General features: G+C 35.3%; 1 protein-coding gene across 2 annotated transcripts; it reads right to left on the bottom strand.

Annotated features, from left to right (window-relative positions):
• Positions 1–24,253: 24,253 nt before the first annotated feature.
• On the bottom strand, positions 24,254–39,244 carry LOC131062084 (inorganic pyrophosphatase TTM1). 2 transcript variants are annotated; one of them, XM_057995877.2, is made up of 12 exons: positions 38,383–39,244; positions 32,376–32,490; positions 32,013–32,208; positions 30,786–30,899; positions 30,488–30,661; positions 29,978–30,175; positions 29,739–29,861; positions 29,507–29,625; positions 25,552–25,587; positions 25,319–25,445; positions 24,934–25,197; positions 24,254–24,803 (listed from the first exon to the last, which is right to left on the bottom strand). In XM_057995877.2, the coding sequence occupies exons 1-12, from the start codon at positions 38,750–38,752 to the stop codon at positions 24,564–24,566; spliced, it is 2,076 nt and encodes a 691-aa protein (XP_057851860.1). In that variant the 5' UTR covers positions 38,753–39,244; the 3' UTR covers positions 24,254–24,563. The 2 variants fall into 2 exon arrangements, with proteins under 2 accessions (XP_057851860.1, XP_057851861.1); XM_057995878.2 differs by having other exon boundaries at positions 29,978–30,172.
• Between the last annotated feature and the right edge of the window lie 32,845 nt (positions 39,245–72,089).

The following is a 72,089-nucleotide window of genomic DNA, read 5'->3' as shown; positions in this document are numbered from 1 at the left end:
ATAAGATCCAACACACAAGTAATCAAATTTCAATCTAATTCATTCTCTATAACATAACCCTAATTGATTAGGGATTTTGCACTCAATGTAACTCTGAGCTATTTCTGAGCTATAAAGGCAAATCTTATAAATAATTTTGGAGATTCTCTCTCCCTTAGTCTTTTCGGATTTCTCATATAGAATTGTTTTGTATACATAAATCATCTTGCCTTTTATTAATGAAGTCACTTGTTCTACCTTTTTTCTCATTCGTACTTATTGTGTAAAGTTACTACCTTCTTGTTGAATGAATTATTTCCTTGCTTCTATGTCATATGATTGTGTGAGCCTCCTTAATTGATATTGTTTGTGCATGTTTCTATGCTCCTTTTATCATCTTGTCAAGAACCATACCTTTGTATGTTTCTTAGGAAATAGGTTTAGATAAGAATCTATGTAGTAGTGATGATTTTTGTATATTATTAATTTTTTAAGGTAGGGAGAAGAATTACAATTCTAATCTTCGCATATCAGCTCTTTTACATTTTCAGTACTCTTTCTTCCTCTTTTCCTTCCAGGTGGTTAGAGTAGGTCTTAGAAGTAGGATTTTAAGTGTTGAACTGGTTCAACACTGCACCCCGATTGGAAAGGAAGTCGACCTTCTTTGGAGATCCAACCTCACATGTCAAGATTACACATTTGGAGGTTGTTTCCATATTTCAAAAGGTTGCTGAGTACACATACTTGGAAAGGGTGCAAAATTTTATGACAATAATTATACTAGTCATCATCAACAAGATTTATGATGGGGGTGTTAGACAGTTCAAATAACTAGAAGACAACTGAGAGGGGGGGTGAATCAGTTGTCACAGATTACCTGAACATTTAGCAATTAAAACTTTCATACCGGAACCCAAAATTTTAATACCGGAATACTTAAACAAAAATATCGAAATAGCAGTTAAACCAATTAAGCATAAACAATAATTAGAGAATAAATACCATTCACATGACCAATATTTATACGTGGAAAACCCAGTAAAGGGAAAAACCATGGTGGGAAGCCTACCCACACTTAGATAATACATTTGCAGTAAGTATGTGAATTACAATTGAGGGGCATGCACTTGCAGGAAGGCCAACAGCCTAGAGCGCACTGCTCATCACAAAAGGAGTCTCACTGACTACATAGAAATCCAGACTACAATCCGGAAGAATCAATGAACTGCAAAGATAGCATCTCCTATGTTTGAGTACAGTTCTGATTAAGCTCAATATCAGAGGACTAAATCCTCTCACATAAACCCGATTCGATCTCCAATGATCAACCAAATCTTCTGCCTGAATGATATTACATTATCCACACATTACATATCTATATCTCATTCCATGACCATGATCTACAATGAGATCTTACATCCTATATATACAAACCCTCGACCATAATCAATCAGGTCGACCACCAGACAATAAACCAATTGCATAATTACAAAACATGTCATCCTTAGACCAAACAAATAATATCCAACTCATAAGACATCTCAGAAACACATCGAGAGGTCTGTTAGGTCCTGGGGACAACTGAGAGGGGGGGTGAATCAGTTGTCTTATAATATTAAACCAAAAAACCACTTAATCAATTTACTGTTTAATACCAGTGAGATAGTTTGTGATACCGGTGAAACAAATTAACTGATAAATGCAATACCGGTAAAGATTAATGCATGAAACCACAAGACAAAGTCATCCACAACACATAACACCAATATTTGTACGTGGAAACCCTGTAAGGGGAAAAACCATGATGGGAAACCTTACCCACAATCAGATGATACTACTGCAGATAGTAAGTGTACATAAATGGGGTCTGCACATGCAGAAAGGCCAAGCACCTAGAGCTCACTGCTCAAACACAAATGGGAGTCACACTGACTACAATTGGATGGTTAAATCCAATAAAAAAGTACTGCTTAAAATAGCATCTTCATATGTTGGATTCAATACCAGTGTAATGCTGATATGCTTTCACAAAATCCTGTCTTTTCCTTCAAATGATGTCTTTGTGTATAGCTCTGCTTAATCTTGCATATACCTTCACACACAACCTTCTTCGCATTCCACCTTCGATCTTACATTTAAGATCTTACATTTATACCATAACCTAGGACCAATTATAGTAGGTCGACTCTACAAGATATTACAATAAAATCATTTTACAAATAATACAATATCCGATGCAATAATTGATTGAACATGTCAACTCAATGCATTTACAACATTAATTAGTTATCTCCATAGCGTGCCATGCTGATCTGGAAAAGTTAGACCTGTCGGTGTAACCCTAGATAACCCTGGACCTATTTGTCGGTAAAAGCAAATATGCAAATATGAATATGCTGATAAACAAATTTCCAAGATACGATGTCCAAACAATGTCTTCGACATTACCAAGTATTTTCCATGCCATTCCAAGTGTCGGTGATCATTGTATCCTGCCGGTGAACCATATACCGGTGACTGTGCATTAGTCGCTTGCCGGTGAATGTTGCTAGATCTCCAAAGTGCCAAAGTTGATAAGTGTTTAGTAGGTGTTGACATCAATGACAAAACCATACCAGAATACCAACAATCTCCCCCTTTGGCATTGATGGCAACATAAGATGGAAAAACCGTCAAAGTGCCAAAACAGAAATGCCAAATACCAAAAACCAACAATCTCCCAAAAACATCATTACTGAGTTCAAAAACCAATCTCTCCCCCTAGGAGTAATATGTATCTTTTTGTGTTTTTCCATACCAATCTCTCCCCCTTTGACATCAATTGCCAAAGTTACAACAAAATACAAAATACCAACTAATTTCAATATACCAACTACTCCCCCTGAGAAGTAGCTTCCTCATCAAAGCCGGATTAAGAATATATCTCTGTTAATTCTATCGGTTGATGGCAAACATCAAATTTCTAAGTATTTACCGGTGAGGGTATGACCCCAAGCTATTCTCTTATATTTTCAAAAGTCTCCTTAGGTAGAGGTTTAGTGGAAATATCTGCAATCTGCTCTTTAGTGTTCACATAAACCAATTTGACTTGTTTTGCTTCAACATTTTCTTTCAGAAAGTTCAGCTTGATAGAAACATGTTTAGTTTTAGAATGTAGTACCGGATTCTTGGATATATCAATTGTTGTAGTGTTATCACAATAGATAGTTATAGGTTCCTTGCAATTCACCTTTATGTCCTTTAACATTTGTTTAAGCCATAGTACCTGTGTACAGTTTGTTGCTGCTGCAACATATTCTGATTCTGTTGTTGATAAAGATGTGCAACTCTGTTTCTTGCTTAACCAAGAAATTAATCTGTTTCCAAGGAAAAATGCTCCGCTGGTGGTGCTTTTCCTGTCATCTACATATCCTACCCAATTTGCATCTATATGTGCACATAATTCAAAGTTGTCATCTCTAGGATACCATAATCCAAGATTTGTAGTGCCTTGTAAGTACTGGAAAATCCTTTTCACTGATGATTCATGATTTTCCCTAGGATTACTTTGAAATCTTGAAACAATACATATTGCATTCATAATATCTGGTCTTGTTTGTGTTAAATATAGTAAACCTCCTGTCATAGATTTGTACCTGGTTGGATTAACAGGTGTTGACTCATCTCTTATTGATAATTTGTCATTTGTAGTCATAGGTGTACTTACCGGTTTAGAGTTCTCCATCCCAAATTTCTTTAGTAGCTCCTTTAAGTACTTTGATTGACTCAAGAATATACCACTGTCAGTCTAAGAAATCTGCAATCCTAAAAAGCATTTTACTTCTCCTATCATAGACATTTCAAATTCTTGTTGCATTTTGATAGAAAAATCTTTACATAATCCATCTTCTCCTCCAAAGATTATATCATCAACAAAAACTTCTATAACCAAGATGTCATCATTAGTTACTTTATAGTATAAATTACTGTCTGCATTACCTTTAGAAAAAACAATCTCCAAAAGATACTTATCTAATCTTGCATACCAAGCTCTTGGAGCTTGCTTCAACCCATACAAAGCTTTCTTTAACCTACAAACCATATCTTTGTCTTCTGTTAAAGAAAATCCATCAGGTTGTTCAATGTAAACTTCTTCTTCAAGAATTCCATTCAAAAATGCACATTTAATATCCATCTGATACACTTTGTAGTTCTTATGAGCTGCAAAAGCCAAAAATAATCTAACTGCCTCAATTCTAGCTACCGGTGCAAAGGTTTCATTATAATCAATTCCTTCTTTTTGAGAATATCCCTTACACACTAGTCTTGCTTTATTTTTGATTATTTTACCATCTTCATTAAGTTTGTTTCTAAAAACCCATTTGGTTCCAATAACATTTTTATCTTTAGGCCGAGGAACTAATGTCCAAGTGTTATTCTTCTCAATTTGCTCTAATTCTTCTTCCATAGCTTTAATCCAAAATTTATCTTCACATGCCTCATTAATTGATGATGGTTCAATTTGACAAATAAGGCATACCTTTTCATTTGCCAATCTCCCTCTTGTCATAACTCCTCTATATTTGTTTCCAATTATCTGATCTTCATAATGATTCAGTCTTACATATCGGGGTGTCTTTGTTTGTTGTTGTTCCTCAGTTACTGTGGAATTTTCAAATGATACCGGTGTAACTAGATCTTCATTCTGTGTCGGTGGGTTCAGTGTAGATTCATTTGATAGAATTTCTGTTGCCGGTTCAAAATCCATATACCTTGAAGTTCCTCTAAATTGTTCATCAATCTTTACATTTGTACTTTCAACAATTTTCTGCAATCTTTTGTTAAAACATCTATATGCTTTGCTCTTAGATGAATAACCAAGAAATATTCCTTCATCATTTCTAGGATCAAATTTTCCAATATACTCATCTCTTCTAATATAGCATTTACTTCCAAAAATTCTGAAATATTTAAGAGTAGGAATAATACCAAACCATAGTTCATGAGGGGTCTTACCAGTTTCACCTTTGATGTGAACTTTGTTGAATGTATAGACCGTTGTACTTACTGCCTCTCTCCAATATACATGTGGTAAATTTGCTTCTGATAACATACTTCTTGTTGCATCCAAGATAGCTCTGTTTTTCCTTTCAACAACTCCATTTTGTTGTGGTGTATGAGGTGCTGATAGTTGTCTTCTAATTCCATTCACTTCACAGAATGCATTAAATTCCTTAGATGTGAATTCACCTCCTTGATCTGATCTTAAACATTTGATTTTCTTACTGGTTTCATTTTCAACCATTGCTTTGAACAGTTTAAACTTTCCAAGTGCTTCTGATTTTTCTCTGAGAAAAGTAACCCAGCACATTCTAGAATAGTCATCTATGATTAGCATGAAATATCTATCACCTTGTAATCTTTTAGTTCTAGATGGACCACATAAATCAGTATGAATTAAATCAAGAGAATTATTTGATTTTTCTGGAATACTTTTGAAACTAGCTCTAACTTGTTTTCCAAATTGACATTCCTTACATACTGTGTTGTGAGGCTTGACAATTTTAGGTAAATCTCTAACTGCCTTAGTAGTACTGATTTTTACCATGCAATCAAAATTTACATGACAGAGTCTCTTATGCCATAACCAACTTTCATCAATGTGTGCAATCAAACATGTCTTTTCACTATTATTCAAATGAAAGATATTACCTCTAGTCTAATTACCGGTTGCAATTTCTAAACCAGTTCTATTCATAATTTTGCATTTACCATTTTTGAACTGTAACCGAAATCCTTTCTCAACTAATTGACCAACACTCAAAAGATTATGCTTTAAACCTTCAACATAGTAAACATTGTCAGTGTTATGCTTACCATCAAGAGATATTGAACCCTTACCTTTAATTGAACAAGCTTTGTCATCTCCAAATCTTACTAGACCTCCATTATATTCTTGAAAGTTCAAGAATTTGCTTTTGTCACCAGTCATGTGATGTGAGCATCCTGAATCAATGATCCATTCATCCTTTACTTCAATTTTTGTTGCCAAGGCCTGTTCTACCGATTGCACTGCAAGTGTCGGTTGATCTTCTGTTATAGCAACAAAAACCCATCCATTGTCTGTCGAATCCACATCATCATCATCAGTTACTCCATCAGCACCATAACAAGATTTGTCATTATTATTCTTGAATCTGTATCTCTGATATTCAGGATTAGGCTTGTATGTCCTTCTAGCTTCTTCTCTTAACCTAGCATGTCTATCAGGGCATCTTGAAACCATATGACCAATCTTATTGCAATTAAAACATTTAAAGGGTGTTTTACCTTCATACTTACTTCCAACTAGACCTTTAGGCATTTTTCTTGCAAATAGTGCTTCAAGTTCTTCAAGTTCTTCATTTTCTCTCCTGCTTTCTTCAAGTTCTCTTGCATAAAAGGCTTTCCAATTAGATTTGTCAAATGATGATGCAGATGATGTTGATGCTTTGAAGGCTAAATCTGTCTTTATAGTAGTAACAGGACCAAATTCCTCAATCTCAAAGGCTGAAAGTTTTCCAATCAATTTATCCCTAGTTACTGATGTGTTAGGCATTGTTCTAAGTTCATTTATTGCAGTAACCTTCATTTTGTATGCTGGTGGCAATCCTCTTAAAACTTTTGAAACAATTTCATCTTCACTTAAGGTTCCTCCACAACATTTAATACCCAAAACAATTTCATTTACTCTTTCCATAAAAGCAGAAATTCTTTCATCCTCTTCCATTTTCAGACTTTCATACCTGACCCGGAAGCTTTCAAGTTTTGCAATTTTGACTATGGAATCTCCTTCATTCAGTGTTTCCAAATGATCCCAAATAGCTTTAGTAGTAGACCTATCTGATAGTCCCATGATTTGCTGATCTGATAATGCACTCAGAAGTGCTTCTCTTGCCTTGCATTCATTTTCCTCATCTTTAGTCAGATTTGGAGGATTTGGTTGAGTTGTAGTAGGAGCAATATATCCATTCTTTGTAACCTCCCAGATATCTTTTCCAATACAATTCAGATGTGTCTCCATTCTGATCTTCCATATCCCATAGTTAGTTCCATCAAGTTTAGGACTGTCCTTCCTGAAATAGTTGCTAGACATTGGATCTCCTCAAGCTGTTAAGCTTCAAAAAAAGAGGACTAGGCTCTGATACCAATTGTTAGGTCCCAGGGACAATTGAGAGGGGGGTGAATCAGTTGTCTTATAATATTAAACCAAAAAACCACTTAATCAATTTACTATTTAATACCGGTGAGACAATCTGTGATACCGGTGAAACAAATTAACTGATAAATGCAATACCGGTAAAGATTAATGCATGAAACCAAAAGACAAAGTCATCCACAACACATAACACCAATATTTGTATGTGGAAACCCTATAAGGGGAAAAACTATGGTGGGAAACCTTACCCACAATCAAATGATACTACTGCAGATAGTAAGTGTACATAAATGGGGTCTGCACATGTAGAAAGGCCAAGCGCCTAGAGCTCACTGCTCAAACACAAATGGGAGTCACACTGACTACAATTGGATGGTTAAATCCAATAAGAATGTACTGCTTAAAATAGCATCTTCATATGCTGGATTCAATATCGGTGTAATGCTGATATGCTTTCACAAAATCCTGGCTTTTCCTTCAAATGATGTCTTCATGTATAGCTCTGCTTAATCTCGCATATACCTTCACACACAACCTTCTTCGCATTCCACCTTCGATCTTACATTTAAGATCTTACATTTATACCATAACCTAGGACCAATTATAGTAGGTTGGCTCTACAAGATATTACAATAAAATCATTTTACAAATAATACAATATCCGATGCAATAACCGATTGAACATGTCGGCTCAATGCATTTACAACATTAATTAGTTATCTCCATAGCGTGCCATGCTAATCTGGAAAAGTTAGACTTGCCGGTGTAACCCTAGATAACCCTGGACCTATTTGCCAATAAAAGCAAATATGAAAATATGAATATGCTGATAAACAACTTTCCAAGATACGATGTCCAAACAATGTCTTCGACATTACCAAGTATTTTCCATGCCATTCCAAGTGTCGGTGATCACTGTATCCTGTCGGTGAACCATATATCGGTGATTGTGCATTAGTCACTTGCTTGTCGGTGAATGTTGCTAGATCTCCAAAGTGCCAAAGTTGATAAGTGTTTAGTAGGTATTGACATCAATGACAAAACCATACCAAAATACCAACAAGGTCCAATCCACATGTTACATTAAGTCGGTCCATAACCTACATCAACTGAGACCTAATATAGGTCCACATGCTAAAGAAATGATCCCAATCTGCCAAGTCTCAAACATGATCACCATCAACATCCTGAATCAATACCAGAAGCTGCACCAACACCACTTATACAATTCATCAAAGATCTTCATCAAAGCTATGTCGATGAAACCCTCGCCAGAACCACAAACCAAGCTTTCAAGCAAACAGGATAGCATCTGATCACCAGACCAAAACCAACTGACTGAATATGAACATGAGTAAGCCAATTCCATAACCAAATCATACCGGAGCATACCGGATCATGCTAGATTCAAACCAACCAGAAACCACTCAACCTACCACGACCAAAAGGGTGTCGGTAAAGCATCCAAAACAGCTAGTGTTGACATCAATGACAAAACATCAGTGCAACACATATTCAATTCCTCCAAATGGCCAACAATCTCCCCCTTTGGCATTGATGGCAACACTAGATGTGAAAAACATCTAAGTATTTGCAAGAAATGCCAAACAAGTCTCCCCCAATGGAAGACAGCCATTAATCTCCTACATAAAGATATAGCAATGAAGTTCTGAAGCAAAGACCAAAATCCCCCTATAAATGATATCTTTGTAAAGGATTTAATTACACATATATCTCTCCCCCTAATGTATACAGCTCCTTAAGCTTTTCTTTTTCACATCAATATCTCTCCCCCTTTGACATCAATGCCAGAAATCTGACATAAATATTAAAGAAAAAGCATAACCCACTGAATCACAAATCTGACTACTCCCCTTGAGCAGTAGAATCCCCACATCAGTGCTGGAATGAATAATATCTTTGATAATGTATACCAAACTAATGCCAAAAAGCATCAATTAGTTCTCTTTCAAAGGGGCAAAAACCCCTAACCTGTCTCTTAGGTACTCAAACGATTCTTTAGGAAAAGGTTTAGTGAAAATATCTGCAATCTACTCTTTAGTGTTCACATAAACCACTCTAACTTCGTTTTCTTCCACCTTCTCCTTCAAAAAGTTATACTTGATAGATATGTGCTTTGTCTTAGAGTGAAATACTGAATTCTTTGATACGTCAATAGCAACAAAGTTATCACAGTGCATAACTACCGGTCCAGTGCAATGCAATTTGATATCCTTCAACATTTGCTCCATCCATTAAACCTGTGTACAGTTAGTAGCAGCAGCAACATACTCAGCTTCAGCAGTAGATAAAGAAGTACATGATTGTTTCTTGCTAATCCATGAAACTAACTTCTTTCAAAGAAAAAAAGCTCCACCGGAAGTACTTTTCCGGACATCAACATCTCCAGCCCAATCAGCATTTGTATATGCACATAAAGTAAAGTCATCATCCTTAGGGTACCACAAACCATATTCAGATGTACCTTGCAAGTATCTAAAAATTATTTTCACCACTCTCATGATTTTCTCTAGGATCACTCTGAAATCTAGATGCAATACAAACAACACTCATTATGTCAGGCCTAGTCTAAGTCAAATAAAGTAGACCTCCAATCATAGATTTGTATCTTGTAGGATTTACCGGTGCAAAAACATTTTTCCTTGTTAATTTCTCACTTCTAACCATAGGAGTACTTACCGGTTTAGAATATTCCATACCAAATTTCTTCAACAATTCCCTAGCATACTTAGTTTGACAGATGAAAACACCTTTATCAGTCTGAATAATCTGCAAACCTAAGAAAAATTTCATTTCCCAATCATAGACATTTCAAATTTTTTCTCCATATTTTTAGAAAATTCCATGCACAACTTATCTTCGCCTTCAAAAATTATATCATCAACAAATACTTGAATAATCAGTATATCATCATCAATGATCTTATAATGTGATTTTTTGTCAGCATTACCCTTAGTAAAACCAAGCTTCAATAGATATTTATCCAACCTTGCATACCAAGCTCTAGGTACTTGTTTCAATCCATATAAAGCTTTCCTTAACCTGCTAACCATGTTTGTATCATCTGAAAGTGAAAAACCATCAGGTTGCTCGATATAAACTTCCTCATCAAGATCCCCATTCAAAAATGCACACTTAACATCCATCTGATAAACCTTGTAGTTTTTTATGGGCAGCATAGGCAAGAAATAATCTTATAGCTTCAATCCTAGCTACAGGTGCAAAAGTCTCACCATAATCAATTCCTTCCTTCTGAGGATATCCTTTACAAACCAATCTAGCCTTATTCCTTACAACTTAACCATCCTCATTCAATTTATTCCTAAAACCCCATTTAGTTCCAATAAGATTCTTATTTTTAGGTCGGGGAACTAAAGTCCATGTGTTATTCTTCTCAATCTGATTTAATTCTTCTTTCATAGCTTTCAACTAACATTTATCTTTACATGCTTCTATTACATACCAATTCAACTTGAGAAATTAAACATACCTCATTAGTTGCCAGTCTTCTTCTTGTCATCACTCCATTATCCTTATCCCCAATGATCTGATATTTTGAATGATTCAATCTCACATACCTAGGAGTCTTCTGACTCTCTGTTCCTTTTCCTAGTTCTTCAGTTACTGTTGAATTTTTTGATACTGTCGAAGTAACTGGTTCAACACTTTGTTTCGGTAAAGATGTTATCGGTTCAGATACAATCATTTCCACCATCGGTTCTTGCTCATAAACTCTAATTTGACTTCTATTCAGCTCATCCACCTTGATATTAGCACTCTCCACAATTCTCTGAAATCTCTTGTTATAACATCTATATGCCTTTCTTTCATTAGAATAACCAAGAAATATGCCTTCATCATATCTAGGATCAAATTTTCCAATGATATGATCTCTCCTAATATAACATTTACTACCAAATATTATGAAATACTTAGTTGTAGGTGTATTGCCAAACCATAATTCATAAGGTGTCTTACCGGTTTCTCCTTTGATATGTACTTTGTTGAATGTATAAATCATTGTGTTCACTGCTTCTCTCCAGGAGATATGAGGTAGACTAGCTTCCATCATCATTGTTCTAGCAGCATCCAAGATAGTTTTGTTCTTCCTTTCCACAACTCCATTTTGCTGACGTGTCTAGGGAGCATAAAATTGTCTCCTTATACCATGCTTATCACAAAAGTTATTAAACTCACCAGATGTGAATTTTCCACCATGATTTGACCTCAAACATTTAATCTTCAATCTTGTCTCAGTTTCCACTTTAGCCATAAAGATTTTAAACTTTTCAAATGCTTCACATTTCTCCCTTAGAAAAGTAACCCATATCATTCTAGAATATTCATGAATGATTAGCATAAAATATCTATCACCTTGAAAACTTTTAACTCTAGCAAGGCCACACAAATTAGTATGAATAAGATCAAGAGCATCATTATATTTATCGTGTATACTCCTAAAAGAGGTTCTAACCAGTTTACCCATTTGACATTCTTTATATACCAGATTATAGGGCTTCACAATCTTAGGTATATCTCTAGCTGCCTTAGTTGAACTGATCTTCACAATGCAATCAAAATTCACATGACAGCTTTTTATGCCATAGACAAATCTCATCAACTTGTGCAATCAAACATGTCTTCTCACCAGAATTCAAATGAAATATATTACCTTTTGTTTGTGTACCGGTTGCAATATCCAAACCAGATCTATTAATGATTTTGCATTTTCCATCCTTGAACTGTAATTGAAATCCCTTATCCACCAATTGTCCTACACTCAAAAGATTATGCTTCAAACCTTCAACATAATAAACATTATCAGTATTGTTCTTACCATCCAGTGATATAGTTCATTTTCCTTTCATCATACATGATTTGTCATCTCCAAATCTAACTAGACCACCATCAAATTCTTACAAAGATAGAAACTTCCCTTTATCTCCAGTCATATGATGTGAACAACCACTGTCAATTACCCATTCATCCTTGTCTTCAAGTTTAGCAGCAAGTGCCTTCTCTTCAGGTACATTCTCTTCCAGTGCCAGAACATCTTCCTTGATAGCCAGGAACACCTATTAGACACAATGCACCACTGAGAGGAGGAGGGGGTGAATCAGTGGTTCTCAAATCTTTTCCCTTTAGTTATCCTTTGTAGGCATACCGATTTATGGATCAAACACACTGTAGACTTACCGGTTAGTGAGGAGACTAACTCAAATGCACACATACACAAGAGGACATCATATAACACCAGGAAGTACGAGGAAAACCCAAGATGGAAAAAACCTCGGTGAGCAATGTTGTTGGAGTCTACTCCTCCAATCCAGCCTCACAATGAAAACATAACTACAAAGTTTAGGGCACCAACCCAAGGACCACCAACCCCTGAATTTAGGGCACCAACCCAAGGAGCTACAACCCCTGCACCGAGCAACAACTCAGTGTTCACAATACAAACTTTAATTACAAAAGTAGTTCTCTTGTTACAAGTGAATCCTGCAACCATTACATATATCTTACTCTGTTGGTGAGATACCTTCTCTGCTTCACCAATTCACTTCTCTTGTTGCTCTTTGCCTACTACTTCTCTACTGATAAGCCCTACTGGTACACCTCTTCTTCTCTTATTCTCTGCAGGATCTCTTCCTCACTGCTCTGCACTTTACCAGTGCTTAACTCTGTCGATCCACTGTCTGCCTTGTCTTCAGCTCTCTTACCTCTTGCTCTGCCGGTGAGAACACTACCTGTTCTTCTCTCCTACCGGTTGAATGCTTCAACCAGGTTCTCCTTCACTCCCACTCACTTCTCAGGTGCTCGTTGAGCACTTGGCTAATTTTCCCTTACTTGTAGAAGTATCACACTTCGCAGTAGCACAATATTCCTCTATGCAGCAGCAACAAACAATCTCTTTTGGCCTTCATACTTATAGCCAGGTTTTCCCGCCAACGCTTAATTCAAAATCCAGGCGGTTAGGGTTTCCTCACCATCCTTGAGGAAAACCAAATCCAATCAGATCTTGCTCAATCTGATCACTTTGACATCCATCTGCACAGCTCCACCATTAACGCACCTTATAAAACACCCCTTCCTTCTTCAGCAACCTGTAAACGATCTGTCGGCATACTTCTTGGTCCATCGCCGTTAATGGAATGATGGGTTTCTTCAACTACTCTGATCTGCTCGATTAGTCTACCCTCGATCCTCTCTTGAACCGTGCACTTTTGCACCTTCACCTCGAGCTTCACAATCTCCTTTAAAGTCGACCAACTCTACAGCTACCCCGTTGGTGTACATTCCATCTTCATCCGATGCAGGTTTTGCCACGTTGACTTCATGTGGCCTCTATGTCGATCATCTGCTAGTTTGGCTCCTTTATGTTGGTCTAGATAGGATCACCGACCAACCACTCTACCAATTTCTCTTTCCTACCGGTTTACTAACCTTGTTGGGATCACACATTCTACAGGTTACCTCCTCATGTCTGCTCCTTGCTGAACTGTCGGTGGAACACCTAAACTGGTCTTTAGACATGACAAACCTAAGATATGCACATTCCACAAAGTGGGAATATTCTGCATTTGCACCTTGTCCATATTACAGGTGGACATTACATACCAGTAAACCCTCTTGATGAAACCAAGTCATCAACCTTCACCAGACTCCATCTTCAATCAGGCCATTCTTTCTCTATTAGTGTTGATGTGATTCAGATAACATTCTGCCTCTTCATCATAAACAACAGCTCAACCACCTCTCTTTCTCATCAGACAAGTCAGGCAGTAACTTGTGTACTGGTGACTCCTGAGGTCATCTTTCTTACCTTACTGGTGTTCTGCAACACAAGGTGATATCAAAGATATCACATCTTGTACTCCTCCTTAACAGTGTTGCACTTACATTACTCATACCGGTAGACATCCCATACTGATTGACATCAATGACAACACAATGCCAACAATCTCCCCCTTTGGCATTGATGTCAACACATGTAGTATCCGACATGCTACATAGTCTTTCTCCCTCTTACTGTGATCCATGGATTCACACACATGTAGTATGCGGTATACTACAGAGTCCTTCTCCCCCTTTGACAACAATGGCAAAGGGCATTGTAAGGATATCATTTCTCCTTGTATTTACCAATCTCTAATAGAGATCTTTCTCCCCCTTTGTCTTCATTGGATGTAACACATCCTTTGATATCACTTGTTATCTTTTCACCAGTTGTTACATCTTCTCAAGTCACAACACTTGAGATGGGGAACTTAGCCATCAACTAACACCAATTGGGCATTCAGGTTTGATGCTATTTGATAGAGCACTTGATTAGCAGAAAGACTAACATCAATTATTGATGTATCAGTGAATACTACACACTTACTGGTCAACCTACAACACTTATGCAATTTCCATCTCCTACAGTTTGGGCAATCAGTATCCTTACAAGTTCAAGAAAGCTAGCTCTACATCATGAGCACTTGAACTCCCCCTGAGTCATACATCTCAATTTCTTATCTCCGGTCAGGTACAATACCGGGACTCCAATCTTCTCCATATACCGGTTCAGCTGTGCATATGTGATCATCTTGATGATCCTTCAACTCCATTGTATCCACCATAACTTATGACATGATTTTGGATCCACTCAATGCCAGACAATGCTATCATCATGCCAAAAATTAAACTGGTTAGTCCAAAAGCATGCATGCATGTATGAACAACCACAGGGCCAACAAATGTCATTCAAGTCTTTTCCAGTACCACCTGAGACATGACTCCACATTCCATCCTACCAAGGCTATTTCAAACTCATTGTCTTACATAACCTAGATGTACCTGTTTAACATTTATGTCTGTAACATCCTGCACATACCGGTTAACATCTGATATCGGTTGTTAGCCTCCAATTATTGACACATGCAGTGGTGATCCAACACTGATCTGTAGATGTGTAGTCAAGGAAGTTTCTACACTCACTTATCCTCTCTTCTTCTCTCTTCTGGCAAATAATGCTTCAAGTTTCTCAAACTCATCATCTTCTCTCTTCATATCATCCAATTCCTTTGCATATAAATATTTCTAGTCTTTCTTTCTGTTTGTTGATGCAGATGCATGAAAAGAAAGTTCAGACTTCACAGCTCCAGAAGGTACAAATTCTTCAAGCTAAAAAGCAGATAATTTCCCAACCAAGGTATCTCTGTTGACAGAAGTATTAGCCATTGTTCTCAATTCATTAATTGCAGTAGCCTTTATTTTGTAAGCCGGTGGTAGGTCTCTCAGAACTTTAGAAATAATTTCATCTTCACTCAGAGTTCCACCACAACATTGAATTCCCATAACAATCTCATTTACCCTTTCCATGAATGCAATAATCATTTCATTTTCTTCCATCTTCAGGTTTTCATATCTCACCCGGTAAACCATCAAGTTTAGCAATCTTCATTGTGGGGTCACCTTCATTAAGAGTCTCCAACTTATCCCATATAGTCTTTCCAGATGATTTGTCAGTTAATCCCATTATTTCTTGATCAGAAAGTGCACACAAATCTCCTTACCGAGACATCTCAGATGAGTCTCCATCTGAATCTTCCATAATGTGTAATTTGTTCCATCAAGCCTAGGAATATCTCTCCGAAAGATAGCTCCAGATGAACTAGATGAACTTGAATTGTTAGATGTCATGGGATCTTCCTAAAGTGGTTAAGCTTTCTGCAGAGAGGACCAAAGCTCTGATACCAATTGTTAGACAGTTCAAATAATTGAAAGACAACTGAGAGGGGGGTGAATCAGTTGTCACAGATTACTAGAACATTTAGCTATTAAAACTTTAATACCGGAACCCAAAATATGAATACCAGAATGCTTAAACAAAATACTGGAATAGCAGTTAAACCAATTAAGCATAAACAATAATCAGAGAATAAATACCATCCACATGACACCAAGATTTAGACGTGGAAAACCCAGTAAAGAGAAAAACCACGATGGGAAGCCTACCAACAGTCAAATAATACTTCTGCAGTAAGTATGTGAATTACAATTGAGGGGCTTGCACTTGCAGGAAGGCCAACAGCCTAGAGTGTACTGTTCATCACAAAAGGAGTCTTACTGACTACATAGAAATCCAGACTACAATCCGGAAGAATGAATGAACTGCAAAGATAGCATCTTGTATGCCTGAGTACAGTTTCGATTAAGCATTCTGCCAGTAGCTATTGCTATTTCTTGATGGAATGTATGGAATAGGAATTTGTTGACTCTGATTCCGCAGCAGAACTGTCATAGATGATTCCTTTTCCCATTGTATGGAAGTAGAAATAGATGCGTTCCATCCACATGCCAAGCACCGGACCACACGTTTGACTTGAACATCCGCCCTCAGATAGGTAGATAGGGTTGAAGCCCCCAGCGAGATGCCCACATGTTTGACTTTCAAAGGCACTCACTCCCAACCCCATACCGGAGGACTAAATCCTCTCACATAAACCCAATTCGATCTCCAATGATCGACTGAATCCTCTGCCTGAATGGAATTACATTATCCGCACATTACATATCTATATCCCATTCCATGACCATGATCTATAATGAGATCTTACATCATATATACAAACCCTCAACCATAATCAATCAAATCGACCACCAGACAATAAATCAATTAAATAATTACAAAAGATGTTGGTCTTAGACCAAACAAATAATATCCAACTCATTAGACACCCCGGAAACACATCGAGAGGTCCAATCCACACGTTACATTAAGTCGGTCCATAACCTAGATCAACCGGGACCCAATATAGGTCCACACGCTAAAGCAATGATCCCAATCCGCCAAGTCTCAAACATGATCACCATCAACATCTTGAATCCATACCAAAAGTTGCACCAACACCACTTATGTAATTCATCAAAGAATTTTATCAAATCTTTGTCGGTGAAACCCTCGTCGGAACCACAAACCAAGCTTCCAAGCAAACAGGATAGCATATGATCACCAGACCAAAACTAACTGACTGAATATGAACATGAGTAAGCCAATTCCATTACCAAATCATACCGGAACATGTCGGATCCAAACCAACCAGAAACTACTAAACCTACCGGGACCAGAAGGGTGCTGGTCAAGCATCCGAAACAGCTAGTGTTGACATCAATGAAAAAACATCAATGCAACACATAATCAATTCCTCCAAATGGCCAACAGGGGGTTGGGGTACCACATTGTTGGTGGCCATGAGATAACTGTTGTATGCAAACCCAAAACGCTAAAATTTGTAATAAACAACTTGCAAATATGTTCCATACCTTGTAATGTCTCAAACCTTTCATGTATATCCATGGCTTCAACTTTGCATCTAATTGACTAAAGTTGGGGTTATAACTCAAAATCCAACCATGATAGCTTCGATACCACTTGTTAGGAAATAAAGCATTAATACCCAGTTCCTACATAACCCATGAGAGAAAAGCATGTGTGCAAGCTTATAGAATAAACTATACACGCACTTGCAGAGTTACAATGAATATTCCTAAAACATCAAGCCTCTCCCATGCATCCTCTTTGTCCAAGCATGAATCTAGACATCTCATTTCATGCTTCACATATGCACTCCTCAAAAAGACTCAATACAATGACAACCCACTCACCCAACCATCCTTAACCACTAAACATGTGCTTGCTTATATAGAATCAAACACATAAATACAACCAAGTGGTAAGATAAAACCATATGAACACAATACCATTGACCCCTCATTTAATATTGGGTACTAAGTTTTCAATCTATTAAATATTTTCCCCAATATTAAATAAATACAATTCTCCTAGACTAACCTTCAAATATTCCAATGTTACATACAAAACATATAGTGGCCCCTTGAATGTTAACTCCTAATGATGCAGTTCCATATAGGTCCACCTAGGTGCACCACACATAATAATAAAATAAATATTATGTAAGGTGTACAACACCTTATCCCAACAAAAATTAATACATGTAAAACACTTAAATCATAATAGAATATACTTGATTCTTGAATTTCAAATAACAAAATCATTGTTGGAAAGATGGCAAAGGAAAGTATCTCAAATAGAAAGAATATTTGAATCAATTTAATTATGAAGCCCAACATGTTATTGTAAAATCATTTATGTTCTTGCATATTAACTCAGCAAACAACCCCCTGGTGTCTTTATGCAACGTTCTATTGCAAACTTAAGTAACCTTGGTTTTGACATGACAAGAGAACTTAATGTTTTTGAATAATGGAAAACAAGTTTTGAAGGGACCCGAAACCCTGTACAAAGTAGGTTAATTTGGGAGAACCTAAAACCCGCATCTAAAGATATTCAAGAATAAGCACTAAACAAAACAGAGCTAAGACAAGACGGAACAAAGCCAAGAAAGGGGATCAAAAAAGACTGACCCCTCCAAAAAGAAAAGTTGCCTGACAAATAAAAGCATATGCATGGAAAATCTACCGGCAGTCCGATATCCAAAAGGAGAAACAAACGAGCAGAAAAAAAGCAGCTGCCCAAATGGCTCAAAAGGAATCAAAGTAGGAACACCATTTGAAACATCAGCAGAAGGGACAGCACCATCAACAACATCCACTGAAGGAGTATCAGATCTCGTCACATGGACCAAGGGGACAGATCCAACAGAATCCACCACAGGCACTTTAGAGCGATTGATGGGAAGATCCTGCCCAACCGTCTAAGAAGAGCTCTTGAATACCGTATAATGTTGAGAAGAGGCACCTTTCCACCATGAAGAGGGCTTCTTCACTTTAACTTTCTCTGAATCACAATTAGCCGCGACATGCCCAGTCTTGAAGCATCTTCTACATCTGAAGGGAATCCCTTCATAATCCAAAGGTTGAATCCAAAAACCCTTGGGTGTTGAAATTTTAATCTCTGCTGGTAGCCCCTTAGAACCATCAATATCTACCAAAATACGAGCATAGGTGGAATGAAGGATATCATAGGACTCCACATCCACCATAAGAAAATCTCCCAAAGCCTCACCCACTTCCTCAAGGAGTTGGTCCACCCAAAGATGAAGTGGGAGGTTGGGGAGTCTAACTCAAATCGGCATTTTACAAAAGGATTCAAATGAGGGATTAAAATCCTCATGCCAGGGTATAATCATCAAAGGGAAATGATTCTCCCAAAAAAAGTGATCACGTAGAATAATCTTTCTATCCATCACTTTATCAAACTTGGCAATAAAAAAACCCTTTGCCAAAGGGAAAATCTGAACCAAATCTGAAATAAGGGGTTCCCAATGCTTAGAGATCCATTCATGGAACCCCGAGAGACTGGGCCAAAAACCCTTAAACCGGCATATAACCGCAGTAGAAGAAAGATCAGAGGCAACCTAATCAATCTCTTCAACCGTCTCATTTTCCAGATTAATAGCAATAGATTGACAAACAAGAAAAGGCTTAGTCTCAACATGAGCAAATCCCTTACCCCTTCCAAAAGCCGGACGATCCGCATAAGATCCCCTAGAGACCCCAAAAGTTGAGCAATCCACACCCGAAACACAGGCGGTCGAGTCAACATAGCAAGCAGACGTCAATGGAGGCACAACGGGCACATCAACACTAGCATGGGTCGTTCCATTAGAGTTGTCAGAAACATCAGTTTCCCCCACCGAAGCGGAGGCACCCAGAGCAGGCACCTACAAAGAGGCCGAGGGTATTGAGTGGGAAGACATGCCGAGCGAGAAGACAAGAAAATTTAATGTTTATTTCAAAGGTATAAATCAGTTAGCCCAAAGAGACATTTTGATGAAAGGTTTTAGCCAACATATCTCCAAAGTGCATTAGAAGACGTTGAGATCTTATAACACATTGTATTCATCACTACTCCTCATTATCATAGTGATGATTGTGGCGATTTCATTATTTTGATTATTGAAACTAATAAGCAATATTTACAACTTATTAATGTTTTAAGAAGACCTTTTTTTAGTTGGTAAATCACATGTCTTTCCAAACCCTCTAAACAAATCAAAGAATTATTTTTGTATGCAAGACCCAAGCACATCAATCTAGATTACCCATTCATACAAGACATGGTCACAATTGTAGTCATCAACAAAAGGCTAAAATGGGAATTATAATTTGTCCCATGTGAGGTATACAATTAACATTAGGATGTGAATATACTCCATAATTTCCATATTCATGCCAAGTTGAAACCACTAGAGTGGGAAGATGTGTATAATGACTTGGACTTTGATCCAAGAGCCCCATTTCTTGGTAGTGGGTCTAGTGCAAGTAATTCAACTGAAATATAATTGTACAAAGGACTGTCAATGTTGGCCATTTTATTTGGAATCTATGAATAGTGAGTATCATTGTAAGCGCTTAAGATTGGGGGGGCTCTCTCACTCTCCTCACCAACTAGTCTCGACGAACCAAGAATTTTGCAGCTTGACTTTGAACAACGCTAGACACAATTTAAGGTACAGCTTTCCCTATCCCCCTTTATATACCTAGTGAACTTGAGGTGATCAATTCCCCAAGATGGCCTTTTAATAGGGAAAGATTATTCTAAATTTTTTTTATCACCTAAAGATCAGATTGAGCATAGGGGAGAGCATATGCAAACTAATAAGCCTTGGATAACGTAAAACTAATCTTAACAAAAGAACAATGTGAGATTTTTGGTCATCCAAAATCACCCAAAGCACAAAGAGAGAGCATACACTTACACAAACTTCCAAACATGACAAACAAGTTCATTAACCAACTAAACTAACTGTAATACCTAGATTAGTGAGAAAAAAAAGACTTGGACCAACGAAACCTACATCATTAGTAGTTTGCTTGAATATAATCTTTGACAAACATAGACAAATGCATCACTTCATTAGTCAACCAAACATCAAAGTTAGCCAAAAACTCTAAGGATACATGCACAACTTTGTAAAATAAAGGCATAGTTATGTAGAATAGAAGTGCAAAAGTACATAACATAATCCTAAACAATGCACAAAAACAAAAGTGCATCCTATTAAGGCAGAAGAGCAACTTATTGAAGCAAGGGTATCATTTATCTACACAAATATGCCATTGTCTAAATAGAGGTGCCACTTTATAATCAAGACCCCAAAAAATGCTATTTGTAGCTTCAAATTTGACAAAAAAATCAACCAAAAAGATTAGAACAAGGACATAGGTCCCACTGAGCGTACCAAAATGAAAATGGTGAAAATAGTTTAAAGCAAAACAACTTAAAAAATGCAATGAAATCAAATGTATGCCTCTACTATCGTCATTCTCCTTTATGAGCATGAAATAAATTGCTCAGAAGCTCTATTTGATATGCTCTTGATGTGATGTGGATTGCTCAATAAACCGGCATAACCTTGATATGATAGCAATAATAATAAGATCAAAATAGTAGCACGAGTTTGATTGCATAAGATGACATGATCATTGATTGGATTGATAAAAGGATTAGAGTTAAACTCAAAGTTATAGTCATGTGACAAGTATCACATGATAAACAAGATATAGGGCTTGGGATAAGTTTGAGATGAAATCCTTTTCTTAATGTCTAAGATTAAGACGTTTAAGTTAAGATGAATAGATAGGATATAATGTATGTTTAACTTTTGGAAAGGTGCCTAGGTTCAATGAATGGAAAACAAGGCTTACACAAGTGTAAGAGACAAAGTGGAACACTTGTCACATAACTACATATTTTAAAAGTGATCCCTGTGAACAAGTTGAAGGACTAAGATTAAGTTAACAAGGATAGAAAAAATTAAAAACTTATGATATAAAATAAATAAATATTTAATTAATAAAATAATATAAATAAATAAAAATATTTATTTAATTAAAGGTCTTAAGATAAGAATGGAATTACATGTGCCTAAGAAAGGGACATTTTTACATGTCCCTGCAATAACCTTTATTTATTATTTTCTTCCCTGACTAACTCAATTAGCATCATGCATTTTCTTCCCTTTAAAGAATAGTCCACAATTCTAACATATGTTTTTCTTCATAATAAATGAAATAGTGTGATCATCGATTTTGACTTTTTATTTACACTTTTTCTCCAAAATAATTATATCATTATTCTGAATTACAAAAGCCTTAAACCTTGTATACTTTGAAAGGTGGATTCTCTCTCAACTTAAGCTCTAATGAGAGGATTTCTAGTATTTTCATTATAGAGGGGTTCAGTAGCTCTTCTATCTCCCTGTTGACATCACAGTTGGAAGTATGAGCTTCGTCTTGCATTTAATTGACTTACATTGTGTTATTTCCGTATTCAACTAATTGGAATTACAATACGCACGGGCATTTACTTACTGCTCAAAATTATCCAATTTACCAAAAAAGATGAGTTCATTCAAGCAGCTAGGAATACTAAATGTATAACGTCAACCTTTCGTTTCATAACAGGAATTCAATTTGGAAATTACAACACTGAAGGGCCTATGTACTCTTAAATATCAAGTAACAACCTTATTGGTAGACCCCTAATGTACTTTTGGAACGTTAGAACTGTTTAAGCATTTGATCTTACACGTACCAATTTTGAAATGCAAGATTAAACCCTAAAAATTAATAGTTCCTAATCAGCTTACTTTCATCGTATCCAAATATGCTTCAAAAATCTTTATTTGGAAACCATCAACATGATGTTAGTAGCGCTTGGAAAATCAATGCTGATCTCAAAATCCATTAATCTTGATTCCAAAAGATGAAGAAGATAATAAGAAGAGAAATTTAATAGAACCGGCATTGCTTATTCTAACACGGTAGATTAAGGAGAAAGTTTAAGAGATTTTCAGATCTCAGAAATTGATTATTATCAGTTTGACGGAGATCAGTTATCCGAAAATTAAAGTATTTAAGTGTTGCTGAAAACATTTATTCCTTAATAATTCTTTCCTCCAATGCACGATCTCTTAGCATACGTTATTTCAATGTACATTTTTAGATGTACAAGTATCCTATCAAGGGGCTTCACAGAAGTACTCAAAGTGGACTGAATGTTCTCAAGGATATAGCTGGAATTGAACTCCATTTTGGACTACATAATGAGCTAGAGAGATAATATGCCTCCCAAAATGAAGATGTGGTGGCAGCAATGCGAGTAAAGATAATTTATTGGCTTAACAGATGAATGCAGCATGATTAAGACTACTTACTATATGTAATTCGTAGGATCTCTTGAACTTGAACTCAATACTCGATTTAGTACTTGTAGATGGATTCATGGTCTTGTGATGATGTTTTTCCTAAAAAGTTGGGTAGGTAGACAAAGGATTTTGACTCTTGGTATTGGTTTCGTGACCCTTTCTAGGGCTTACCTACAGCACACTTAGGGGAAGCATACCAGAAGCTGTTATAGACACTCAGGGATTCTAAATGGTACATCAGATTTTGAAGATTGTTTTTTTGTTGTCTCCACATGTGACTTAACTGGTTATAGCTATTGTTTTGGCTCCCGAGTATTAACAATGCACGCTGTGGGATCCATTAACTGCTTATTGCTATTGATCTGGCTTTTGGGTAGTAGCAATGTACATTATGAGATCCATTATACACGCAAGGGTCAAAAAATACACATTTCAAAGTGTCGCCCAATACCTGCTTAAAGATGCCCCAATAACCATGCACTTATGCACAAATGCCCCAATAGTCGTGCACTATGGGTACTAAAAATGGTGCACAAATGGGCCAATTATGGTCCAAACATACCAAAAACTGGGCAGCTATTGGTACATGTGAAATTTATTAATGGGCTTTTAATTTATTTATTTTTGTTTTTTTGAAGTTAGTAATTCGGGGGTTGGGTGTACAAGGAGTGAACGGTTATTGAAACATGGGTGATAACTGGTGTTCTTCCCCAAGTATGTGTTTATCGAAATAATTTTTTTTGTTTGAAGAAGCATTCACTACATTAAGAATGAACAGATGTTACGCCTCAACATACAATTAAGCGTTGGTGTCTTCCCTAGTGGCCTGACAATTCCTGTTCTTATGTCCAAGGTTCACTAGGGATCTTACCTTTTGTGCTCCACACAACCTTGCAAGTGCACGAGTAAAAAGATATATTCTTGTGGTCTTCTCATAAAAAACTCTATTTAAACAATTTAGACAATGGCTTTAGCTGCTTTCCAAAATGATAGCTTTGTATGATGACTCAAAGAGAAAATGCTTGCACTAGAAACAATCTCTTGGTATTGAAAACCTTTTTGAGAATCATGACTTCTTTATCGGCTTCTCAAGAAAAATTGCTAGAAGAATAGAGCCCCAAGTGAAAATGGGCAACAAAGCACACGTATCTCAATGAGAACTATATGCTTGAGAAGTAATTTATCCTTTATACTTCGAATTTCATTTTTCACGTCCTTGATGTCCTTAATACAATCATCCCTATAACTCCTCCAATGCCTATAGTTACAAGGGTAGCAACAATGGCAAGACCAGAATCATTTGTCCTCATTCTTCCAAAATGACTTTCCCACTTCCATTTGTCATTTTTCTTATTATCACTTGGACTATCAATGCTTTCACGTAAGAGTTTACTCAGTAAATCCAACTGCTTTGTTAAATGCCTCTGACCTCGAACAAGATTCCTCACCTGCAAACAATAAAACATACAAGATATAATTTAAAATGTGTTTGTATTATATTTTATAAGCCATTTGAAAGTAACAAGTTTAAGCTGACAATAACTATTCCAATGCTCCTTAGAATTTAGCAATCAATACCTCCTCAACTACGCTAGAATCTAACCCTGGCCCTGAACCATTTGAAGCTGTAATTGGAGGAGAAGATCCGGACCCACTTGGATTCCCATTGCAGTTCACCACACCAAGACTGTTCCCAAAAGAACCAACAGCTGAACCTTGCCGTGGGAGATGCCCTTGGCTGCCACACTGAGGAAGTTTAGTTTCTAGTTCTGAAACACGAGACAAGACTTCATCTAGTCTTTCACTGACACCAGCCATTTGTTCTGCAAGCCGTCCATAGTCCTGAAAAGTAAATGCTGGTTCAGGACACGATTCTATAACAAGAAGGAAATTGAGTTTTCAATGACAACACTTAGACAACTTAATAATCAGAAAGTTGCTTTTACATTCATGATGGCAATACCTGGTCTTGAATCTCCCGTGGTGAGTCTGGCACACCGTTATCATATTTTTTGCTGTTTACCTTTTCCCAAGACAATGGAGACTTCGACGAAGTTTTCTGTGGCCTATCTGGATGATCATAATCTTCTCTGTTCAATTGTTCATATCAGTTGTGAGGAGCTGGATCTCCAGTAACAGATAAACTACAAATGAGAAGTACATTTACATGTAACTGAAAACCCACTCAAAGTGTACCTTATACACATATCATTGCTGCTATTTCTGCTCCAGCTGCAAAATAACACATTAGGATTATAAGTTTGTGATGAGCGAAAAAAACTTTGCAGGATACTAGCTCTCAATCCAAGATATAGTGCAAGTTTCCCTGGACGAACGCCAAATCATTCCAGATAGTAACCACATTTTCATATTTATTAAGCTTGCAAATGATTTACAGGACTGACGTTTGCAACCTGTCCCATAATTAGTTGCTCCTTTATTGACTCTGAGGATTCAGAAATTTGGTTCATTGGTTTTGGGAGCTCCCCAACAAAGGATGATCCACAGATTGCAATCTGATAACTGCTATTAAACACACAAATCCTCTAAAAAATCTGTGCATTGTAAGGTGACTTCCACTTACATTTTTTCAATGTATCTTTAAGAAAGTGTCCTCCTAAGGTAGAGAAACTCACCCACTCGGTGCTTCGTTTCCAGAGTAGAGATTAAAGCTCACCTTTTCAAAAAAAAGGTTAAAGGCTTTTTTTCCTTTCTTGCAAGTCATTTCATGTTTCTTGCACAAATTGCAGAAGCCCTTTTGGTAAAACATATGTATATCATATGAACCTTACAACCAAGATTAACGAGAATGAATCATGATCTCCCTCAAACGTTTAGCAAAATGTAGGCAGTCTGGGAACAATCCTTTACTGATCACTCAGCAAGATTTAATGCTGCAAACTCATATTTGAGATTATACATATTCTTGGTGCATGACATAATATATTGGAAAGCCATTCTAGCATAAATATCTACAGTTACAAATTAATATTGATTTCAAATAATATTTCTTAATACAAAACTAATTACACCAAGGCCTATTACACTCACAAAATACTAGCTTAATATTAAAATACTCGTAAGAAAACTATTAAAATACTAGCTTTTAAATTATAAAATAAAAATAATTAAAATATTATAGTTTTCTTCATGTATATATTGGCAGAATGTTTGAGAGTGGTTTCAGATCTGCAGGAGTTGTAATGAAAATTCTAAGTTTTTGAAGATCTTTTAAATTTTCAGACACGGTCAAATTTCAGTAACCAGTACGCTCCTATCAGGATGGATGTGTCACATTTCAATGTCTTTTTCGTTTCTTATACTTTTAAGTTATATTTCATGTATATATTGGTAGGATGTTTGAAAGTGGTTTCAGATTTGTAGGAGTTATAATGCAAATTTTAGGTTTTAGAAGATCTTTTAATTTTCACAGTCAAATTTCAGTAATTAGTAGGCTCCTATCAGCATTCTCTTGCTCTCTCTACCTCACTCACTTTATCTGCCCCAAATTCTAGACCTATCTATCTTCCTATCACTCTTCCTCCATCTCCTCTCTCTACCACTCTCTATCTCACTCTCTCCTCTCTCCCCCAAGATCTAGACCTATCTCTCTACCTCTCTCTCTCACCCTCAAACCCCTGCAAGGGGTGCTGCGCTCAACCTCATTTTGGCGAGGTGGAGGAGGCACATCGAACTCCTAGGACTAGACCCTCTAGTTCTATCTCCCCCATTTTTACTAGAGCTAAGAAGAGGAAGATGTAAAATGTTTTGATGTAGTATTTACTTTTAGTTTTAGAAAAACAATTTGCTATTTCATTTTGTTTCAGTCTATCAGCCACCAGCATTCCATAAGAGGATGCCATTTTGTACCCAATTTGGGTTTAAATCAATCAAATATATCTAGACTCAGCTTATTTCTTTTGTGTTCTCATTTATTAACTCATTGGATGCATCTCCTCACTAAATTTTGCAAAAAAATGCATTTCTAATTAAATTTAAGCAATTTTTTAAGTTGTCAGTTTTTTGCCGAGTACTGGCAGAGTTTTACCCGGGTTTTTTTCAGGCCTTGGCGAGTTCTTGCTTTTGGCGAGTAGTTCAACTATGGTTTTCTTCACATCATCATAATATGCAATCATTTGAACAATTTAAGAGGTATTTATCATAATAATTTTGTAAGTGAATTTGATAGAGATGAAGAAGGAGGGCAAACATAAAAACATAAATCGCTAAAAGTAAATTTAGGTGATCACCAATCATAGCCATTTTTGCAAGAGCAGCTCATCATATGTTGTGAAGCTCGTCATGTGTTGAATGTTGACAACTATTTGATCAATCAAATGATTACTTAACGACAATTACAAATGGATTTTGTTAGAGGTTTGAGTTATTTGTTTTGAAGCTTTGAAATTTATGTTGTTTCTCTTTGATTACCCTTGTTTTGGACCTTTGAAGTTAAAAGCGTTGAGTTTGCCCATGCATTGAACACAAGTTTGCCTATGCATTGTGGTCTTTTTGTGATTGTGATTATGGATCTTAAGGAGGACTCCATTTAAGTTTTTCGGTCGAAATGTTATTAAATTCATTTAAAAGATTTTGACAATCAAATAGTTTCATAGATTTTATTTAAGCTCAAAGTTTTTACAAAGTTAATAGTTTAAAGATATCAAACTTGTTACAATTTTTTTGAATTTTAATTGTAAACTTTTGTTATTATCTGTTTCAGAATTTAGGGTTTATGCTCTAAACTGAAATATATTCATGCATCATTTGTACCATTGTTTATCTCACAATAATCTTCTCTAAACCAAAAATTGAATTATTTTATGAATTTGTTAAATATTTTGAAATTTGATATCTCTAGGTTTTTTTAAAACATAAGTATGCTAGTTATAACCCTACCCATCATGACCTGAAGCTTCAAGATTCAATTGAAGTGTCAAGACTCATTGAAGTGCCCAATATCAAGCGAATAGAACCGAAGTTCTAAAAATCACACAGTACTAGGGAATCTTGCAAGTACTGAATTAATTTTACAGCCAAGGAAATTGCCCATTAACTTGCCTAGCTGAGTTTTGCTGAATTTTTGTCAAAACTCAGAATCAAAATTGGGTCTCCCAAAGTCACAAATTCAAACTATGGATAGAACCAAAAAGTAATATAAGAATTAAGATTTTCACTGCACATCGTTCAGAGATCATTGAAGAAACTCTATAAAAATTAAAAATACTCTCCAGAAGATTGTTATAATATGAACCCTTCCACAGAGCCTATCTTCTACTAAAGTTCCGTTGTTTTCAGAAAGCTAAGACCTTAAAAACCATGCATTGATTAGGAACAATAATAATGACATGCATAGAAGAACATAAATGATGGCATAAAGATCCAAAATGCAATTCAATATACAATGAAAAATATGCGCATAACAAATATCAGAAAGTCAACAAATCTTGGTAATTAACTGAAGATTGGTACAAGTCTCAAACTTGATGAAATTGAGGATCAGTTATTTAAAGTGAAACATTATCCACAGATGATATTCTTCACACATCTGACTTGCAAACAAATAACAAGCTGGACTAAAATCGCATTTCTCCATTGCTACCATAGTACTATTTTATACTTATCTTCTTTGTATTAAAAAAGAATAAACCTCTAATATCTAGCATCGGAGAAAGAAAGCAGGAAAGACAAGTATCAGAAACTGAGGGAAACCCCACCTTAGATCCATAATTTCATGTTTGACACAAGGAACAAAGAAATTGAAATTACCAATTAGATCAGATCATGTGGGCCAGTAGCTACCAAACAAAACAAACTATGGATATCAAAGATGGCAAAAAAAACTCTTCCAACCAAAACATATAGCATGACAAAGATACCTCAAAGTTTCAATGTATGTCTTTCTATTTGCACTTTAAAGAATGCATTGGAGGATCAAGGTATCTTAGCTTAATCTAACTTTATATTCAGCTAAAATTTAAACAAAAAAAGAAAAAAAAATCTAAAAAGTATACCTAATTGAAATTAATTATGACAATTAAGCCTTTTAACAGATTAAAAAAATATACATCAGAATGTGATACAGTCGTTCATATTTACACATGCTGAGATTGACACGCAAAAAACACTTCTTAGGATTTCAGCAAAATACCTTTTACTATACTGATTCTTCAACCCAGGTTTCGCCTCAGATATCCACGAAAATGACCTGGGACTGGCAACCTCGGAATCGTTTTGTAATAGCTTGGACTTAAGGTCATCAGGAATTTCCTGTCAAAACACATGGTACATAGCATAAAGCCTAAAGGATAACTTGAATGAAAACTTGCTGACTTGTATTGAGTATAAAAATATGATATAAGCCTTTCTGACTCAATTCCTACCATTATTTCAGCTGTTAACTTCTCAAGTTGAATTTGCTCAATATAAGAGCGAGGAACATATGACCCATCAAGGCCCAATTTCTGAGCAACCTCTGCAACAAAGGACCTGTCCTTACCCTGGACCTGATGATGAATTCATTACAAGTCAAATCAACAATTTCCAAAACATCTAAAAGACAATTATATCTCCAGAATGAATGCCTTTTGTAACCCAAAAAGGCTTGAAATGTGTTGAATACCTGTATATACTTCCGGTGCAGTTGTTCAAGCTTATCAACTTTCACTATCACCCTATCATCTGTGAATATGCGACTTGTTCGCTTCAATGATGAAGTTATTGTGTATCCTAGGGCCATCAAGCCTCCAAGAAGACGGACACCTACTTCAAATGTAATCCTTGGAGATATAATAAATGGATGATCTGTAACCCATTCCTGCTATAACAATGAAATTCTCTCATTTCAGAAAAGAAAAGTGCAACAACAAGCTATCACAGGGGACGCAAGTTTTTTGAGGGGGGGATGCGTCCCCATGGAACACTTTTACATGAAGACTTTCACTATCTAACAGACAACTTATTTGATAAGTGAATTTCTCTTTCACTAAAGAAAGAAATGGGTCTTTATTAAATTGGAAGACATTAGCAACTACAAACATAAAAATTTACATATAATAATTTGCATCCTGAAAAAATATGCCAGATGCTAATATTCATATCATGAACTGAGGCAAGGCATAGCAATAATTACCTCAAACATAAGGTTGTATTTTCCCTCTCTACTTCGCATCCTCAGGTAAGATTGGCATGTCTCTGGATCTTCCCCAGGAGGCAAAAGATAGATGTCATAAGTTTCTTCAGTTTTTCCTGGATCTTCTATGGACAAAACTTCCCTAATTTGGTCCTCTGTTACAACACGACTAGACTGCAAAAAAAGGTAGCAGGACATGGATAAGATAACTAAAGAATTTAAATACAACTATCCATTGAGAAACTTAGCTAAATTAAAATTTGCATCAGATCATAAAAAGTTGTAATTATCATAATACCTTCAAAATGTAGGTTGGAGTTTGAAATCCAGAAAAAGGATTGAATTTATTGATAATTTTAATATGTGCAGTCTCCAGTTGAGGTTCAATATGTACCTTATACATTGGATAAACCTGCAAAATACATTCTCACATTTAATTAAATATCAGAAAAATATCATTTGGCAATGCCTCTTGATAGACTGCAAAGATAAAGAACTATACGTAACAATCCAAGAAGACATATAAGGTGAAAGAGTGGACTCTGAATTTTGGTTACAGACATGCATAAAGACTACGGGTTATAATCTGAAATCCAGAAAAGAAGCTCTGAATCGACAATTAACTGCAATATATGCTTGAAAGATATCACTTAATCCTAGATAAATGAGGAGTCCCATGGAAAAACCTTGAGTATAGTATGCCATTCATGATATTAGATATACTAGAACAATAGAGCAATGCCTGAACCATGAATTCATTGAGTAAGCCAACAAAAACTTTACACTGATGCCTCGCTTCCTCAATCAGGAGGATTGTGTTGAAATGACTTTCTGCTCAACTGTAATTATCATATTTTATAATTTTTGAAATAAGTCTTCTTTTTCAAGCTTAAAATAAAAATCTTGATAAGCATACAAATCATCTTAAGTATTTTGGGATTGACCTTCAAGAGAAAACTGTACACCAGACTATCTATGGGGGGGCACAAAAGAAAATGCAGGTATAGTCTGATCCCAAACAAAAAACTGTACACCAAAACATCCATGGGGAGCACAAATGAAAATGCAGGTATGGTCTGAGACCAAACAAAGCATTCTCACGGCAAATATCCAACAACCTCAAAGAATGAATTTATGACACCTGAATTTTAATATTTTATGATGTCCAACTCAAAGAGATACCTAGAATAATCCTTGGTAGTTAATTAATACCATGAAGTATTGAGCATGCTTGCACTGCATTTTGTACATGCACCTACCCATGGAACTACACAAAGGAGATTTAAACAAGACAGGACCTAGCAAAACTATCAATCTGCTATAGTCATTGACTATGGAAAAACTGCAGAAAGTGATCATGATTTTTATAAATTTGTAATATATTGTCCCTGTAATTCATCTTGTGTCATGGCCCTTAAATAAATAAATTTTCAAAAAAAGAGAAGAAAATTCAACTTTGTATTCACATATTTTGGTTGCCAAAAGGAACTCCATTGCCAAACTTTATTAGGACAAGTTAACCTACTGTTTCTGATATTTGAGCAATAATTTCTGCAGGTTCCTGACCACAACGGCCAATATCCCTCAGAACCCGTTTGACAAGATCAAAGTGAACACCTCCGGTGACAGATACACAAAGATCCAGCAATGGGCGTAATTGTTCATTTAAAGCATGGATACCCTCAATGATAACAATCCTTGATGATGGAACATCAACATCCCTGGAAAAGATAATTAAAATAAGATGTTAGCCAACTCTAAAATTCAGTGCATACAATGCATAGACAGCATTTAAAATTTCCTGCAAACCATTCAAAATAAAAAAACTATCATATTACAGCATGTGATAATTACACTTGATATGTTTCACACAACCCAAAAGACAAACCTGTAGCCAGTGCGACAGCTGAGCTTAAAATCATATACAGGAATTTTTACAGGTTTTCCATCTTTTAAATCCAGAATGTTCTGAAGAAGAGTACCATAATCTGTCAGTGCTGGATCTGCCAATAAAAATGCAGGGAGAAATCTTAACAATATGACTGAGACTGAATCTGGATTTCCCTGTGAAGAACACAAACGTCCATCTTTGCCCAAAAAGAAATTTATTGACTCATTCATACATAATGAATTGGCAGCATTTAGAGAATGGTTACAACATAAGCAATTATATAAAAATTAAAGAAAAACCAAAGGTTGGTTGAATCCAAAGGTACATAAGAGAAGCACAAACAATAACAACATAACCAATCAGCTTCTTCCCATTCAATTTGGATGTGCAAAGATACGAATGCTCTGTATCTGAATTTATCTGAATATTGAACAGAACATTTGTATTGAGGTCTGAATTTATCTTAATTCCTGACAGCAGACTGCAAAGAAAGAATTCAAAAAATTTCAGATAAAGATTTTTTAATACAGACTGCTGAGCTATAGTGTCTTTGAGGTAGAATTCAAAAAATTTCAGATAAAGAATTTTGAATACAGACTGCTGAGCTATAGTGTCTTTGAGGTAGAATTCAAAAAATTTCAGATAAAGAATTTTGAATACAGACTGCTGAGCTTTAGTGTCCTTGAAGTCTGTCGGATTGGGAATGGGAACAGACTGCAGAGAAGATTAGCTTCAACTAGATGACAACGTTAAAGCAAAGCAAATGCACACTGCAAGGAAATAACTGGGCAGTTAAATTCAGATAATATCACCCATGATTATGGGTATATTTTTTTACCACCATTGTTAGATGTTTTCAAACTGCATGGCACATTACTCAAAGAGGTGTCTAGAAAAGAATTAACAACAAATTTAGAGAATGATTCTGACCATCCAATCAGTATTGATATTCCTCTTCTTGTCATCGGTCTCATCTTCAAAAATTGGAGCAGCCATTTATGGCATAACTGATAAGAGAAAAAAAAATCTCACAGAATACGAAATAATCAATTCAATAATTATTAACTTATTTCATTAAATAGTCTGAATTTATTTATTGCACTAAAACCAAAATAGAAAGCAACACTGAGCATATAATCCACAAAAACTATTGAAGTAATTTTCTGATTTCCATATGGCACATTCTAAATATTCTTTAACGTTATGATCTATCTTAGTTCCTAGCGCCTTAAGCAAACCAACAGTATTCCCTAACAAATGTAACTGACCTTTCTTTAGGACCTTACAATAACCTAAGGACTCAACATAAAGCCAAGATAACATATTTCAATTGCCCTAAGGGCCTAAAGAAACAACAAAAATTGGGATTAAAATCATAATATAAGATTCTCTTTAAATGGTCCAAAAGGTTGTGGTAAAATTGTAAGAAGGTGTACTCATAAAGAAAGGGGCATATACCAAGGTAACCCGGGGACGCGTCCCCAGCCTGAAAACCCCCATCCCAGTCCCGGGGATGTTTCGGGGACTTGGGGACGGCCAGGGGACATTTCCCCCCATCCCCAAATTGCCAAGAATTTAGAGGAGACGTCCCCGAAACGGAGGGATGTCTACCCTAGCTGTGGGGGAAGTCCGTACGTCCCGGGGATGGCTGGTCCCCCACATCTAAGACTATTAAAAAAATAAAAAGTCGTATTTTCAAATTTTTTTAAAAATTTTCTAACATGGGCCCCTATTAATTCAAATTGTTATTAAAAAAATTAAAAGGCAAAATTAATTAAATTTTAAATTTATTAAAATTTAATTCATATCAAACGTTTAAAATTAATTCATATTATAAATAGAAAATATTAAATTGTTAAATTAATTGTTAAACATTTAAAAATTTAAAATTAATAAATAATAAATTATAAATAGGAAATCAAAATAATAAAATATTAATTCATTAGTACTATTTTGATTTTCATATCGTAATTGACAATGAAACTATATGACAGCAGTGTAGCCTTTGGGCATTTTGACATTTTGTATGTTATTTCTTTAATATCTATTATGATATTCATATTGACAATGTGAATGAATTGAAATTCTGAATCATGAATGCATAATTGCATATCGAGTATTGACAATGTTGTATGTTCAGAATTTACATTCTAAAATGTTTTCATAGTATCATACACATGCTATATCCATGTTTTCATATGAATATAACGTATATATGCATGCTTTATCCATGTTTTCATATGAACATTTAGAATTTTTCCTATATATTTAAAATTTTCCCTACATTTTATATAGCCGTCGCCTTTGCTGTCCCCCTGCCATCCCCAAATTTGGCAAAAAAATTTGCCATCCTGGAAACGCGTCCCGCCGTCCCCGTCCCGGAAATTCGGGGTAACATAGGCATATACTAATAAATTTATAGCAGAGATCCAGGACTATAGGATCTCCAGAAAAAGGCTTTACTACCGTCTGTGTCCAATAAACCAGTATCAAAAAACAGAGTAACTAATAACAGAAGACAAAAACTCAGAGACTTCTTCAACCTAGAATATGACACTATCGAGTACTCTAGGAGACAAGCTGACAATTTATGTTATAAGCCCAGGAGAATGATGGTGTGTAGGTCAACAATCAGGATGACGATGATAAAACTACTTTCTGTTCCCATGATGATGTATTTTTGGTTAACTTCAGTTCATTACAAACATTAGCTATTACTTTATTTTCCATTTAGTTCGGGATGGAGATGCCACTGTAGTAAGAATATCAGTTTCCCAATTGCTCTTTAGTTCTAAGACATGTTTTCAGCCACTTCAGCACAATGTAGCATCCTCTAAGTTGCATGAAATTTTTTGTTATTACCCAATTGCTACCCTTTGGAAAGTACTTCTGCATATATTAAACTTAGATATGAGGATTATCTGTTTGTCTGGCAGCAATCTAATTTCAGGTTTTGAATTAAATAATCATTCTCTCTCCAGTTTTAGAATGTCAATATTTTAACCCCAATAGAGGAATTGCTAAAATGGACCTTAAGAATGCTTTCTACTCCCCTAGAGATCACTCTTAGCAGAAGTGAAACACCGTTGGGGCATCCAGTGGCAATCTTGAAGTAGTGGTAGCAAAGGTGTATGTAAGAAGGCTAAGGGTAAGAGAACTTAAGAATGCTTTCTGCTCCCCTAGAGATCATTCTTAGCAGAAGTGAAACACCGTTGGGGCATCCAGTGGCAATCTTGAAGTAGCGGGAGCAAAGGTGTAAGTAAGAACGCTAAGGGTAAGAGGCCTGCTTATTTCAGTAAGGCCTCAATTTAGAAACAAACAACACTACTAAAGCTTTAGTCATGTGGCAGGGTCTTGTAATGGCTTACACCCACCATGTTCTCAAGGTTATTATTGAACCAACTCTAGATTCTTGCAACTCTATTTACGAAGCTTTTTGAAAGATAGGAAACTCAAATGCTGGCCAACAGTCATCGTATTCTCAGACAATTTCACAAATATATAGGTGCTGTTTTCACAGTGTACTAAATTATGTAATGATTTATTGGTATTCAACTACATAGTTTTAAGTAATCTTTGTTGACCCATATTTCATGACTAGTGGTTCACTACATGGTTAAGCATGCTATCCCAGGAAGTTCTGGTGCTTCACCCTTATGAGCATCACCTAGATGCAGTGAGTACTGAAAGACAATTCAAAAACCGGCTTGACAACCTCTACTCTCTTGTCTTTACCACCAGAAGAAAAATTCTAAAGATCATGGAGAGTTTGGGCCTGTGTAAAAATCCTAAAACAACCCTTGTTCCCATTCCCAATCCTAGAGACATCAAAGACATTAAAGCTCAGCAGACTGTATTCAAAAATGCTATTGCCACTACCCATTTTAATCAAGTATGACAACTGGTTGCATGACCACCAGCTTGCCCACTATTCATGATTTTATTCATGAGAAATACAAATATTCTTCTGAAGATATTTCTGTCATGAAAGATCCATCACTTCTGCAATGTTCAAGCCCCCTGGGATTTCCCCTTACCCTCCTCCTGCTGCTGCCCATCCTGCTACTGTTTCCTGAGGGCATGGATTTACTGTTCTGCAACTTGTAGGAAGGCTGCAAAACTGCTACTAAATATTGTTTGATGTTTCCAAAACTTTTGAGAATGTGATTCTTTTTGTCATTTTCAAAATATTATTATCACCTTGCTGAGGTTAGTTTTATTAATTTCATTAACTTTGAGAACTTATTGTTAGATCTCCCACAAATACATGTTAAAATGTTAAATTTACCCCAATTGTAAACAAAGACATCCCAAACTGATAGAAGAGAATCAAAACTGATATCTCACCATCAATTTATCAGAGAAAAAAATTGGAGGTTCGCAACCTCACTCAAAATTTATAAGTATTGTTCTAATCGAGAAGAAAAAGAAAAATAAACACATTATTCTCAAATTTGTTATTAAAAATCTTTAGAAGGCAGTCTAACCTTTACCCTGAGCTTTACCAGGGAAAATTAAGTTAAATTCTTTATAAGACATAAACAATCAATAGTACAGAAAAAAGTAGTAAATCAAACAGATTGTCTTGGAAAAGAAGAGTTTTTTCTCTCTGGACAGAACAATTCACATCAATATGCTATTGAATTGAATATAATAAATATTTCATTGATTATGGATATTGAATCATATAGAGAGGATGGGGTTTCTCAATCCATATATCTCTCTATCTCGGGTGATTGGATCATCGGCCAGGGAAATGAAGAATAGAAGGATGTTTAATGTCAGAAGGAAGGTTGAGTTCTTCATCGGGCCCCCTATGGCCAATATTTAAGGAAATGAAATGAACTCGCCTGCCTCTTCTCCCCCACCCCACCCCTGGGCCTGCTCACTCACCCGATGAATTGCTTTGAGTCGCATGATGAAGGGCAGGTCGATTGCTGATCTGAGGAGATGCTACCTCTGCTGCTGGAACCAGCTATGCAGCCACACCGATTATGGCTCTATGCCCTATTAAGGTAGTCCATTATCTCATTACAAAAATATCAAAAAAATTGAGTTTCAATTTAAAAACAATAGATTTAAACTCGACCTGAGTTAATGAAGGAAAAGAATAATAAAACCAACATAAAAACTGTTATTTAAAAACAATGACTTGGACCTGGCAGAGTACCAAACAGACTTTGTTGAGGGAAAATGCCCATCGAAGCTGTTCTTACACAATCTCTATACTAAAAATTTCTCAGATAAAATAAATTTGTTACAATGGCCCTCAATTAGTTTTTATTCATTTCCAAATTGAATGATTAATGAGATTTTAGATGTATGGCTGACCTAAAAATAAATTTGGCTAAAACAAATGAATGTGCAATATCTAGTATATCATGCTAATAATTCATTGATCTTATATCTTATATCTTATATCATCAATGATAAATGGTTTCAATTAGATCCAAAAAGTTGGTACAAAAAGTGAATGTACAACAGTAATCCGCCGAACAAGTTTTCCAGTACTAATCAGAAAAATAATCTCAATTTTTACGGTTAAATTTTCTACTAAATAGTTTGTTATATTCCCAAATAAACCTATTACTAGATTTAGGGCCAAAAATTAAGTACAGAACATAAGAATTTGAAATAAGTTTTTCCAAAGCAATCACAAAACCTAAGGAAAATAGCTTGTAATGTCCAAAAAACCTATGTTTGGACTTATTCCTGAAGAAATTTTTGTTTTCAAATCATAAAGTCTAAAGCAATTTGTTATTTTGACCAAAAAAAAATGAAAGCTTTATGAGTAATATTTCTTTTAAAATGCTATTTTAAATTCACTTCTTCATGAAAAAGTCTCCGGAACTTAGGCCTGGCACAACACAATAGTTTGCAGATAAACTTTTTTAGAAGAAATCACAGAAAGCCAAGAGGATTTAATCAATGCAATCTAACAGAAAAACTTCTGATATTGTTAAAAACTACAAAAAAACACAAATAGAGAAAGAAATGCACTCACCGTCAAAGTTGCCATCCACGAGGCGGCTTGCATCATTGTAATTATCCATAGAAATAGAGGCAATGCCTGGCATGCAATTCAAAACCTTGTCACAAAAAACAGTTTTCCCCGCTCCGGAAGGCCCGGCCAAACCGACCACACTAATCCCTTCATTGTTCTGCGCCAATAACTGGCACGCCCTAATAAACATATAAAAGCCCTTTTCGAACGAAAGATTCTCAGGAATTTTAGCAATTGTATATCTGTCACAATCTTTCCTCTTCACGAGCTCCAACTGGTTCTTCAATAGCCCACCGCCGCCCTTCTTCCCCTTGGAAGAAACACGCACCAATCGGCTGTCCGAGCGCGCCATGACAGAATTCATAGCCATCGTAAAGAAGAGACAGAAAAAAGGGAAAAAAAAATAATTATCTGTAAACAAAGCAAACTCTGAAATTGGGCTTAAGCATATCCCAAAACCAAAACTCGGACACACTGAAAACTCTAGATGGACAATGTGTATACAGATATTTCTTCAAACGCTATAAAAACCAGCGTCAATATTATATCTACTCAGAGATCAGGTGATACTTTTCCATTGCTCTTTGCCATCCTGTAACTGTCGATCCAGATCGCAAATCTTGGCAGAGAATTCTTTGGCTTTCTGTTGTGTGATTGCTTTCCAATGGTTGCCCAATTCTTGCGGGGATTCGACCACTGGATGCGTCGAGGGGATTCCAACAATTTCGGAAGGGCGGTGTGAGTGGTTTTTTTTGGCTTCGTTCGTGTTTGCAGGGAGGGCGTGAATAAGTAGAGAGAGCGGGAACAAAGATTCTACTTAATTAATTAAGCGTAATTACAAGACCTGTTAAAAAGGTAAACTAACATAAGTTTCGGCGTTTTTTCTCTCTTTTTTTATCCCCATGGTTTTCATGTAAAGGTGATGCGTGGCAATTTTCTCAAAAGAAGAAAATATCTTGGTGCCCACGTTCACTTAGATCATTTTTTTTTTTTTTTTTTTTAAATTGACGTTATAGTTCAGGAATGAATGACTCATTGTCTGACTTTTAAGGTCATTGACGAGACCATCGGTTTAAGGGATCAAGAGTTGCATCTTTAGCAATTTTCAAGTTCTTTTCAAGAGTTGCATCTTTAGATAATTTTCAAGTTCTTTTCATTGTCAATTTTTCTGTTGTCGATCTTGATCAAGAAATATTGTGGATCTTGATCAAGAAACCTGCAGTTTTGTGAAGTCTTGTCTCCTCATATAGCTCATTTAGACTACTCACCTTTCAATTGTTTTCATATTGTATACGAATATGCTTATACGTTGCACACTCAATGATAAAGTGTCATTCAGTTTCAACCACCCTTCATTGCACAAAAGACAAGTTAGTTCTTCCCAATCTTCCTTGGGGCTTATCCATCTACCCATCTCATATCTAAGATGATGAAAACAAGTTCTAGGTGTGCAACTAGAAGTCTAGCCTTTCCCTTAATTGTAACCCTTGGGTAGTCTTTTCATTATTTTATAATCAGATTTTTAATTGGTTATTTTAGCATAAATAGATGTGTTTCATTAAAATATATATCTTATTTTGTATCAATAATTTAGAGCAACCAATAATAATATTGATTATGGAATGTGAACTCAAATATAATATTTCAAATGCTTATTTACTAGATCTTTGGAAAATTTTATGCAAAACATGTCAAAAGATATTGAACAATTTTTTAGATCTTGATTAGTTTGTAAGTAGCATATCTATCTTTAAAAAGAATATATGTGAAAAATGTTTTAAAATATCATTTTACTATATTACCACTTATAGGAACATGAGATGTCATGACAAAATTGCTTTTGGATCCTAGCTAAACTTTAGTGACAAGGATCCTAGCTAGTTACTAAGTTGTGCCTCTATGCTATATGTTGCATCCAATACTTGTTACATGATAGCATCAATGATATGGTAATCAACTTGAGACTTGTTTTAGTTGTTACCGAAAGCACTTTCATATTCTAAAGACAAGGCAAGATCACATGCACGAAGCCATGGAAGAACGAGTTGATGCAAACTCCTTCACACTGACGATTCAATTTGTTGAGAAGACGAGGATGTGGATTTAGATGAAATAATTCACCTTCTAATTTTTTTTAAAATAGGAAATGCAAAGAAGCTCCTAGGGCTTAAGCAAGGAATGTGTAATTTGGCCCATCATCCCTATTGTTGTGTATATATTTGACTCTAAAATGGTTGATATACTCTTAACAATTTTGGAGGAAGGGCTATGGCAAATGTGAATACACTCTTGATAGTTATGATTATAGTTAACCTATGTCTTATTTAGCAATTTTTAATTACAACTTGAAGGTCTACATGCAAAGTGGTGGTTAAAATTAGTAATCTTTTATAGTTTGATATTATGGCACTCAATAAAGAGATGCATTTAGCTAGTATTATATTCTCTTTTGGACTCCCCAAAGTTTTTGATTTCACTGTCAATGGCAATTCATTTTTCTCATATGGTATTTGACTGTGAAGATAGCATGTTCTCCTATGTTGTGGTGATGACATGGGTTGTGGTTTTACACTCAAAAGCACATTGAATTTTTCAATTATATGGGAGAATTGAACAAATGGATGATGATAAACTCCTTTTTATTGCATTAAGCATTAGTGATAGTTAGTTTTTATTACAATAATGATGTGATTTGGGACTTGAAGTCTCGACTTTTAACACAATTTGAGATGAAAGACTTAAGATGCCAAACATATCTTAGGTTTGTAGATTTGAAGAGATAGAGAAAACATATAATGTTGGTTAGGCCAAAGAAAGTATGTGAACTCAAAATTGGAGAGAGTCAACTTGATAGTTTGTAGACCATTGTGTGTTCCTATCTTAATATGAACCAAATTATATATAAAGTAGTGTTCAACTTCACCTAATGAGATGGAGGACATGGTTTAAGCACCTTTTGCTAGTGTCGAGGGCTTGATGTGTGTTATGGTCTATACTAAATAAAATGCATTGCCCAAGCAATGGGAATCTTGAGTTGTTTTTGGCTAGTCATAGATAAGATCATTGGGATGCAATTAAGAGGGTCTTCAAATATGTATGGGGTACATCCAAGGACTATATTTTCTATCATGGTGATTCTATAGTAAATCAACACTAAGTGGATATTCATGGATTTGTGGATTCAAATTGAGTAGGAGAGATTAATAGTAGAAGTTCCACTATTTGATATGTGTCTAGTTTATTTGGTAGTGTTAAAATATCATATGTTAGGAAAAAATACCCAACTTTTAATATGATGATGAAATATGTTGATGTTTAATACCTTTTTCTTCATAACATGATACAAAATGGGAGCATGATGTGAAAAAAAGTTTGTATTGAATAAAATCTTGTAGATATATTGACAAAACTATTAGGCACGTCAAATTTTAGATTGTGTTGTGAACCTATGGACCAGTTAGCCCCTGGCAATTAATTGATAGTGTTGCTATACTATTTTCTCTTGCAAGATGTTTAACAAAGTGGGAGAATGTTAGGAAATGTGTCTCAACCTTGCATCTAAATGTTAAGAATACCAAAATTATTAATTTCAAGCTACAAAAAAAATTTAAAAAGTGGGCTATAGAGGTTTTTTTTGCTCTAATTTTTTTAGATGGATAGTAACAAGTTTGCTAGATACGTTGTCATAGATCTCTTCAAGTTGTATAATTTTCAAAAAAACAAGAACAATTAATTTGCCAAATAAAAGTCATAGCCTCCAAAATCTGGGTCTCCCAAATTGGAAATGTAAGAACATCCATGATACATAAGAGAGTTGTAAGAGGGAGTTACATTTGCTAGCAAACTTATGACATATATGTTATGACACTTTGTAAGGAATCTATGAATGGAGATAATGGAGCCAAAATAGAGCACCCAATTTGGTGAGTGAATTATGATGATTTTATAGTAGGTGGAAAGAATATTATATTTATTCTATGAACTCATCTTTGGAATTGGGTGTTGGTTTTTTTTCAATTAGGGATTTGGTAGCCATATTTCAATTAGGGATTTGGTAGCCATATTTTAGGTGGTTTAAGTTCATAGTATCCTAATTATCATTTGATGGTTTTTTGTATTACTTTTAATATTTACTCGATGCTTGATATGGAGGCTAGATAGTGAGTTTAGGGGAGAGGGACCAATAGGTGATAGAGGTACCAATACATGTTATAGTACATGGACACTTTTATACCAATAGTGGTGCCCTAAAAATGTCATGTCAATGCTTGTCCCCAAAAAAGTACCTCTAAAATTCAAAAACAAACCAATGATGTGATACCACATCAACGCACAAGAAAACATGACTTAGTGCACACCTTCACAAAAATGCATGTTGATGTGGCATCATATTTGACCATATGGACTTGAAATTTTGTTTTTAAGTAAAGGACTTGACAAGTAAGTTGTTGTGTAAAATTGATTTTTTGTTTAAATGTCCACATGTGATTTTGAGAAGTGTGAAGTTAGGGTGAACATGTAGTGGCTCCTCTCCCCTAGTAGGTATTGTAATTTTGTCAAAATTGCTCCTAATTTCTTGTTGGTTATATTCTTGTAAGGGCATATGCCTTTGTGATTGTATTGTAACCTTTTGTTTATAATACAATTAGTTCGCACTTTAGAGTGCGAGATTTTTTTTGTATGAAATGTTTTTTTCTACATAAATCACTATGTTATGACATATTATTTTTGTTTTGTATTTTTTCTTGTAAATGCAAAGATTTAATTTATTTGCTCATAATCCTCATAGATAAATGTAAGAAGCATGTTCCTAACCTATAAATTTTTCTAAGGTGAACAAGATTTTTCTTGAATTATTTTGGTTCAAGTTTGGTGAACATATATTGTAAATATTGTAGATCTACACTTTTATTTATTTATTTTTTACATTTATTGGATTCTCAATCCTTGTGTGTGAAATTCCTAGAATGGGACTTTTAGGCTCTATATAGATGTTGTGAATATTATATTTGTGTGGATTGCAACTGAGAATTTATATTGTTGATTTCTTGAAAGAGATAGTTGGGTGAAATTTTAGGGTCTAAATCTTACACTAGAAACATTGTTTGTTTGTTCTTCAAGTCTTGCAAAATTTGTGTGACCATTTTTGTTTTTTCTATTTCTCATAAAGAATGTCATAAATATAAATGTTCACAATAATGGTTAAAGGAAGTCATATTTGTTTCACCTTTAAAGATAGTTGTTTTCAATTGATAAATGTTAGATATGAAATGTTATCATTGAGCTTGAAATGTTAGATATGAAATGAAGTGATAAATTTGTAACATCCTTTATGTCTCTTTTGTGTTAACGAGTTTTAAAATAACATCCTTTCAAATATTCTCACCCTTGTTGAGATGTTTCAAAATAGTTGAACCCAATAAATGTTTACAAGTGAACTTTGGTTTAGGTCATTAAATATGTAGTCATTATGTTTGCATATGAAGTAATGTTAAATCTATTATGTCTATATTGTGCACATAGTTTTTAGGATTGCCAGTGTTGGTAAATTTGTTATTAATTTCATGAACAAAGAGATATTTCTTTTTATCTTAATGTTGCTATGGTATAATTGGGGTTTTTTTGGTAGCTTTGTTCTATGTTATATTATCATTTGTGAGTCCTAAAAGAAATTCATGAGGATTTACTTGTTTCTAAATACTACTATTTAGATTTTTTTAAGAATGCCCTAGTGAAATCATTTCTACTTTTGATACTCTTTCTTTTATTTTTGTCCTCAAAGCAAAAGAAGTAATTTTTAGTCATATTGAATGTGCAAAATCATGTTAAGATCTTGGTGTATTATGAATATAGATGATTCATTTCAAATCTAATTTGATCCTTTGATGATTGACATGGATCTTTCTATTGTAAAAGAAAGGCAAAGAATGCAAGAATATATTAGTTTGTACAACTCTTCGTAACAATTCAAAAATTGTCTCATTCATGATGTATAAGAAATGTGACAAAATATTGAGGAAGCTGGTATGGATCTTTCTATTGTAAGAGAAAGGTGAAGAATGGAAGATTGTATTAGCTTGTACAACTATTTATAACAATTCAAATACTATCTCATTTACGATATATAAGAAGGTTGACAAAATATTAAGGTCTTACAATGATGAGCACACAGTTATGTTGAGAGGGGGGTGAATCGATATAATAGTAGTCTTTACTTTTTACAAACTTAATACTATATAAAAAATTGATCAATAATAATAGCATCATTTACTCAACATCAATAATCATGCACATGAGAAGAACACAACAACACATGATATTTACATGGAAACCCTTATGATAGAAAACCATGACAAATTACTTTCTTATATAATAATCTCTTAAAAATTTCATAGGCTCCCACCTACTAGAGACACCAACCCCTTATTCAATTCGTGAGCACTTGGCCACTAGAGGCACCAACCCATTATTCACTTAGAGGCACCAACCCCTCATTCAAATTGTCTTCGCAAGAGTTATAACTCTCTTCTTCAATCTGTTTTATTTAAATTTTCTATAAGCTAGTTATAAAACTCCCACAATATGATCACAATATTCTCATGATAATCAATTATAAATCCCTTATGGTCTTCCTTTGTTCACTCTATCATTATTGCACTTACAAATTGACTATTTGATCTTTTCTAAGTCTCCTATAACTCTTCACAAATATGTTCCAACCTTTTCCATCAAATATGCTCGTGAATCCTTCATATATTTTGATTTTAGTGTCTCCACAAAATCTATCATTTTTATATGATATTACATTGAGGAACATCCACACTTTTCTCTCATAAATTTGCAAATGATCTTCTCATAAATTACTCTTCAATCTGATGTATGTGTTTTATCTATTGTCTTTTCTCTCACAACACACCACACACTTCTCATCTAAACAAACTTCTTTTTATATCTTCCTTCTCTAAATCAAAAGGTGTGACTTTCTTTGAGAGAGGTGTTATTTCACAAAGGACATACCATTTTAAGAATTGTACCTTTTCTCTATATGATAATTGTTGTTTAATAGTATTAATTTATTATCATACAACCACTACATTATGTGAATCAATGTGTAATGTTGCCTTTGATAAATGTAATCACCTCTTAAAGAAGTGCTAATATTATTGTAATTGTTGTATTTGATAATGATATGCCTTATTCAATATTTATCAATACCTTCATAAAAATCGTTGCTTCTCTTTTAACGATTTATCATTGCCCTTTCTTTTCACATTTAAGACAAATTTTGTCTTATTCATCTTTTGCCCTATATCTATATTGTCTTATGTGTTGCACTTTTTGTTTTATATGGTTGCCTTTTTTTCAATTATAATTGCTTCTTCCTAACATAAACATTGTCATTAGTTGCATCTCACTAAATATTTAATTGATGTATGTTTTGTCTTCAATTTTGTTCATATTTGTTGTTCATTAAGGTAAATTACAATTGTTGCGTAATCGCCACCTTCATGATCTTTTTATCTTGGGCTCCAATAAAATTGACTTGCATAAACAGTATATCTTCAAGTCAATTTTTTTATGTCTTCAAATCATCTTTAAATCTTGCATTAGTTTCTCTTTTAGATTTAATCAAATGACATCAATGACAATTATTTAATATATTATTTAACAATTGCATTACTTGCAACACTCCATTAGTGTGCCCATTGTATATTGAGTGTGATTGCTAATATAAATATTATCGAATATATAAATACTTTATAATGGGTATTAGTGTGATATTTATAGTATATAATTAATGAAGGATGTTGACTTACATAAAAAATTATATCAATTTAGAAAATTAAAAAATGATTTAATAAAAAATATTTTAGTCCCTTGTCAGTCATAACAAATAAGAGAGGTAATAAGTAATAAAATATTTTAATAGTGATGTGATTTTTAATAAGCAAATCACCGTGACATTAATAATACATATTTGTGATGCATATCATTTTGTATTGTATTGTAAAATAAGCAATATTAATATTTTTAATTTATATGTAGGTTGTATTAAGAATTCAACTTTTTGGTCCAATAATCCCAGAGATAAATAATATTTTGGTAATCATTCGTTTAAATATGTGCATGCGTTTTACTTTTTCACTACTAAGAAAATAAAGTAAATACATACATACATACATACATACATACATACATACATACATACATACATACATATATATATATATATATATATATATATATATATATATATATATATATAGGTTAGAAAATACCAATAATAATAATTGGTTAAAGAATATTCATTGTTATAGTGATTGTGTTATCTAATATTATGAAATAATAGCAAGTAGTATAATAAGAAACATATTTCTAAATTTCATTGTAGTAAATACAAGTGCTTTTGGATTGTAATTGTGTAAAAACTTTTTCAATGTTTCAATTCACACTCTTTAATTCATCATCAAAAAGAAGAGAAGAAACACACTTATTGAGGTTTTTTTTGTGCATCAGAGTTTTGGATCACACCCGCCATCAAAAAATAGAGAAGAAACATGTTTAGTGTTTTTTTAATGTATCAAAATTTTGGATCACACCCATCATCAAAAAAAAAGAGAAACATGTTTATGAATTTTTCATGCATCAAAGTTTTGGATCACAGCCATCATGAAAAAAGAAAAGAAAAAAAGAGGAGAAACATGTTTAGTGAATTTTTTGTGCATCAAAATTCTGGATCAAACTTTATGATCCATCAAAGGATTGTAATTCGAAACTTTGATGCACAAAAAAGCTAAATAGTTAAAATTCATAAGCATTCTTATTTAATTAGTATACTATGTAAATGGTGATGTAACTTGGGATTTCTTATGGATTACAGAATTATGAAAAATATTAAATATCAAGATGATTGTCATTTATGTATTGTATTGTAAAAATTATTAATATTTTTCTTAATCTACAAATAAGTTGTAACAAGAACCCAACTTAACAATAATAATCTTCAAGATAGATAATAGCTTGGTCATTCCCCATTATAAACTCTACATGTTTTACTTTATCAATAACTAGACAAGTTTTTTTGATTGATTGGAAGGTACTCATACTAATTGGTTAAAGATTGACCATCACCATATTCATCTTGTTTTTGATTAAGTGAAAATGGGTTTTGAAGGGGCCCCGAAACCCTTTACATCAAATTAAAAGAAAGATAAAGCATTGAAAGCCTGACTAGATAGAACAACCGAAAACAAAGACAGGGACTCCCCCAAAAGACAACAAGGCCAGTAAAACCAGCCCAAACAACCAACTACAAAGGCCCTCATTTGGCCCTGTGGGATCGAAGAGTCATATCAAAAGAGGGCTTGGATGTCTTTGAATGCTTTCCCTTAAACAGTAATCCAGCCATCTTCACCTTTAGATGTCGCAACAGACCAATCTGAAGGGCCCAACACCAATCTTTCTGGAGTGGAAAAAAGGGTGCAAGAAGAGGGAGCAACAACTGTCGTGGGCACAGAGTCACAACCAGCAAAAGTTGTGCCAGCACCCTGTGAAGCATTCAGCGATGTAAGAGATACCATCGTTGCGGACACAGGATCGCCACTAATAAGAGGGAAAAAAGTTGTATCAACACACGAAGAAACCGGTGGGGTAAGAGGCAACAATCCGTTTTCAGTAGAGGGGACAACATCATTCGGTATCACAACATCATGAATCATAGAAGCATCTGTATTGGCAACCAAAGAATCCTTAGTTGCAACCATATTCATCTTGTTATGTAGATAATAGTAATTGTATTTTGTTTCATAATTGGAGAATAAATTAAATTTGAGATGGGTCTACTCTAATATGCCTTGGGATTTGGAATAGTAGGTAATAGTATGGCAATTGCCTTAAATAATTATTTTATTATGTTGACATTATGTAAAATCCAAGTCTAGGGCTCAAAGACAAATCTACAATTATGAATCTATATTGTACATGTAAACTTATATTACTTATATTCTCCATATTCACCTGATTATACCTTTGCCTTCTTTTGTCTCTTATGATGTCTAATGAGACTAGTGGTATTTATAAATAATTTGGTCGCATAATCAATACATCACGAGGAGACATGTTCTTCTCTTTCAACCAACATAAATGTGCATGAATAATAAAAAAGAACCCTCTTTAATCATGTGTGTGTTCTTAGTTTTTTTGTGCAAAACTAGATTCATTTTAGTGCACCAATTAAAGAGTTATAATATGAATAATTTTTTGATTCTTCAACAATTAAGAGATTATCAAGATTGTTGTATTGAATGCATTTTATACAAGAACATAGAAATATCACACAAAATTGTATTTATTTGGTCTTAGATGAGAGGGTAAAGGTAGGAGTTGGTCCAATTTGAATTTCTTTTTAAAAAAACGAGTAAGACAAGTCTAAAACTACAAGGACATCCTCACGATTATGAATTTGTTCCGAAACATATAAGAAACTAGATCATAATAGAAATGGATACATGGAGTGTACGCATACATAGATGTGATTGTAAATAAATTGAACAAAGATAGTAGAAGAAGAAGAAGAAGAAGAAGAAGAAAATTTTAATGTCCATGAGGCCAAGAATAGCCTATTGGACAACTCGTTTGATCAAACCGACCTTTGCAATTCCATCCTTTTCTTATGCAAGATGACGATGAGCACCCAACTTCTCAACAGTCCCCTCGCCAAATAAATTCTACCAAGAACTAACTACCAAGATATGCACGTATTTGTTCTGTTGTCAAGATATAAGATTGTGTAGCATAAAGCAAAAGACTGCACTTTATACAAAGAACTAATAATAATACACAAATATAGCCATCACAAACAATAAATAGAACCATTAAAACAAAAATAATTCATGAGGTGAGCAAGTGGACATGTGGTCGAATGGGAGGATACACCTTGCTCTATGATTAGAAATTTTGAATATTACTAGAAGTGTGTTTTTTAAGGAATCTTAAATGTTCTCTATTCCCCAAAAGAGGGTCTTCGTAGCGATTCTCACATAGAGATGCGTTTTTACTTAGATATTTTACATGCTTCTACTTAATTATGTTTGAATACACCACGACTTTCACTTTGCCGTAGGGTTTACATCAATGTTTTTTAAATGGATTATTAGATGGGTTATTTTGTGTTTTATACTAAATTCTCAAAGTTCAAGTTAATTTTGTTGTTTGAGTTAAAAAATAAAATTTTATTTTATTAAATTATTTTGGATATAGTTTTTGACTTATTTTTTATATTATATATTTTTTAAGAGATTTTAGTCTTGATAGTTAGTAAAATTTAAAAATATATATTCAATTAATTAAATTAGAATCTTTTAATATAATAATTTAGTATAGTAAGAATAATTCAAAGAGAATCTAATATAATTATATGTTTTTTTTAATTTTTTTAATATTTAGAGATAATATATATTTTAATAACAATTAATTAGGATGTATTTTAATAACAATTAAAAACAATATATAAGTTTGAGGTATGATTCATCATGTTTTTAAGTTTTTTATATATATAATTTTGATGTGAGATTCACTTAAGGATATAATTCACGTCGAGATGTATTACACTCATATGGATGTCAAAATGATTGTAAATGAAATCTAAATGCATTTAATTTGGTGTGCTTGTGAGTGTTAATGAAATTAAATTAAATAATTTAAATTCTGCGGGTCATTTAAACTTAATTTTTATAATATATTAAATAAAATTAAAGCTAATTAAAATTTAAGAATTGTTTAAGAATTAAAAATTAAATAAAATAACTTAAATTAAATTAAATTAAATTAAATTAATTAAATAACTAAAATTAAATTAAACAAAATAAACTAAATGACTTAAATATGCTCTTGCCTATAGCACCCTCTGTAACTCCCGTGCTTTTTAATCTCTGCTCTAATGAGCGTGCATGGGGGGGCCCAATTTGTCCCCCCTTTCAAGCTCTGTTGTCGCTGCACCCTCCCTAGAGCCTCTCGTGATGGGTGTGGGGCTAGTCTTGGTTGACTAGCTTTGTTTGAGTCTTCGACCTTAGGGTTGGACTCTTTCTTGGCTAACGAGTCACCTATTTCACAAGTGGACAAACTGGTGGGGAATAACACCCCTAAAAAGATCCATTTGATTGCTTTTGAATTTTTTTTGCAAAGTGTTCTAGAGAAGGACTAGAAGTGATTGTGTCGAACTAAATAATAGACAATATTGTGCAAGATATGAAGCTCTGCTTAATATGTAAGTTTCTTGCCTTTAGACCAAATGTGGATCAGGTTCGTAGATGGGCAAATGAGATTTGGAAACTAAAAGGAAGTGTTACTATTACTGCAATGGCTAATAACCTTTTTCTTTTTAGTTTTTTAATAATGAAGATTTGATTAAAGTCTTGACTGGGGGCCCTTGGGCCTTTGATAAAAGTTTCAAAATGATGCAGAGCCAGGCAACAAACTAGGTGATAACCTTCTCTCACCCACAACTACTATGTCCAAATCAAGTTGTTTTGTTTGTTCAAGGTGTCAATCAACACACCTACCAAGTACTCACCTCACACAACAATTTGTGTGACCGGATCCATACCAGATTAGTATCTTTCGGTACCGCTGGGATTAAAAACACTCTACCCTTGTTGCAAACAATCTTCTGGTACTGACGGGATGGAAACCTATTGGATTTTGTCTATTGGTGGTCCAACCAACACAAAACATCCATAATATTTGACTACCAAATGTGTTAGGGGGTACTTGTCTTGCAACTGTCCTATTTGCCTAGTAGCCCTACTAGTTGACTAGTAACCCTATCGGTTGAGTTCTCCACACACAACTTAATAAAATTCCAAAGGAGAAGACAAACTAAGGGTAGATTCAGATACCCTTTATCAAGTTACACAATTACCCAAAGGATTAGACTCTAACCACAACTTTGAAAGGTCTATATCCTTACTGTCCTCCCAGACCTAATTAAACCAATTAGGCCTTATTTACAAAGAAAGTACCCCTTGTATTAGTCCCCCAACTAAACCAACACTTCTGCAAGGTGGGGTAAGGTTTCAAACCACCAAATCCAAGGTTTTAGGACTTGATCCCATCTTCTTTGTCTACTGCAAGTGATTTTCACTTCTTCAGTTCAGGCAGTCACATAGAGATGCCCGCCTAGGGTTGATTCAATCTCTTCGGGCTTGGAGCCTCCCTGCAAACCAACACCAAAATATTATGGTACAATGGCCCTCTAACATTTTCCCACATTTTGTTTTGTCCTCTAGTGAAAATGTCAGATTAAGGGCATCTTTACAGTGAAACCCTAGGTGTCGGCAGGGTTTGTGACCAGTCCGGATAGATTTTGATGGATCTCTACAAACCGATTGTTACAAGACCTCAAACTTGATTCAAATGAAAGGTAAGAGACTTCCCTAACTCATCCAATTAGTTTCAAGCATCCACTGATCCGTACCGATAAAAAATGAACATCAAAACATGCAGAATTTCAAGAAACTCAAATATATTGTATTGCTCCAAACTCCAAAACATTACCAATTTCAACAAATTCAAAAACAACACCAACAAAAACCCTGGAATCGATCCAAGTGGGCATAATATAGCCTCCCTAATGGTTTCCAACCACTTTTCAAACTTTGGAACCATTGGAGGATTAGTTACCCCTTTTTACAACATTTTGCAATGACAACAAAAGTTGTCAACTTGCACTTTTTAAATTTGGCAACTCCAAGGTGTATTCGGCCTATTCCAAGGATTGGTCTGATGTTTCTAAGACCAATATTTATTTTCCCGACTCATGCGTAGACTCCTATGGACCCACATGGTCATTTGTCCATGGTGGCTTATAAAATGCAACCATGACAATGCCTTACATCAATTGGGTCTTATTGACTCACAAACCTATCAACCTACTACATATGATCATTTTCACCTCATGGGTGATATTAGACTCTTTTAGGCTTCATTTGTGTTTTTGGGTGCTCCTACACCATAAAAACTTCCTCTCCCTCTATAAGTGAAAACCTAGGTTTGACCCCTCTACGGATCTCGGGGCTATTGCTCCTACCTGGATCCATCTCCCTAGTATCCCTTTGGAGTTTTGGGATTATAATATATTCAGAGGTATTGCAGATTCCTTTGGTTCCCTACTTGATGTTGATAAAGTAACTTTGAAAAGATCAAGGCTGATCTTTGCCAGGATTTGTGTCAATGTGGAGGTTAACTCTGTTCTCCCCTCAATGATTACCTTTATTTCTAAGTTTGGTAGATGGGATCAAGTTTTGGAATATGAAAATGCCTAATTATTCAGTTTAAACTGTAACAAGTTTGGTCACTTGAATGTTACATGTAATAAGCCAAAACAGGGTATGAACTCGATGAATATTGGAAAAAAAAGCATTCAGTCTTCTCAAAATGTTGCTCCTAAACCTAATATTTCTTCTTTGGGTTTAAAACAATCCATTGATGCTCAGAAACACAAGGGTGGGGATCAATAGATCAATGAGTCTTCTATGAATTAGGATATTGGGTTATCTGATGTTGGGTTGGTCCAATCTACTTTAGTGACAAATCTGATCCAGCCTTTATTATCCAAGGATTTCGAGTTAATACTCAATAATGTCATCCCTAATGAGGGAAATAAGGTGGAGATTCAAATGGTTTTGGAACCCATAGTGTCAGAGGCACAGACTCCCTCACATGGCATAAATCTTGTTTCTCAGACACAAAACAAAGAGAACGAACCTATTCTCAACAAGCTAATCTCTTTGAAGACCTCAGAGGATCCTCATCACGCGGAGGAGGTATGAAACAAGGAGGATAATGGGGTTATTATTGTTCACTCCTCTAATAATAATCAAGCATCTAATTCTCCTATTCAAAGGTCCTTTTTGTGGCTTAGGAAAAACGTGGCTTAGGAAAAACGTGTAGAGACTTGTTCTCTGCAAGATATGGAGGAGGGTGAGATTCTCCTTTCACCCAAGGTGGAGAAAAAAATATTAAAGATAGTAGACAAGTCAAATGATAGCAATATTTTAAGAGATTATTTGGCCTTATTAGGGTTTGGCTCTCCTAATAAGATTGGAGTGAAGGAGATTGAATGGATTCAAGTCTCAAGCAAGCATAAGAAAACAAAAAAAATAGATGTGGGCTCAAATGGTAAAGGTGGGAGACCATCTCAGAAAGACTCAAGAACAAAAGAAGCGGATAGAGATATGGTGAGTGGAAAACAAAAAACCCTTGACAATGTGTATGGGGTTAAGAACAAAAAGAAACAATGATGCTACCCCTGAGTCTGCTACCTCAGGATCCTTAGTTGTAATAATGAAAATTATTTCTTGGAACCTAAGAGGGCTAAATAGCCCCACTAAACAACACTTGCTAAAATGTTGCCTTATAGAGAATAGAATTGACATTCTTATTATTCGGGAAACTAAGATGACAATTGTTACTTTTGAGAAAATTATCAAATATTGCCCATTTTGTGGCCCCTGATGCTGATGGGGCCTCTGGAGGATTGGCTATCCTATGCAACCCTATGAAATTTAAGGGGTCTCTCATGATGAGAAACATAAACAACATTGTTGTCCACATGGAAGAACTTTCTTCAGCTGTTAATAGGAATTTGATTAATGTTTATGCTCCAAACACTAGAGGAGGTAGGGCAGCTTTGTGGAAAGACTTAGCGGACATAATAAAAAATAATAGTATGGATTACTGGTTGATTGGTGGGGATTTTAATTCTCCTCTTTTCCCTTCAGAAAAGCAAGGTGGCCAAGAGGAATATTCAAACCATATGTTGGATCTTGTTGAGTTCTTTTCTTCTACTGGGTTGATAGATATTGATCTAAAAGGTGCTAAGTGTACTTGGAGAAAGGTGCTAAGTGTACTTGGAGCAATAGAAGACAAGGGGATTATTTGATAAAGGTTAAACTTGACAGATTTCTTATTTCTAGCAACTAGAATATTCTCCCTCATCTATCTCTTAATGCCCTTCCCATAACTGGTTCAGTTCACAATGCCATTCTTCTTAATTGGGAAATAAATATAAAGACATGTCATTTTCCTTTTAGATATGAAATTATGTGGTCACTCCATCCCGACTTTAAAAATTTGAGATGATTGGTAGAATGTTCCCATTAATGGTACACCTATGTTTATTGTCTCCCAAAAGCTTTAAAAAGTTAAAGACATGGTCAAAGGATGGAATAAAATTTCTTTTGGAAATATTTTCCAAAAGAAAAAGACCCTATCTCTTGAGCTAAAGAACATCCAGTCTCAAATGGAAATGGGTTAGATGGATGACATTATCTATGCCAAGGAAAAAGAGCTGAGAGCTCAATGGTTCAAAATCTCTAAAGAAGAAGTGGTTTTTTTCTGGAAACTAAAGTCGAGGATTCAATGGCTGAAGGAAGGAGATAAAAACACTAAATTTTTCCACCAAACCACTTTGAAGCATAGATCAATAAATAGAATAAGAAAACTCATAAGAGAGGATGGAATTGTTATTAATTAGGAGGGGGTTCAATTGCAGCTGAGGTTGCTTCCTTCTTTGCTCAACCCAACAACAAATAAATGAGGATAGAGTAAAAATGGACAAGGTCTTGGAAGTGATTCCTAGCTTAATTTTTGAAGACTATTTGAAAGAGATGCTCAAACCTATTACTATGGAAGAAGTCAAAAAGGCAGTATTATCCTTTGGGGCTTTTAAGGGCCAGGACCTGATGGTTTTCCCCCAGCCTTTTTTCAAGAGCACTAGGAAATTGTGGCAAAAGACATTTTAAATATGGCTAAAGGTTTCTTTAGATCTGGCATAATTCTTAATCAGATACATGCCACTTTTATTGATTTGATACCTAAAAAAGATGATGTCTCGTCAATGCAAGATTTCTGCCCTATCAACCTTTGCAACACCATTTATAAAATTTTATCTAAGCTGGTGGTTTTTAAGCTCAAACTTGTTCTGGATAAGCTTGTTTCTAAAAACCAAAATGGGTTTGTTCAGGGAAGGCACATAATGGATGCAACGTTTATCACTCATGAATTGATATACTCTATGCAATTCAGCAAAAAACTAGGTATGATCTTTAAGGTGGATATTTCCAAGGCCTATAATAGAGTTTCATGGTCTTTTATGATTGAGATCTTTAAAAGTTCGGATTCAAAGGTAGATTTTTGAGAATTTTGGAGGCTTGCTTCACTATTCCTTTTTGCTCTGTTTTGGTGAATGGCTCCCCTAAATTTTTTTTCCCTTGTGGTAGAGGCTTAAGACAAGGGGATCCCTTGTCTCCTTACCTATTCATTCTTATGGCTGAAGCATTGGGAAGAAATTGCATAAGGCTATGTGATTGTGGGTTCATAAAAGGTGATAGGGCTGCTTCCTCCTTACCTACTGAAACTCTTCAACAATTTGTGGACGATACTATTTTCTTTGGGGTTGCTTCTATCATTGAAGCTAAACACCAGAAGAATGTTCTAATGATTATGTTTTTGCTTCGGGATAATTTATTTATTACACAAAGTAAATTATATTTTTTCAACATTGAAGCCAACCTCATTCAAAAAAAGATGGATATCATAGGTTGTCAAATGGATACTCTTCCTACTGCTTATCTTGGTCTCCCGTTAATTCTGAAATCTCCCAGCAATATCTTTTGGAATGGTATAATTGAAAGGTTTCATAAAAAACTTGCTGGATGGAAGGGAAAAACGTTGAGTCAAGTAGGTAAAATTATGCTTTTGAACTTAGCTTCTCTTCAAAATATTCCTATTTATTATCTTTCCTTGTTCAAAATTCCTACGCTAGTGGCTGATCAAATTGAGAAAATCCAAAGAATTTTTTTGTGGACTGGAGCTAAGGATAAGGCTAAGCTCTCTCTTGTTAGTTGGGAGAAGGTTTGCCTTCCAAAAAATAAAGGTGGGCTTGGTGTTAGAAGACTAAAAATATTTAAGAAATCCCCCCTCTCCAAGTTGGGTTGGCAATTTCTTAAAGGATCAAAGGATTGGGTGGACATCTTGAAGGCCAAGTATCTTAAGAGGGATAACCCTCTGGAATTCATCTTTAGTGATGGCCTTCCCAATGGTTCAATCATCTGGAACAACTTATTGAAATTTAGGGATTTGTTAAGAAGAGGTATGGGAAAGCTTGTTGGTAATGGCAATGATAACCTCTTTTGGAATGAGGTTTGGAGAGGAGATATGCCTCTTTCATCGATGAATAATGTGGTTCAAGACCTCAAGAATTGTTGTATTGGAATGATTGGAGAGAATGTCTAAGATTATATTATCTGGGACAAGGGTTTATCCTTCTTAGATCAATATCAAAGGCAAGATTGTTACAAATGGACATATTTATAGTAGATGGCAACTCGAGTGGGCTAACAGGATCATGGATATCTTGTCTATTTTGGGGGATTGTTCCCTATTTGATCAGAACATGCAAGATTATCTGGTTTGGAGGCCTACCCCATCTGGTGATTTCTCTATTAGATTGACCTATCTCCTATTAGATTCAACCCCCATTTGTCCATCCCAGTTTGATTGGAAGGAGGTTTGGACTCTTAAACTCATCCCTAAGATCAATAGTCTTTTGGTGGATTGTTGTTCATAAAAAAATTCTCATGGTGGATAACTTGATTAGAAAAGGATTTCAATTTATAAACAAGTGATCTCTAGAAAGTGAGTCTACCGATCATCCACTCCTACTTTGCCCCTTTGCCCTTTAGATTTGGTCTCAACTTATGACTCTCATCTTGGTTGATTGTGTCTTCCCCGCTTCCCTCCCACACCTCATTAATTCTTGGAATCTCTGCCCATTTAAAAATGTTGTAATAAGAGAACTTTGGAAGCAGATTCCTTCTATGGTCACTTGGGGTCTTTGGAAGGAGTGCAATAACAAAATTTTCAGAGAGACATCTATAAGTCCAACAAGGAATTCTTTATGAACATTAAGCATCAAATAACTAAAAAACTTAATGTTTCTTCCTTTGGGCCCTTTAAAGACATGCCCACTCTATAGGAAATAAGGATTAAACAAATTTGGGGTCTTACTCATAATATGATCAATATTAACTGGAAAAAGAAGATTAACAGAATGAGAACTCTCTGGAGAGCCCCTGGAGAGCCCTTGGTCAAGATTGGATAAAATGTAATTTTGATGGGTGTTCCAAGGGTAACCCTGGACAAGCTGGTGCAGGTGTTGTTCTCAAAGACCATAAAGGGAGACTTATCAAATGCACTGCTAAGAACTTAGGAATAAAAACTAACAACTTTGTTGAAGCCATTGCGGTTTGGAAGGGTATAAATCTTGCTAAGGATTTGGGTTTCACCAGGGTTGTTGTGGAAGGAGACTCAAAGCTGATAGTTGACATTTTAAAATAAGAAATTATAGGCCTATGGGAGATCAAATCCCTAGTGAGAGAGAGTTTGAAAATTCTAAAAGAATTTTCTCAATTTAAAGTTTAGCATATATTATGGGAAGGAAACTAGGTTGTTGATTATATTGATAATGAGGGCCTTAAGATTCAAACCCAGAGCCATTAGAGAAAAGATTTTGTCCCTCCTAATATAGAGAAAATAATTCTTAATAAAGTGGGGTCAGAGTGAATGAAAAACATGATGTGCAAGTGCTGGAGGATGACGTGATTGCTTCTGGTCAATTTGACTTGTTAGTTGGATGTTGTTTTGGTAGCTTCTTGTGTTTTTTGTTGTTAGTTCTCTGCTTGTTGGTTTTTTTTGTTGCTGGTGGGTTTGGCTACTTTTCTGTAGTGTTGCTTCTTTTGATGTAAGGGATCATGGCCCTCTCCTTGCTTATCTAATAAAAAACTAAATGAAAAATTAAATTAATTAAATAGCTTAAATTAAATTAACGAACTTTATATTATGTTATTGTGAGCGTCAATTAAATTAAATTAAATAACTCAAATTAAGTGCAGGCTATTTAAACTCGATTTCTATAATAAATTAAATAAAATTAAAGGTAATTTAAATTTAAAAATTGTTTGAGAATAAAAAATTAAATTAAATAACTTAAATCAAATAGGCCTGCTAATGGGCTTTTGAGGGTTAATCTTCAGAGAAAGGGTGAATCAATTCAAGAGTGGGCTCCGCCAGATAAAGGGTGGACTACGATTAATTTTGATGGCGCTTTGAGGGGCAATCCAGGGGTCTCTGGAATTGGGGTAATAGCTCGAGATGATTGTGGCAACACTCTGGCCATAGGTGTTAAAAGATTGGTGGATGGATCGAACAATGTTGTTGAGTGTCAAGCGGCGTTAGAAGCCATTCTCATGGCTAAGAAATTGGGAGTGAAGAAACTCCATTTGGAGGGAGACTCTCAGATTGTGGTGAACGGGATAACTAGAGGCCGAATGGAGGCGTGGCACTTAGACAAGCATGTTCGAAGAATGCAACTTCTATTGGGTGGTTATGAAGAATTTTAAGGTGACTCACGTCCTTAGGGAAGTAAACTTGGAAGCTGACAAGCTTTCAAATGTGGGAGCGAATGGCTCCTTGGAAAATAATTTTAGATTGTTTGAGGACTTCAGAAATTTTAGTCCTCATGATTTTGATTTTGGTTGTATGGCTTAACTTAGAAAAGTGAACTCGAGCTTGTTTTTTAAATGATCGTTTGTATCCATGGGCCCATGGGAAGTTATGATCCTCGTGGATTGTGATCTATGATGTTATTGCAAGTGGCCTAGTGGTGATGGGTGATGATGGAGGAAATCAGTGTGAATGACTGGCAATGATGCTTAGTTTTTTACGATTCGTATGGAGCAATCATGACATGTGATGGTGGTGGCTTTTAAAGGCCTTGGTGTTATGTTCCCTGGCATTTTGTAGTGTCTAGATTTTGGTAGTAGGCGGTGTGTTCAGGATTTGGAGCAGAGGCGAGTTAGGATGGAGGCAAACTTTTCCTTGATGACGGACGGGCAAATGCCTGCTTTTCGCGACCTGATCTCGAGCAATAGGTTGATGAATGTCTTCAGGGTGGATGGTGAGGATTTTTGGAGGGCAGTGAGGTTGATGTTTGGGGAGGAATTCTTGATGTTGGACTGTCGACCGAGAACTAAACTTGACATTTCGTCGATGTTCGTTGCTTTGGCCTTGCTGATGGGAAAGTCAGCAGAGGAAGTGCAATGGGTCACATCTTTGGTGTTGAGACCCAAATGGGCGGGTGGTATGCAGGAAGTGGTGGCTCGAGCCGTTATTGGTGAGGGGTTGAAGTCAATGGTAGGACCGTGGTAGAGGATCGGTGTGGATGTGGGGGTGCTGCAGCCATGTGTCATTTGGTCAGCTTCCTGACCTGTTGAAGTGTAGATGGAGGACGCAAGGAAAGGATGGGGAGAGATTGTGCAGTTTGTGCGTAATTTGGGGCCGACTGAGCGAGTGAAAATTCGTGGGAAGGTGACCCCAATTCGACCTGAGGCCCCTTTGGATGAGGATGGGAGGCCTTTCGTTCGACATCAGCTTCCAAGGAAGCAGACAAAGGTGGTGGAGTGTGGTTCTCTGTGTGGTGGCAAGCCAGGAACAGTGCCAGGTGGAGGGAGTGAGATGCAGGAGGTAGGGCCCAGCCGGGGTATCCCTAACTTTTCAAGGGAAGAGGCATTGGGGTGGTTCGGTAGATAGGTTCTTTGGGTTAATCAGGTCCTTCTTTTTGTGGGGTATGTGTTTGTAAGTGGCTTTTTTGTGGTTGTTGGCCTTGTTGGGATGATGTCTATTCAGGTTCCTTTGTTGTAGTAGGGGCGAGACCCCATGGTGTGGCAGACCATCTATCTCTTTTTGGACGTAAATCTTTTCTATTTTAAGTAATATATTATCCTAGTTATCGATCAAAAATAAATAAATAACTTAAATGAATTAAATTAAATTAAACTAAATCTAATTAAAATTTAAGAATTGTTAATTTTTTTAAAAAAAATGAATAAAATGACTTAAGTTAAATTAAATTAAATTAAATAACTTAAATTAAATTAAATTAAATAACTTATATAATTCAAGGAGATTCGGCAATAATAATCAATGCTTTTAGGAAAGAGACAACTCCAAATTGGAAACTTAATGCCTTATTTTTGATAATAAAGCAGCCAAAACAAAGGGGCTGACCCGAAATACGCAACAAGCCTCAGAGAGAGCTTAACGAGCACACACATAGCTACCAAATGACAATCAACCAATCCCTATCTTAATCATCAAAAACATAAACCACCTGTAGCTATAGAATAACCCAAGATTGATAACAATCTCATCCATATAGAAACTTAAACAGAAGATAACCAAAAAGAAACTAACCTTAAACCATATATCCTTAGAGGTAAGCATATTGTTCAGACTATAATAACTAAAGAAAGTAAAAAGAGTCTTAACAAGCCTCATATGGCTGATAAAGAAATTAAACTTAACAAGGATCCAACCGATCCTGAAATGAAAACTAGAACAAAAAAGGAAAGCAACACCCATTAATCATTTTTCCCTACTCCCATGTGCTGGGAGAGCAGGAGCTCAGACCAATCTTCAGCAAGGAATTCAAACAGTTTCTTCGTGGTGTCACCTTCTAGCCCACCCCTTTGGAAAGGGCTTTGAGCATTATTAAGTCATTTGAAGCAGTCATGTTTATTCACATTTTTAGAGAAGGAAATCAAATGGTAGACGAGATGGCTAACAAGGCGACAGATGGAATCCAAATAGATGTTATCAAAGCTTTATAATCTGATCTACATTAGTGAGAATTTTATAGATGCCTAGAATGTTTTAACTTGGTATGATATTTTTATGTTTTACTCTGGTCTAACATTTTGTCTAGGAAATTTGCTCTACCCTGGCATTGGCAGGAGAATGAAATTCAATTTCTTTCATGAAGCAGGGAGGGGGGGGGGACTAGTTGTGGTTGAGGTGGCTTTCCTACTCAACGATTAGGTGAGCTTTGTGGCATTCAAAATTGTTTCTTCTCATTGAGATGATGGGACATCTTTCAAGGACTCGACAGTTATGAGCTGGTCGAAGTGATGGGACCAGAATTTCAATGGTTAGCTCATTTCTTCGGTTTATGAGTTGGCCGAAGGGAGCATCGATAGACATATTCTGTTTCCACCTCCTCTACATTGGTTGAAAATGCATGGTCACACATGAGGAACTGCTGGATGAGATTATGGAGGATATGCCTTGTTAGGTTCCGTAGTTGAATTTATTTCAAGAAACTTGCCTGAGAAGCTTATGATTTTCCTTGTTAAATTGAAAATGGGAGATCTTTTGAACTCATTCCTCATTCTTTCTTTAGCTTTGCAAGATAACAGAGTTGTGGTTTTTAATGGACTCATTTATCAGGTTGGTCAGTGCAAAGAGGCAGATGACATTCCTAGGCCTAATAACATACAAGAGGTTGAAAGAGGTGACCAAATTTTCACATCCCATGTTTATGCATACCATTAAAGACATATTGGGGATTCAATTACTAATTGCAAGCCATAGATATAGAGAATATTGATATTCTGACTCACTTTCTTGCTACGACATTGAATATGGAGGAACCCAAAGTTATGGTGCAAGAGTTTTGTGAGTGGGTTTTCAACTATGAATTTTTGGGAGACATAGTGTATGCCCTCTGTGAGATAGACCAAAATATCACCATCACTTTGACCCCCTTCTACAATTTGGCGAATCAAAATGGGGTCCCTACGTCAAGGCGACCAATCTTATTTGTGTGGGATCATGCAGGTTGGGAGGTGAGAAAACCCATCATTTGTAGATGTTTGGATTTCTTGAAAAGGATTATGGGATTTGCTAAGGACAACACCCTCACTTCGCCTATTGGAGATGCAATTGATGTTAGTATCCCTTGGGTTTACCAATACAAAATCCTAATGGGTTTGAGAGACGATGATGACGTGGTCTCTTCTAGCAGCATCAACGACTCAGATGGTGATAGGTCTACTTTGGGAATGGATGTCTCTCTCATGCCTGGACGTGGATAATCTTCTTCAAGTGGCCTTGTTCTCTCTGGTCTCCCTTGTTTATCTCTGCTTCTTTGTTTCCCCTAGCAAGAATATGTATAACTATATTTAGCTCATATATATCTTATGTTTCTTTATGCTTCTATGCATTGCTTCGTATGGATATATAGAGTCAGGTCATTTAGTCCATATGAGGAGTTTTGTTTGTTCCTCTGGTCAGAAACTCAGTAGATGTTGATGGACTACTTTTGATTACGCCTCAATGTATTACAATTCCTCTCTAGGATGATCTAGCTTATCCTCTAATCAGTATCATTAGAATCGACAATGGTCTTATGAATATGTATCAATGAATAGAAGGTCTAGATCTAGGTAGATCCGGTTATCATTTGGATCCTTTTGGAAATGTAAAACTTTTAACTATATTAATACAATTTTGGCTAAAATCCTTTTATCGAGCAAAAAAAATTTAAATAACTTAAATAAATAAAATAAAATAACTAAAATTAAATTAAATTAAATAACTAAAATTAAATTAAATTAAATAACTAAAATTAAATTACATTAAATAACTAAAACATCTTTGATATAATAACTTTTCATTTTATTTTTCAGTTTCCTCACTATACATTAGTAATTTACAACATATTTACTACATAAACTACTTGTGTAAGAGCCTTGATGTAAAAAAATTATTTTTGATGGTACCATTTATGGGCCAATTGTATGAGTTGGACTATAGTTAAAAACAAAAAAAAAAAAAAAAAACTATTGTTTTCCACCCCATATGATTGATAGGAGAGAAATGCAAACATATGCATGTAATAGAATGGCAATTGCATTGAAATGCAACACAAAGATGAAGAGAATTGGATGCAAACTATGGATGCTTGATATATGTCACTATTAATGAAGCATATGGGCACAAAACTCCAATATTTTTAAAAATAAGTTTAGTCAGCGTGTAGTTATAATAAGACTTCTCCATGCATTTGAATGCATGCATTCATTATATGTTTAAAATAGTTTGTTTATGCTTTGTTTAGAAAAACGAAATCTTTGTATTCTTTTTTTAAATATATACATTGCTTACAAGGTGAACATTATTGAGATTAGTTTGAGTAAATAATTATGCAGATATACAATTGCATATTGAAAATTATACTTTATATAAGAATTTTTTTGCTTTCATAGTTTATTCTTTGCATACCATGTGCATGGTGTCTGTGGTGTATTTTTCTCTTGGTTGGTGAGTTATGAATCTATATTTTGTACATATGTCTATTAAATTATCATGTAGTATGTTATTTATTTGACATATTTGTTCTATCTTTTTTTTTTATCATTTATGTAGTTGAAACATTCTCGATATTATTGGTATTGCAGTTTGTTTATCAACATATTGATTATGCTAAGAGGCATATTATATACTCACATAATGGATTTAAAGAATGTCCATCAATAAAAACTTCCTTGATTAAAATTAACACCTATCTATAATTACTATTACTTTTTCTTTTTCTTTTTTATTTTTGATAATACGAGTTTTTCATGATAAGTTTGAAAGTTAGTCGGTTTCCAATTGTTGCCATTATATCAATTTCAAACGTTGCCATTATATCATTTCTATAACTACAAATGGTTGCTTTGAATTAAATTACATTGAATTAAATTAAATTTTCATGTGGTAGACAAGGGTTTTAAAAATAAAATTGCATGTATTTTGAGATGATTTTAATTGCGGGGTTTTCCTAATGGCTGGTTGTGGGACATGACTCCCTCTGGCATGAGACCCTGATCAGACAAAGGATTCATTTGAGTTGATCTTTAGGTTGATAAGTGTTAATTTGAGTGCCTAGGGTTTGATTTATTACCAATAGGAAATTCTAGGCAATTTTTGAAGAGAAATAATCCATTTTCTGAGCATAAGTATTGGAGATTTCAGGACAAAAGAAATTTAGGGATAAATGGGGCCAGTGAGCGTTTAATATCCTTGATTTAGGCATCTTTGACACCTTCATTTTTGTTATTTTCGGAGCTTTCAAACATGCTACATCTTGGTCACCAATGATACTCCAAAGCATCAAAAGTATGTGTTTAAATTCTTATTCTTGGACTGCATTGTGTAAGGTTATTCATTAATTAAATCTGCTATAAATTCTTTGTAATTTATGAGCATCTTTGCAATTTACACTTGAAAGTTAATGCCAAAATCTTGTTGGTTTATCAATTGATTGAACTCTATTATAACACATTTCAATATTTATGATTTAGTTCTTAGATATAAGACATTTTATAAAAACCCTTGCAAAACTGAACTATAAACCTGCAAATACTTTTTTTTTTCATTTTATTTCATTGCAAATCCACAAATATAAAAGAATAAATAGGAAATTGGTATCTTCCTTTTGATAATATTCAAAGTTGACAAAGTTGTTAATCTTGCTCACTCCTCACTCAAGTAAATGTGCTTGAAAAAGCAAATTGAAAAAATGAAAACACCAATTTTCTCTCTTTAAAAGCTTGATTTTTTTGTTTTCCAAAGTTATTACATTTTTTTTTAATAACTAATGCATCTCATTAAAATATCAAATTGTCTTTACAATTATAAGCTGTACTCTAAAAAGCACGTAAATATATATTTTCAAGATTTTAAAGACCATATGGTATGATTGCTCGTAAGAGTATGAATTTATCAACCAATTTAGTAAGAAAAGCTTTAAACTAATGCTTCTCATTAGCACCTCTCACAAAAAGTATATTATTTTTAATCATTATGGAAATAGTAGTTTAGAGTAAAGCACAACAAAGAAGAAAATATTTAGTCTTTCTAATTAACTTCAAATTTTAAAAGTTATTTTTCAATTTAAGCCTAAATTATTTTTATAATAAGTTATTTTTAGATTTAGATTTAATAACTAATCTTAATTTATTTTATCTTTATGAATATTAGATATTTTGCAATTTGATACATCTCGGCGTATATTACATAATTTTGATTTATTTTTAAATATAAGTATGCTAGTTACTTTGAGAGGCATAATTTAAAGTGGTAGTAGGAGCAGAAATATCAAATCTTAAAAGGCATAATTCAAAATGGTAGTAAAGAGAGATAAATCACATCTTCATTAAAAAATAAATAAATTTAAATATAAATATATAAGAAAATTAAATATATATTAATATCTACAAATCAAATTAATAAAAAGTGATATATAAATATATTATATATTGATGTCTATATCTTAAAAACATGACTCAAATGCATTAATGTTGAGGTGTCTCTATTAAATATATATCACATATTATCATATATCATATGTTGAGGTGTCTATTAAATATATTACATATTGTCATATATCACTTCATCACTTGTAATGACTTAATCTAAGCTTTAACTTAGATTTAGAAGGAAGATTTTATTTTATTAAAACTATTTTGGACATAATTTTGACTTTATTTTTATAGTACATTTTTAGAGATTTTGAATCTTAATAGATGATTTTTTTAATATATATTCTATTAATTAAATATAATATTTTAGTAAAATAAATAATTCAAAGAAAAACTAATATAATTAAATAATTTTTTTTTTAATATTTAAAGAAATAAATTCAATATTTAATTTTATTGTATTTTAATAATAGTTAAAAATAGCTACGTCCTTTCTCTAGGGAGATTTGGTACAAGTTGTGGGAGGCTTGGCAACATGCTTGTTTTCATGCTACCTCCTTAATTGAATTTTGGGATAGCTTAGGCAGACCCCCAGCAAAGACCTATTTTCTTCAAGTGGCCTGGGTTATTGGTCCAACTCTTATTATCTGGAATTTATGGCTGGAAAGGAATCGGAGGGTCTTTTTTGATTCACATATAGGGAGTCCTCAACTGTGGCAAAAGATAGTTAATAGGCTTCAGGAGACAATCTCGGCTAAGTGCAATTTGTTTGAAAATGTTGATCCGGGTGATTATTCCATTGTAAGGAATATGCAATTGGAAAACATTAAAATGGACTATGTTGTTGGAAATAGATCTCGACATGCAAAGCAGCGGATAAGTAGAGATGGAAGGTGGATTCCCCCTCCTGTCGGAATCTTAAAAATTAATATAGATGGCTCTTCTTGTGGGAATCCTGGACATGTGGGTATTGGAGGTATAGGTAGAGGTGATGATGGTTGTGCAATTTTTTTCTTCTCTATTTATATTGGGCATCACTCTAACAATCTTATGGAGGCCCTAGCTATTAAGATTGTTGTTGAGCGAGGCTATTCTTTAGGATGGAGGAAGATTATTTATGAGTCGGATTCTCAAATTGTTGTGGACATGTTGAACAAACAAAATTTGAATGATGTGAGTTGGCAATTAGCTTCTGCGGTCAGACAAAATTTACAAATGTGTAATACATTGGAATTTGTCTCCTTTTGTCATATTCCTAGAGAGTGGAATAGAGTGACTAATTGTTTGGCCAAGTGGGATTCAGAGCATGTTGATGGTTGGGATTTTAGTGGAAGGGATGGTCTACCTCCTGATTATCTTAAAACTTTAGATATGTTAATGCTAGAAGGCAGGATGATGCAAGAGCACCCAATGGTGTAGGATCAATTTCCCTTTTATGTTTGTTTCATTTTCATTGACATTTTTGAGGCCCTTTGAGGCTCTGGATGAACCTGGTTTTTGGTATTATTCCAACATTGCAACGTCATCTTTCTGAGGGCTTTCCGAAAAGGTATTATCATTGGAAATCCGACAGTCGGATCTATTGCTATGGTCACTAGACTTTGTAATGGTGGTGCTGGTGGTTCTTTTAGGATCCTTTTAGTTTTTGTTGCTGTCTTGGTGGGCCTAAGGCTCATTCTTTGTAATTCTGTGATTTCTAAATAAATCTTTACCCCTTTTTTTTTAAAAAAAAGTTAAAAATAGCTATAAAAATAATGTATTTGTGTGTATTTCATCATGTTTTTTTCAAATTTTATATATGTAGAAAATTAATTAATTGATTAATTAATTTTAATGTGAGGTTCATATAAGAATATAATTACTTTGAGGGGCATAATTTATAGTGGTAGTACTGGTAGAAATATCAAGTCTTAAAAGACATAACTTATAATGATAGTAGGGGAGAAACATCACATTCTCATTTGAAAGAAAGAAAAAATATTTATAGCTGACATTTATTTTTTAAATGTAAAGACATAAGAAAACTTAAATGTATAATAATAATTTCTACGAATGAAGGTATTAAAAAGTGATATATAAGTATACTATATAGATATCTTAAGTACATGACTTAAATATATCAATGTTGAGGTACCTCTATTAAAAATATTACATATTATCATATATATATCACTTCATCATTTGTAATTATAATGAATTAATCTAAGCTTTAAGTTAGATTTATAAGGAAGTTTTTATTTTATTAAAATTATTTTGGACATAATTTTGACTTTATTTTTTATATTATATTTGTAGAAATTTAGAGTATATATATATATATATATATATATATATATAGAGAGAGAGAGAGAGAGAGAGAGAGAGAGAGAGGCAATAGATATAGACGCTTTAATTTTTTATTTTTTTCATTTAAATAATAACTGTATATGGTGAAAATGGATAACAACACTATTGAAAGACTAAATGAATTCAACCACAAAACCCTAGCCTAACAACAACAAAGATCCACCATAACATATGAAGATTACCTAAGACAATGCAAATCAAATGAAATCACAAAGATTATACCATCACATGTCCAATAGGGTTTGGATCTCCATTCTTCCTATCTCCATTGATCTTGCTTGATATATTTGCTCTCAGATTTAATGTGTGCACAAGAGCTCAACAAAGAATGGAAATGTGGTTGCAAGTAGGATCGCATATGAAAGTGCAAAGGCGTAGTGCAGTCAATTGATCAAGTAGTTAGTTAGGGTTTATAATGAAGGAAGCATCTCCTTATATAGAAGACACTATAAGAAATGGAGGGATAAGATTGAGAGGTGTAAAAGATAAATGGTCGGCTATGATTAAAGGGTAGGTAGAGAAAATAATAAAATAATGAAAGGGGTAGGTAGTGTATGAATTAAGAGATGAATGACATGTGTCATAGGTGGAAAAGGTTAATGATTTAATTAAATAAATAAAGATTTATTTAATTAATAGAAGAAGTGGGATAATTAAATAAATAAAATATTTATTTAATTTAGGAAAAAGGATAATTTAAATAAAAAGTATTTATTTAAATGAGAAATAAGGCTAGAAGAGGATAAATGAATTAATTAAATAAATAAGGATTTATTTAATTAATAGAAGAATTAGGCTTAAATAATTAAATAAATAAAGATATTTATTTAATTAAATTGGACAATTTTAGGTGTCTATATTTTGCCCCTCTTTGAGACAATGCAACTTGTTGCGTTGTTTCAAAGAAGATAAGATGAACTGATACAAAGTTGCCCCAAGATGGGAATGATATGCCCCCTCGAGAGATTGGATGAAAATGTCTGGAAAGATCGCAGACAATCTCTCAATAAGAAAGAAAGGCTAGAAAGGAATGACAAGATAGGATAGAGTGACAGAGTCACAGGATAATGAAGACTGACTCAGGCGAGGGCTAGGGCTAGGGCTAGGGTAGTCTATAAGATAGACCACGAGGGCAAAACATCCTCATTGTCATCCACACATCCAAGAGATCATAGTGCAGAGAGAGAATATAGCAGTAGCAGTCAGCAACGATGGCATTGGTGCATAGATTCGATTGCGTTCGCTGATATCAGAGGCTAGCAGATGCAGGAGAGCCGATAAGTACCACAAAACCTCTTTATATTTTGTCGCATTAAATGTTGTCATAAATGCATGCTAGGCAGTGAAATAAATGCGCTTTAGGATAATGTCAAAAACATGTAGGCGCGTCTGCGTTGGTGCCACGCGCGTCTGCGTTGGCTAGGCGCGTCTGTGTTTATGCTAGGTGCGTCTATGCTGGGAAAAGCGTCTATGCCAGATGCGAGCGCATTTGCATTGTGTAGACGCGTTTGTGAAATGTGGGCATGTTTGTGCAGGACATGCGCGTCTGTGCAGAGCATAGGCACATCTGTGTATTTCAGGCGCGTCTGTGCAGAATAGGCGCGTTTGTGCAGTCTGTAAGCGCGTTTATGTCATGAAGGCGCGTTTATGTCTTCAAGGTCAAATCGATAGTTCTGTGATGAACATATGTTGTCGATTGGATAAGCTGCTAAGAGGATACACTCAAGCAGGTCCTCTAGGGAAGACTAGGATAGCAGATAGGGCTAGGATTGACAATTTTGTGATAGAACATACGTTGCTAATTAGGAAACTACTCAAGAGGATACATTCAAGCAGAGGCCCTAGGATAGGATAGATCGAGACACTTTGTGATGTACAGTGAGTACCAAGACATAGTACTTTGTGATGAACAAGGAGTACCAATAGGAGCAACACTTTGTGATGAACAGGGAGTGCAAATATGAGCAACACTTTGTGATGAACAGGGAGTGAAAAATATGAGCAGCACTTTGTGATGAACAGGGAGTGCAAAACATGTAGTACTTTGTGATGAACAGTGAGTACCACTAGGATAGATAGCAACACTTTGTGATGAACAGTGAGTGTCACTAGGATAGATAGCAACACTTTGTGATGAACAGTGAGTGTCACTTTGACTAACATAATTGCTTTGCTTGACTGCAAGAGTACTTGCCTATGCTGGAGTCACGGGAGAGATTCCCATCGACTCAGAGGTTACGACCAGAGCTGACATTCGAGGACAGGGCTGCCATTGAGGTTATGGGTCTGAGATACATTCTATATGTGCCTGAGTTTCGGGTGAACATGGGGTTGCTGATTGCGCTGGCTGAGAGGTGGCATTCTAAGACATGCACTTTTCATTTGTTGATGGGTGAGATGACAGTCACCTTGGAGGATGTGTATAGGATACTGTGGATAGCAATCGACAGGGAGCTAATACCCTATGATCGAGATGGAGACAGAGAGGCCCCGAGACGAGTGTTTCGGGATCTGGGACTGGAGATGAGGCTTGGAAATGTGACATGGGACACGATGACAGCGACATGACTGGCGCTACAAACAATGCTAGGAGGAGTGATCAGTGGGTTCCTGTGTCCGGATAGGGCGACACGAGGGTTGGCTATGGGCTGGGGGAGCACCTTGGAGACACTAGTTACACAACATACTAGATATGTCTGGGGACCGTGCATGCTGACACACTTGTACTATGAGCTTCATCAGTTTATTTATCATGGATTCGTAGGATTGGGCTGCAGAGTTACATTGTTGCAGGTTTGGGCATATAAGCATCTGCCAATCACACGGCTGATACATTTCAGAGGCCGGGGTCATGGATGCAGTTTTGTTCATTTGTATGATATGATTACCTCACAACCACAGATTGGTAGGTTGGATCACTGGCGTCGAGTGATCGATGAGATTGACATTGTGATATGGAGGTCGTACCGCAAGTGCGAGCAGTGGGAGGATGATGCAGTGGATCTACCCTATACCTTTAGGAGTAGATATCTGATTGGGCGGATGCCCTATGTACTGGAGAGGCAGTTAGTGGATAGGGTATGCAGGCAGTTTGGCAGAATCCAGCGGATGCCATAGGGTTCTGGTATGTATGCGCGGATAGTACGAGACCAGGCACACTTTGGGCCACTGTTGTCATATGATCAGGTCGTGATGTAGCTGGTAGAGATGGTGCCTATGCCATGGAATATGTGGCCTAAGATTGAGGATGCAAGGATGGATGCAGAGTATACTGCATATTGGGCAGAGCATCCATTTCCACGCCTAACAGATCCAGGTGAGCAGATAGATGGAGATGGTGGGGGGAGAGGCCGATGAAGGAGGCGGGGTGCAGTTGGAGAGAGAAGGGTGGCTCCGCGGAGAGAGGGTGGAGAGGAGAGGCAGGCTTGGGTGGTGAGAGGTTGCGGTGGATTGCCACTATAGGTGCTAGCAGCACAGGGTCCTAGACAGGTGCAGGGACAGGGACAGAGGTAGGTACAGGTACAGGCAGAGGCAGAGGCATAGGCACAACCACTAGTACAGGGGGAGCCACAAGCAGAGCCACAGACACAGGGGGCTGAGGAGGAGGAGGATGAGCTACCAGAGCTGAGGGAGATCTGCCAGGGACAGGCAGATGAGATCCAGGATTTGGAGAGGGAGACAACTAGGCTCAGGAGATAGCTGAGGGATACTAAGCGGGAGCGGGATCAGGCTATCCAGCGCTACACTGAGGGTTGGGAGGCAGGCGACAGAGGACACAGGGGCTGGATATGCCTATGTTCTACGGGCAGGGGAGGAGATAGGCTATTGGCGAGACCTATACTACAGGGCAGTGCCATCAGAGCAGCGGGTGAAGAGCTTTTGCAGACCATCACGGACAATGATGGCTACTGGAGGGAGTCAGAGGAGACAAGCGTCTAGTGGTGGGGTTATGGGTCCGCCACCACCACCAAATAAAGGGGGTAGGAGAGATGATCTTGGGGTGGGTCCTTCTAGGGCTCAGACTCTGTCAAGGCTAGGCGGCTCTGAGGGAGGGAGTTCATCATAGCCTTAGAGGGCTCCCTATGTATCAGTTTTGTACCATTTTGTATTATGATGTAGACACCTTCGGGTGATTGTAGCCATATGATTTTGACATCATTGTATCATGACACTTTTGATTATATATATATATGAGATGATTCATCTTTGCGGCAGCTA

This window comes from Cryptomeria japonica, chromosome 5 (genome assembly GCF_030272615.1).
Source record: "Cryptomeria japonica chromosome 5, Sugi_1.0, whole genome shotgun sequence".
NCBI lineage: Eukaryota > Viridiplantae > Streptophyta > Pinopsida > Cupressales > Cupressaceae > Cryptomeria > Cryptomeria japonica.
This window is presented reverse-complemented; position numbering and strand designations above follow the sequence as displayed.

Bases quoted from the DNA above. Each gene is read 5' to 3' on its own strand.
- LOC131062084 (XM_057995877.2), bottom strand. From the start codon at position 38,752: ATGGCTATGAATTCTGTCATGGCGCGCTCGGACAGCCGATTGGTGCGT. The intron at 30,900-32,012 runs GTAGGTTAACTT...TGTATTTTGCAG, and splicing joins TTGCTCAAATATCAGAAACA to GTTTATCCAATGTATAAGGT. The intron at 25,198-25,318 runs GTATTGCCATCA...TTTACTTTTCAG, and splicing joins CACGGGAGATTCAAGACCAG to GACTATGGACGGCTTGCAGA.